Source organism: Dasypus novemcinctus, chromosome 11, assembly GCF_030445035.2.
Source record: "Dasypus novemcinctus isolate mDasNov1 chromosome 11, mDasNov1.1.hap2, whole genome shotgun sequence".
Classification (NCBI taxonomy): Eukaryota; Metazoa; Chordata; class Mammalia; order Cingulata; family Dasypodidae; genus Dasypus; species Dasypus novemcinctus.
The window spans coordinates 118777031-118849119 of record NC_080683.1 but is presented as its reverse complement, the minus strand read 5'-3'; the positions used below and the strand labels follow the sequence as shown (position 1 = coordinate 118849119).

Sequence of the window (72089 nt, the reverse complement as noted above, 5' to 3'; positions counted from 1 at the left end):
CCCCTTAATTGAATTACAAATTGCTGACTGTTAATTAAGCCAAAGCCTCAGTACTTGTCATTTCCTATGTGTGGATTATTAAAATGCCATCTCTTAGCATTGTCTGTTTTATATTAAATGAGAACATATACATCTATATGGTAGAATAAAGGGAATATAATATAATAGTTACTTTACACTTTATCTCCCTCAATCTAACCTTCCTGAATGCAGGCATGAGCCCACTTTCTCTTTTGCTTTGTTCTTCTATAGAAACGGAAAACTGTGCATTGGTAGTTGTAGTAAAAAGAATACTAGATCAGGAATAGAAAGCATGGGTCGTAGTCTTAGCTCTGCAACCAAATAGCTGTGTAACTTAATCACTGTTGGCTTAAGTTTCTCCATCAGTAAAATGAAGATATATGTTTAATTAATACATTCTGTATTGAAATCTCATGAAAAAAACATAAGCCCATTATCCTTTTTCCTCCCCTGGTAAGGTGGAGCTCAGTATTAGAAGACCCCTTCAAGCCCTGTGCTCGCATTTCATCCCATCCTCTTCCAAGGCGACAGGGCTTTGGGCTCCGGGAAGCTGGGGGACAGGATCCTCCCCGTAAAAGCTCCACTTCCACAAGTGACCGCAAATACTGGCTACCAAGATTTCTCAACCTGCAAGAAAATGCCAAAAACTTAGCGACCCCCAAGGGTCTCTAGCACGTGCCCCTTGCAAAGATAAACAGGTGACTGTGGAGCATCCTGAACCCCTCTACGTGCCAGGTCCTTTGGCTCTTTCCTTTCAGATGCGTGTTTGGCCATGCAGGCACTTAATAAATATTTGAGCTCCGATTCCCTTACACAACTTTTTCCAGACCACAGTCGTCACCGTCATCCTATTGTCACTATTATTTATTTCCTCAGGGACAATCCTATCAGCCACGCTAAAGGAGAGGGAGCGGGCCCTCTAAGCCAGCTGTGCCACCATAAGCTGCAGTTGGAGTGTGTGCAAGCGGTTGTGACCCTGACCTGTTCCCGACTCTCCACCGCACGCAGCCCCTTCTGCTTTACACCCCCGCGTCCCTCCAGCTTGCAGAATCGCTTCTTGAACTTGATGAGAAACGGATAGATTCGCTGGTGATGCTTACACAGATGGAGCTGTGTCCCATAAAGAGAACCCTGGTAAAAAATCTTGGGACAAACACTGGTTCCTTTCACAACGTGGCCACTGGGTGTCGCTGCAGGCCTGCAAGTTCCCGTTTGCGCGGTCCTTGAGCGGCTGGGAAGGCGACTAGCTTGTCACGTGCTTAAAGAACAGCCCCCCCCCCCCATGTGTTTTACTGAAACATCAAATATCCCAGACGACTTATTATATAACCCCCAAAGTTAAAGGCAGACGATGGGTTGAGGACCCCCGAAGCACTCTGCTCCACCAACACAGGACGTAGCAGGAGGGGCCGCAGCGCCCCCCCCCCCAGCTGCCCCAGCAGGCCAGCGGGGGACTCTCCTCCCTGCCGCCGGCGGACACGGACGTGCGTGTCTCTTACGGAGAAGCTCTGGGAACGGCCTGTACACTAAAGGAACCGACGTTCGCTGGCCGGGGCCGGGCCTCCCCCCACCCCCCACCCCCCCCGACCCACTGCTCTCCCCCCACCGCCCTGTCCTGTCCTCCCTCTGGCCGTACTCGCTGGCGTGGGCCCGGCCTCTGACCTCGGCACCGCGGCCCCGGCCACCCGCGCTCGGGCTTCCGGAACAATCTAGCCACTGAGGGGTCGCTGTGGCCGCCTGCACCGGCTCGGCCTCCTGCTGAGCAGCCCTGTCCCACGTCTGAAGGGCACAGGAGCTCAGCGCCCCCCACCACTCCCGGGAGCCGGACCCCCCCCCCCCTCCTGCCCGCTTCCCGCTGGCTCCCCCACCCCCTCTCCTGCCCCGGGGCTCTCCACAACACCTGTGGCTTCTCGGGGTGTCTGGCACCCATCTCATGGGAAGGAAGCAGCTGGGTCCCCTCGCTGTGCCCCTGGGCCCTGGCAGAGGCCAGCGCGTTGGACGTCCAGGAATATTCTCCCTGAGTCGGCAGGACGGTCGGGTCACGGAGGTGCTTGAAGCGAAACTTTCTAGAATCGAGGCTGGGGTGGCCTCTGGGGCCGTGGACTCACCCAGCATCACAGAGGGCGGCAGCGGGCGGCAGACGACGGGCCCCAGGGACACGAGGGCTGAACAATGAGGAGAGAATACCTAGCGCCAAACACTGGGGGAGAAGGAGACGTCCTTGGCTGCGTCCTGGGTGCTCCCCCTGCTGTGTGTGCGCTGCTCCCCCCTCCCCCCCACTGAAGTGCCCTTCAGCAGCCGCTCAACGAGCATCTGGGAGAAACCTTCCCGCAGGGCTCCCTGCTTTGTGGCACCGCATACCTTAGAAACACCTCTGCTGAGCTGTATTGGTGACAAGTACTGCAAGTGTGTGGTGATAAGCTCCCCTCTCCTGCTTTGGAATTACAACAGTTAGGACATTTTCAGCTGCAAGGAAAGAAATCTTGGGGCTGTCAAACTGTAAGGCACAGCAGAGTCTTCCGTACGTTGATGGGAAGCGCAGGCCCCGCGGCCACTAACTCCATCCTGCCAGGCTCTTCTCGGCCCCAGTCCCGCTGGAAGCTCGTGCTGGCATTAGCAGGACTGCCAGGACCGCAACTGTGTCCAGAAGACTGTCTTCTCCGTGACTTTTTCTTAAGAGAAAGAGAAAAGCTTCCCATAGAACACTGCTTTCCCACGTATCCTAGGCCGCGTGCCCATTTCTGAGCCAGCCTCTGGGGTTGGTTTTACCATGGGACGGAAGGGCCAAGACTGGCTTTGACAAATCCCCTGCGGCTGGACCAGGCCCGCAACTCCATCGCCAGAACAGTTCAGACCAAATCCCCGGCTTTCTGAAAGCTTTGTTTCAAGGCATAAATTTTTGGCTGGAGTTGAAAGGGTCTAGTTCTAAGTTTTCATATTTTCCAGTCGGTGTTCTCCATATCATAAAGATATATAAGAACAAAAGTACACTATAAATCACTCAGGGCAGGTTTATTTGATATAGGTTTAAATGTCTTCTATAAAGTGACACTTGTTAATATAAATAAATATCCTCTTAAAAAGAGATTGTGGGCGGAAGCGGCTGTGGCTCAATCAGATGAGCTCCCGCCTACCATATGGGAGGTCCTGGGTTCTAGTTCTGGGGCCTCCTTGTGAAGGCAGGCTAGCCCACACGCTGCAGAGAGCCACCGGCCTGCAAGTGCCGCCGAGAGCCGACTTAGCAAGGTGATGCAACACAAAAAGAAGGGAGACAAGCAAGAACACAAGAAGAGCCAGCAGCGAGTGAACACTGAGAGTAGACAGCAAGCAGGCCGCAAGGGGGGAGGGGAAAATAAATAAATATAGACACAGAAGAACGTACAACAAAATGGACACAAAAGAGCAGACAGCACACAACAAGTCGCAAGGGGGGATAAAAAAATTAGAAAAGTAACATAATATTAAATTTTTAAAAAAGAGAGATTGTGGGGAGAAGGGAGCAAGATGGTGTCAGATTAAGTGCACCCACATCATCTCTCTTGCAGAGAGCAGCTGAGTGGGGGCAAAATCCTGCCCGAGTGAGCTGTTTTGGGAACCCACAAAGCAGGAGGCTTCGGGGTATCGATCTGGAGAGAGCGTGACAAAAAGGGCGATTGCTCAAGGTAAAGCCGGAGTTTCTGGGGCTGGAAGCTGGAGCTGTGGGGCGGCTGATCCCCACCCTCAGGGCAGGAAGCTGCAGCCATCCCCAACTCCTGCTGGTCACCCAGCTTGTGGAGGGGTACCCTGAGAGTGGGAGGGCTCTGGGGAACGGGGGAGAGGGATGTCCCATGTGCGGGTTTGATTGTCTGGACCCCCTTTTTTTTTTGAGCTTTGAGGAACACACCAGCTGGCTTGGGATAAACCAGAAAGAGGGGAGAGGTGAATCTGCTGAGGCAGCCTGATTTACCTAATTGCCTTGGGATAGGGAACATTGGCCTGGGAGAAGGTGAAGTGAGGCAACTACCTAGTCCTGTGCAACTCCCCTGAGGGAGGGGATAGTAGGAAGGGCCTAATAAGCTTCCAGAGAGCATGTTTAGGGTTCCCTGCAAGAAGTGGCTGTTCTTGAAGTGACAGAGAGCTTTTTTTTTCCTGCAGTGTGTTCAGTCACCAGGGTCCCATTTGAATTTCACACAGGCTGTTGCCAGTCCTGCTGGCCTGGGAGAGAAAGCAGTCAGAATAAAAAGGGGGAAGGACAAACTCCTAGTCAGCAGATTATCCAGCTGCAAAGAGTCAATCCTGCATGAGGGAAAGGGACTCAGGCAGCTTTCTGAAGAGCTAATCAAGCCAACAGGAAAGTTTAGCTCAGCGGAGGAGTTTCTGCCTTGAATATACAAGATCTCTAGTTCATTTCCTGGATTCTCTTAGAGTAATGACCTATTAGGATATTAAACATCTAGCTGGTACTTTAGGACAGGGAAAACATAGACATTCTCGTATTAGCTTCCCTTAGGTCTTTTGTTTATAATTTAACTTAGTTTACTCGTTAAAACCGACTGCAAAATCTGTACGAGAAAGCTGCAGGGCAATTGATCAATAAACACCAGCAGCCTAAGAGTCTCCACAGGGGCTTAAGAGGGAAGGCTTAGTGTTTGGGTGACTCCTTACTTGTGGGTTTGTCTGGGGTTTTTTGTTTGTTTTTTGTCTTTTGTTCCTCTTTATTCCCCCCCCCCCTTTTATTATTATTATTTTTATAATTAGGCCCTGCCAGCTTGTTTCTTGTTTGCTGTGTTTCCTCTTCCTCTATTTCTTCTTTTCTGAGTATACCAGTTTTGGCTACCAATGCTATTTCTTTATCCTTCCTACAGCTTTCTATCTTCCACTTTCTGTTGTTGCTCTTACATTCCACCTCTCTTTGTTTAACCCCCAATTTTTCTGGCTTTTTATTTCTAACTCTTCTATTCTGTTTTCTACCTTTTATTAACTCTTTCCCCTTTTGTCCTTTCTTTTCTCTTTCATTCTCTCCTCATCACTCTGGCCTTTTAATTCATACTATATACTTCTCCATATTCAGTTTCCCATCTCATTGTAGGTACTCCACTTTTTTATTCCTGTAACTCTACACTGCTTACATGAGTTAAATATTCATTTTCCTAGGTCTTATATGGGTCTTCTGCCAACTTTTATTGTCAATATTATTATTACACTTTTTCTTTTCTTACCTCTTTGGCTTTCCCTGGCCCTAATCTTTTTCCTTCAAGGGAACTTAAACAACAAGAAAATAGAATAAGAAGAACAAAGTGTCAAAGAGAAAACTTAACACACACACAAAATAGCAACTAAATAAAACCCTAGACTAGAGGGAGAAACTAATCAACTGAACAAAAAACCTGTCAAGACAAAAAGATGACTAGACAGCAACAAAAAATTACAAACAATACTAAGAAACAAGAAGACATGGCCCAGTCAAGTGAACAAACTGAAAACCAGGGAGAGAAGCAGAACATCGAACAACTAATCAAAGTTGTCCAAAGAAATATCATGGACCAACTTAATGAAGTGAAGGAAGAGATTAAGGATATTAAGAAAACACTAGGAGAGCATACTGAAGAAATTGTAAACATACATAAAAAAATAATGGATATGATGGTGATGAATGGCACAATCCAAGAAATAAAAAAAACACTCTCAGCAAATAACAGCAGAGTTGAAGAGGCAGAGGAAAAAATTAGTGATGTGGAAGACAGTACATCTGAAATCAAACATAATAGAATTGATAGATAAAAAGAAAAAATCCATCAGAAACTTAGGGATTTGAATGACAACACAAAATGCACAAACATATGCATTATAGTCATCCCAGAAGGAGAAGAGAAGGGAAAGAAGACAGTGGGGGTGGTGAAGGAAATAATGGCAAAAAACTACCCAACCCTATTGAGGGAGACGGATGTACATGTCCAGGAAGCACAGTGCACCCCAAACAGTATAAATCCCAACAAGCCTGCTCCAAGACATATACTTGTCAAATTACCCAATGCTCAAGACAAAGAGAAAATACTAAAGGCAGAAAGAGAAAAGAGAACCATGACATACAAAGGAAGTTCAATAAGATTAAGTGCTGATTTCTCATCTGAAACCATGGAGGCAAGGAGACAGTGGTAAGACATAGTCAAGGTACTAAAAGAAAAAAATTTCCAACCAAGAATACTCTATCCAGCAAAGCTGGCTTTCAAAAATGATGGAGCATTCAAGATATTCACAGATAAACAGAAACTAAGAGAGAATGCCAATAAGAAACCTTCCCTTCAAGAAATACTAAAGGAGGTTCTGCAGGTTGGAAGAAAAAAACAAGAGAAACAGAGTTGGAGGAGAGTGCAAGACCAACTAAAAAGACAAAAAGAGAAATAAAAACAACATATGACATGCATAAACCCAAAGAAAATATGGCTAATGTAAATAATTCCTTGAGAGTAATAACATTGAATGTTAATGGATTAAACTCACTAGTCAAGAGACACAGACTGGCAGAATGGATAAGGAAATATGACCCATCTATATGCTGTCACAAGAAACCCACCTTGGACCCAGGGATTCAAGGAGGTTGAAAGTGAATGGCTAGAAAGCAATCTTACAAACAAACAATAACCAAAAAGGGCAGGAGTAACTATACTAATGTCAGACAAAATAGACTTTAAATGAGAAACTATCGTGAGAGACAAAGATGGATGCTATATAATAGTAAAAGGAGTAATCTTTCAAGAAGAAAGAACAATCATAAACATTTATGCACCTGACCAGGGTGCCTCATAAGACATGAGACAAACACTGGAAAAACTAAGTGGAGAAATAGATACCTCTACAATTGTAGTGGGGAACTTTAATGCACCATTTTCTCTATTAGACAGAACATCTCAACAGACAATCAATAAAGAAACAAAGGCTTTGAATAATATATTAGAGGATCTGGACCTAATAGACATACATGGAACACTACACTCAAATAGAGCAGGATATACATTCTTCTCAAGCACACATGGATCATTCTCCAAGACAGACCACATGCTAGGCCATGAATTCAATGAATTCAGAAAGATTGAAATCATACAAAGTAATTTCTCCAAGCACAATGGAGTGAAGCTGGAAATCTGTAAGGGCCACAGAACCAGATTGGGCACCAAGATATGGAAGTTTAGCAACACACTCTTAGGCAAAGAGTGGGTTGAGGAGGAAATCTCAAAGGAAATCAGTAACTACCTTGAAACTAATGAAACTGATAACACAACATAGCAAAGATTATGGGATACAACAAAAGCTGTACTGAAAGGGAAATTCATAGCCATAAATTCATATAACAAAAAAGAAGAAAGAGCTAAAACTGAAGACTTAACCACACACTTGGAGGAATTAGTGAAAAAAGCAATAGACTAACCCCAAGGGAAGTAGAGAGAAAGAAATAACAAAGATCAGAGCAGAACTAAATGAAATAGAAAAAAAGAAAGCACTAGAAAAAATAAAATCAAGAGCTGGTTCTTTGAGAAAATCAATCAAATTGACAAACCCTTAGCTAGACTAACAAAGAAAAAAAGAGAGAAGATGCAAATACACAAAATAGGAAATGAAGAAGGGGATCTCACCACTAACCCAACAGAAATAAAGAGTAACATAAGAGGATATTTTGAAAAATTATACGCCACCAAAAAGGACAATTTAGAGGAAATGGACAAATTCCTAGAAACACATAAGCAGCCTACATTGATGAAAGAAGGAATTGATGATCTCAACAGACCAATCTCAAGTAAAGAGATAGAATCAGTCAATAAAAACCTCCCATCTAAGAAGAGTCCAGGACTAGACGGCTTCACAGGTGAATTCTACCAAACATTCCAGAAAGACTAACACCAATCTTGCTTAAAATCTTCCAAAAAATGAAGTAGAAGGAATATTAACTAACCCATTCCATGATGCCAACATTACCCTAATACCAAAGCCAAATAAAGATGCCACAGGAAAGGAAAATTACAGACCAACCTCTCTAATGAACCTAAATGCTAAAATCCTCAACAAAATACTGGCTAATCATATTCAACAACACATCAAATGAATTATACACCATTACCAGTGGGTTTCATCCCAGGTATGCAATGATGGTTCAACATAAGAAAATCAATCAGTGTAATACGCACATAAACAGATCATCAGAAAAAAATCACATGATCATATCTATAGATGCAGAAAAAGCATTTGACAAAATACAACACCCTTTCCTGAAAAAAAACACTGCAAAAGATAGGAATAGAAGGAAACTTCTGAACATGATGAAGGGTATATATGAAAAACCCACAGCTAACATCATTTACAATGGTGAAATCCTAAAATCTTTCTCTCTAAGATCAGGAACAAGACAAGGATGCACACTATCACCCCTCCTATTTAACGTAGTGATAGAAGTGCTTGCTCAAGCACAGAGTCAAGAAAAAGATGTAAAAGGTATCCAGATTCAAAAGGAAGAAGTCAAAAGACATGATCCTGTACTTAGAAAGCCCAGAGAAATCTACAACAAAGCTTGTAGAACTTATAAATGAGTTCAGTAAAGTCACAGGTTTTAAAATCAATGCTTAAAAATCAGTAGCATTTCTGTGCACCAACAACAAGCAATCCGAGGAAGAAATCAAGAGAAAAAAAAAATACCATATACAATAGTAAGTAAAAAATCAAATACCTAGGAATAAATTTAACTAAAGATGTAAATGACTTATACACAGAAAACTACACAACACTGTTAAAGGAAATCAAAGAAGACTGAAATAAATGGAAGAAGATTCCCTGTTCATGGATAGGAAGACCAAATATCATCAAGATGTCTATTCCACCCAAACTGATCTACAGATTTAATGCAATCCCAATAAAAAGGAATATAGTATTTTTTACTGAACTGGAAAAACTAATTATGAAATTTATTTGGAAGGGAGAGAGGCCCCGAATAGCCAAAGACATATGGAAAAAGAAAAATCAAATTGGAGCATCACCATAAACATACTACAAAGCTATAGTGGTCAATATTGCTTAGTGTTGGTACAAGGATAGACCTACTGACCAGTGGAACCAAATTGAGACCGCTGATACAGATCCTTGCATATACAGTCACCTGGTATTTGACAAGGCCACCAAGCCCACTCAACTGGGAGAGAAAGGCCTCTTCAACAAATGGTGCTTGGAGAACTGGTTATCCATATGCAAAAGAAAGAGAGAGGAACAACGCCTCACATCTTACACAAAAATCAATTCAAGATGGATCAGAGATCTAAATATTAAAGCTAAGACCATGAAGGCCTTGGAAGACAATGTAGGGAAGCATCTATAGGACTTTGTAATAGGAAATGACTTCATGAACTTCACACCCAAAGCATGAGCAGTGAAAAAACAAATAGATAAATGGGACTTCCTCAAAATTAAGCCTTCTGCACCTCAAAGGAGTTTGTCAAGAAAGTGAAAAGAGAGCCTACACAATGGGAGAAAATATTTGGTAACCACATATCTGATAGGAGCCTAATATCCAGCATATATAAAGAAATCTTATATCTAAAAAATATAAAGACAAACAACCCATTTAATAAATGGGCAAGACATCTGAATAGACACTTCTCAAAAGAAGAAATACAAATGGCTAAAAAGCACATGAAAAAATGCTCAACATCACTAGCTATTAGGGAAATGCAAATCAAAACTACAATGAGATACCATCTTACATTTACTAGACTGGCAGCTATTAAAAAAAAAACAGAGGACTACAAGTGTTGGAGAGGATGTGTAGAAATGGGAACTCTCATCCACTGCTGGTGGGAATGTAGAAGGATCCAACTATTGTGGAGGACAGTTTAGTGGTTCCTCAAAAAACTAGCTATAGATTTGCCATTTGACCCAGAAATTCCACTGCTGGATATATACCCAGAACTGAAAACAAGGGCACAAACCGATATATGCACACCAATGTTCTTTGAGGCATTATTCACCATTGCCAAAAGTTGGGATCAACCCAAAGGCCCATCAACAGATGAATGGATAAAAAAAAATGAAATACTACTCAGCTGTAAGAAGGAATACAGTACTAACACACGGGATAACATGGATGAATCTCGAGGACCTTATGTTGAGTGAAGCAAGCCAGGCATTGAAGGACAAATACTACATGACCTCTCTGATATGAATTAAATTAATCGAGGCATCTCAGAGGCTAGAGTTTGGAAGATAGGCTGATAGGAAATACAGACAGAGAGGAAGGTTGTGAGTCAATGCCCACATGGGTGAAATCTATGATAAAGTGGAGGAAAGTGGTCGTGCAGTGAAGTGATGTAGTAGGGGTATAGGGATACTATTGGATTAGGCTATGCAGGCTTGACTGGAGCTAGGACTGGGAGGAGGGGTTGGAAGGTCCATGGAATTGGGGGGAGGGCTGGGGGGAGCAGGTGAACACCGGAGATTGGCAGGTACATGAATGAAACTATTATGTAGAAAAAACTCTTTAGACAATATAGTAAGGAAGGGTTGCTGGTTGGGGTGTTGGATGGGGAATATTTGGCACAGGGTGCACCTGGGGCAGGCTTCTACGGAGTGAAGTGCTCATCTTATCACAGTGTATTATATCAGTGGGTAGGGACCCATACAATGAGTGGGAAGGTGTTGTACCCCCATCCTGGGGAGGCCTGATGTTCTCAAACAGTGGAGGGTGTCTTCTGAGAGCAGGGATGATTCCTAATGGGGGAAGACAAACTAGTGTGTCAAGTCCTCAGCACTGTTGCAAGTATCTATGAATCTTGTCCTTTAAGCATTGAAGCTTGGTGGTCAATGTGGGCCCTGAGAGGAAGAGGAGAGAGGATAGATGGAAGATGGGGCAGTTGGGGGACAACGGAAGTGTTCTGCATTATCGTGCAATGATGGATGCAGGCCATGTTAAATTTCACCAAAAAATTTTAAAGTGTGTGGTCTAAAATGTAAACCACATTGTAAACTACTGAATATGGTCAGTAGTTGTGTTTCAATATTTGTACATCAGATGTAGCAAATTTAACATCCACATGTAAAAATAGCATTATTGGGGAAGGGGGAAAAGGAGGAGGACGTTGGGTATATGGGCATCCCCAATATTCTGTATGTGACTTTACTATGACCTAAAGCTTCTTTGAGACATTAAAAAAAAAAAAAAAAAAAAAGAAAGCAGTAGAACACTGAGGAAGAAATGGAAGAGATTGTCTTGCCACTATATATACATGACAACACTTATTACAGTGAAGAAAGGCAAAACATCAAAAAAAATTTATAATTTTTTCATTTTTAATACTCCAAATCTTTTACTTTATATTAATTTTTTCTAAATTATTATGTATTTTATTTCTAATGTTTAAACCTACCATTACTATTTCATTTTCTTATTAATTGAATTTGGCAATATATCAGGCTTCATTTTTGAAGAAGTTTTGGATCACAATTGGGCTCAACTATGGCAAAGGAGGAGCATTGGTGTGGGGCGTCATTGAAGGGGGAATGCATGGGAGGGAGTTTGCCTGGGCATGCATATAGGGTATATAAATATGTTTGGATGTTTGTTGGGTATTGGTACAGTGGTAGAGATTCGCACAACTGAGGGAGTGTTGGGTTCTCATCCTGGGGAGCTCTTCCGCATTCCCCAATGGAAGAGCAACAATCCCCCAAGTGCCAGGACAATGACCAGTGAGGAAGGATGGTCCAATGATGCATCCTTGATTCTGATGACTATGCCTATGAACCTGTTTAGCTTGGAATTTTGACTTGGCCTTGTGTTGCAGGGTGCCTAAGAGTTACCTCCTGAGAACCTCCATGTTGCTCAAATGTGTCTATTCTCTACACCAAACTAAGCATATAAATGCATTACCTTCCCCCAGCATGGGACATGACTCCCGGGGATGAGCCTCCCTGGCACTGAGGGTTTACTACAATGCACCGGCTCATGATGCAACTAGAAAAAGACCTTGGGAAGGGGACTTGGCCCAGTGGATAGGGCATCCATCTACCACATGGGAGGTCCACAGTTCAAACCCCAGGCCTCCTTGAACCGTGTGGAGCTGGCCCATGCCCAGTGCTGATGTGTGCAAGGAGTGCTGTGCCATGCAGGGGTGTCCCTGCATAGGGGAGCCCCACGTGCAAGGAGTGCACCCCATAAGTAGAGCCACCCAGAGTGAAAGAAAGTGCAGCCTGCCCAGGAATGGCGCCGCACACACAGAGAGCTGACACAACAAGATGATGCAACAAAAAGAAACACAGATTCCCATGCTGCTGATAACAACAGAAGTGGACAAAAAGAAGAACATGCAGCAAATGGACACAGAGAACAGACAACTGGGGTGGGGGGGGCGGGGAAGGGGAGAGAAATAAATAAAATAAATCTTTTTTTTTTTTTTTTTTTTAAAGATTTATTTATTTATTTTAATTCCCCCCCCTCCCCTGGTTGTCTGTTCTTGGTGTCTATTTGCTGCGTCTTGTTTCTTTGTCCGCTTCTGTTGTCGTCAGCGGCACGGGAAGTGTGGGCGGCGCCATTCCTGGGCAGGCTGCTCTTTCTTTTTCACGCTGGGCGGCTTTCCTCACGGGCGCACTCCTTGCGCGTGGGGCTCCCCCACGCGGGGGACACGCTTGCGTGGCACGGCACTCCTTGCGCGCATCAGCACTGCGCATGGCCAGCTCCACACGGGTCAAGGAGGCCCGGGGTTTGAACCGCGGACCTCCCATATGGTAGACGGACGCCCTAACCACTGGGCCAAAGTCCGTTTCCCTAAAATAAATCTTAAAAAAAAAAAAAAAAAAAAAAGAAAAAGACCTTGAATAAAAGGGGAAAATGGTAAAGACAAATGAGTTTATATGGCTAAGAGACTTCAAAATGAGTCAGGAGATTATCAGAGGGGTTGCACATATGCACATCTCAGCAGGATCTCATAAACAGCCAAAATAGTTACTACCCCAGATAGTGGTGCCCGTGCGGGCTACAGAGACACCCAGATCCTACAGTCATGGCAGATGGCTCTGGAGTTCTGTGCCTTACCAGTGGGCCCTACTTTGGAATTTGAGCTCCTGAGTATGAGGGAGCTGGACTCAGATATGACTTCTCTACACATGCCTCTTCTGTCCCTTTTATTGAAACTGTGGTTGGCACTGGGGTTGATTGATGCCCAGGAGACCTGAATCTCTGGGTTGTCCATGTGCCACCTGGGCCCTGAGCCTCAGCGGTGTTGCAGCACCTACTCTCCAGTTTGTTGGACTTACCCAGGTCAGCTGACAGGGTGGTGAGGATGGACAACCACCACACTAAGGAACTGAGAGAGTGCATAGCTACAGGCAGGAGAGTCCTATCCACCATCCATATGGGATCAAGGCTCCCTTTAAATTGAGAGGTGGAGTGGGCATCGCCATCCCAGGGCCCTCAGGATGGATATGGATAGAATTACTGTGACTCTAGCAATGGAAGAAATTATATCATTGATATGGAGACAGTGGCCACAGGAGCTGCTGAACACAGGGAGAGGGAAAAGGAGGTGTGATATGGGGCATTTTTGAGACTTGGAGTTGTCTTGAATGATATTGCAGGGACAGATGCAGGACATTACATATCCTGCCATAAATCACCAAATGGACTAGGAGAGAGTGTAAACTGCAGTGTAAACTACAATCCATGCTGTGTAGCAGTGCTCTAAAATGTACTCATCAAATGCAATGAACGTACCACACTAATGGAAGAAGTTGCTTTGTGGGGAAGATGGGGGCATGGGGAGGAGGTATATGGGAACCTCTTATATTTTTAATGCAACATTTTGTGTGATCTACATATATTTTAAAAATCAATAAAAAATACATATTTTTTGAAAAGAATCAAAAGGGAGTCTTAATCTGAAGCAGCTGATAAGAACGGCCCAATTCGAGGGGAAGTGAAAAAAAAAAGATTGTATGGTCATTATGCCTTCATTTCTAGACCATCATAAATCCTCTTGTTAAGATGATTAATAAAGAATTGCTCTGAACCACGAAAATCATGTACATGGTGGCAGATGATTGATCTCCATGCAAAGTGAACAGAACCTAATATTTATGAACCAATTACTGAGAGCTATATGGTCGATTTCCATGACAAAAAGCTCTGCTCCATGTGCCAAAGCCAAAAAGAGTGTAAAGTTCATCAAGATTCACACAGGAAGAGAAGAGAACGCCAGCACCTGGTGGGGAGCATCTTGTGTTGTCCGCCCAGCGCTCGCCCGGCCTTCCACGAGATGCTCCTTTCTCGCCACAGTCAACGGGCTTCCGTGTGCAAACTTCCAAGGTCCTCCCGGACCCTGCTCCCCAGCCGTGGGGAGGGGTCAGGGCACCAAGCCCCACCCGAGCCAGCCATCCCCCGACCCTCCCGGTCACAGCTGATGGGGGCAGAGGGAAGGCCTGACCCACCTGCTCTTGCTGTCCCTTGAACCATCTTGAGAAGAACCAGTCCCGGGAGTGTGGAAAAGGCTAGAGCAAGACCGTCAAGGCAACTTGAGGAGAGAAGCGGGCACAAAAGGTGCTGTTCCGCCCGAGTCCCTGAGACCTAGTTGCGGCTTTGCCTTCTGAGGTCTGGTGACATGAGACAATAATTAATATTCTCTCTGCTCCTGAACTAGTTTGAGTTGGATTCAATGCCACGAAACAAAAACAGCCTCTTACCAACACTAATATCCATTCCATCTTCATGGTTTTTTTTTTTTTAGGAGGTTCCAGAAATTGAACCCAGGACCTCATACATGAGAAGCAGGTGCTCAACTGCTGAGCTCCACCCACTCCCCTCTATTGGCTTTTTAAAACTGTTTCATTGAAATGGGTATTTGGGGAACTTCTATTTTCTATCTGCACTACTTGGAGAGGTTTAAACATACTCCGGTAGACAAAATCTCAGTTGTACATAAATGTAAGGGTAACGCTCACGTTTCCCTCCTGGGTAAGTCTTTACCCCCCACCCCACCCCCACCGTCACGACGGGCTGGGGACCCGCAGGTGCCACCTGAAGAACTCGTGGCCTCAGTTGCCGGCAAGGCGGCCACAGCCAGCGCTCGGCCCACAGTCCTCCTTCCAAATCGCCTCGCTGGGGAGGGTGTCCTTGCCCAAGGTCTCCCCCGCAGCTTTCCGCAGGTGCAGCAGCACCTCAGACCCCTGGTTCCCAGGGGGCCTGGCGGGCGGCACAGCCCTTAAAACAACATCAAAGCCTTCTCAGCCAAGCCCTGCCCTCGACGGCGCTGCCAGGGAAAGCCCCTCGGGCCCCTGGAATTCTGCACTTGACGTTCGCCGTCCCGCGTTCACAGGCAGCGCCCGACGGCCCCGGGCCTGTCCAGGAGGTGGCCATGTGGATGAGCGCACGTTCGCGGGCTGTGCCCTCAAGTGCCTGGCGTGGCTCCGTCTGGCCTTCAGCACAAACTGAGAGCGGGTAATGTGACCTTGGTGACACGGTGACCCGGGGATCCCTAAAGGAAGCCGTATGCTAAGAAAGGGAGGGCTGCTAGTCAGAAAACTTAAGTTTCGGATAAATCAGAGAGAGGAATGTTGAACTTGGCAGTGACCAGGCTCTGTTAGAGGCATGGATCTGCCGTATTTATTCAATACGGAAGCAAGAAAACATGATTGACGACACTGTTTCAGCAAGTCCTTTAGCCAATGCAAATAGGGAAATTTATGGGGGAAACTTTATGTTAAAGCAGTTTTGTGGCTTGAAGGCGTGCAGGTGGTTCAAATAGATCTCCTGTGCCTTTCGGAAAGGCCGGGCGGCTCTTCCAGTGAAATGGTGCTGTCTTTTTAAAACATTTTTTATTGTCTTTTTTTGTTTGTTTAAGATACGTAGATCACATAAAATGTTACATTAAAAAATATGAGGTAGACCCCACTCCCCACCCCACCCCCACTCCTCCCACATCAACAACCTCTTTCATCATCGTGGCACATTCATTGCATTTGGTGACTACATGTTGGAGCGCTGCTGCACCGCACGGATGATAGTTTACATTGTAGTTTACACTCTCCCCCAGTCCATTCAGTGGGTTATGGCAGGATATAGAATGCCCTGCATCTGTCCCTGCAATATCATTCAGGGCAACTCCAAGTCCCAAAAATGCCCCCACATCACATCTCTTCTTCCCTCTCCCTGCCCTCAGCAACGACCTTGGCCACTGTCTCCACATCAATGCTACAGTTTCTTCCATTGCTAGAGTCCCAATAATTCTATAGTAGAACACCAGAAAGTCCGCTCTAATCCACATTTTATTCCTGCATCCTGAGGACCCTGGGGTGGTGATGTCCATCCACCTCTAAATTGAGAGGGGCTTAGATCCCACATGGCTGAGGATGGGATTCTAAAAGACTAAGTATGTTAAACAGCCTAGCACCCACACGGCGTGCTTCTGACTGGAAAGATAACAAGCAGCTTGGATGATTTCTACACGTTCAAAACTGTTGACTTAAAGGTGCCCCTATGACTACATAAATGCTCAGACCCTTTAATTTATCTGTTTCTCGTCTATGAATGTATCCTAAGAAAACGTCCAAAGTGAAGAGAAAGATTTATGCCTTACAATATTTATCAAGGCATTTTATGCAGTGAAAAACTTTTGGAAACAATCTAAATGTCCGCCGTTAGGGAATGGCTCAGTAAATTGCAACATAAACATAGAAAGGAAAAGGATACAGCCATTTAAAACACTATTTTAAAAGACTTTAATGACAAGTAGAATCCTGTGACAAAATATTAAGAAATTCAGAATAAAAATCTATTTAACTGTTTGATCTCAACTATGTTGCTATATGTCTGAAAATAAACATGCCAAAATGGTAATACAACGGTTTCTGAACACTGGAATCAAGGTTTCTTTAGTACTTCCCAATTTTTCTAGACTATGTACATATTGTATGTAGAGTGAGGAAAATGAATACAATTTTAAAATACTCCATCTTTCTAATAATTATCTAGCAGAACGATTGCCGTAAACACATGCCCCAAGATCAGAATCTAGCATAGATACTGACAGCTGATAACACTTATGCCATGCGTACTGGCACGTCTCCCAGCTTCTTGTCTGCCACTTGTGAAATTGGGCTGTCTGTAACTTGAATGTTTCTCTAGCCACAAAACAGAAATTACAGATGAGATCAAGAAGGAAATTCCCAAATGCCTCTGCTTTTATCCAGAGAAGTTGCTCCTTTGACTGCAGTTCTGGACTGGAGTGTGGCAGGGACTGGGGAGCAAGGCGGGATCCACAACCCCACGCACAGCCCAGTGGGAGAGGCAAACGGGAAGCAAATAGTCATTTCACCTGAAGCCAGACACATAGTAGGAGTTAGCCAAGCCATGCTCTGGAGGCGCGAGAGTGAGCCAAGGGCTCCCCGAGATCCAGGGCCCCCCCACTTCCCTGCACACAGAAGCCTCCGACTCTCAGCCCCCTGGAGCTGGGCAGGGCCCTGTGGCCAAGAGCAGGTGAGCAGGTGAGCAGGCACTACCTCCAGGCCACGGCGGGCTCTCCTGGCCCCTGTCCTCTGACCAAGGAGGCCAGTTACAGCATCGGGCTTCATCTCTGCCGCCACATCCACAGCAGTTAGCTCTAGAGAGTCACCTGGACCTGCAGCAGACTTGGCATTGACAAGAAATAAACATTGATTGTGCCCAGCTGCAGCGAATTTGGGGGTATTTCTAATGCACCCCAGCCTATCCTGTCTTAACCAGGGAGTTTAAAGACTAAAGAATTCCATGTGCTTGAGGCAAGCAGATGCACGCTGCTCAGCGAAAGGGCTGTGCAGGGCTATCTGCGTCCCTTTAAAGCGATCTTCACAATGGACACCCCCGCACCCCGCAATCCCTCACTGTTTCTCTCTCCACAACTTTTCGAAAGCTTCTGTAGTCACTACAAAACTGGAATTTTAATACCCTGCCTGAAGCTTCTTTGCTTCACTTTTTCTTTTTCTTAATCTTTTATTATCTTTTTTAAAAGATACGTAGATCACACAAAATGTTATATTAAAAAATATAAGAGGTTCCCATATACCCCACCCCCACCTTCCCACTCCTCCCACATCTTTCAACCTCTTTCATCAGTGTGGCACATTCATTGCATTTGATGAATACATTTTGGAGCACTGCTGCACAGCACGGATTATAGTTTACATTGTGGTTTACACTCTCTCCTAGTCCATTCAGTGGATTATGGCAGGATATATAATGTCCAGCATCTGTCCCTGCAATATTATTCAGGACAGCTCCAAGTCCCTGTCATCAAAACTATTGACATGAAGAAAGAGCATAAAGAGAAGTTGCAAAAGAGAAAAGTACCATCTTGTAACACATAATCAACTCAGAATAGTACAGTGGAGAGCATGTAGGCCATGGTACTCAAAGAAGAGTAGAACCCGCTGAGCTAGTTTTCATTAGCTCTGCAAAGAGCTTACACGTGTTAACAGGTGGGAACCAAGACAGCCACCCCCATCAGTCATGCAAAACTGAGAAGCAGAACAACTTCCACTCTCAGCTTTGGCATGTCTTAGGATCCATATAATTCCTCCTTCTCCATGCAGAACCCCTCACCACTTGCAACAACCCTCACTGTAAGAAACTAACTAGTCCAAAGATTCTCCAAAGATTGTTCTAATATCCCATGACCAATCAGTGAACAATAAGAACTCACTAACCCTGATGAGATGCCCTTTCAGAACTGGAGTGTTCTCCTTTGCTTCGTCCTAAGTATGGCGGGGAGCTGTGTAAAATGACAGCTTCCCACCAAACTGAGAACGCTACTTCAGACCGAAGAAAAACTCAAATCCAGCTTGATGGGTAATGAACGCATATTTAGGGGACTCACTCGGGGTCCTCGTCCTCTGAGGCTGGAAGAGAGATTTCTCTAAGTTCAATCTTCTGCTTGCTGCAGAACAAGAGGGGTCTTTTTGATGCAGGTCTATGTGCAGATGGGGAAGGCACATGAAGGGTGGGGCAGCAGGACTTCTAAAGAATGCAGTGATACAAGATGTACTGATCAGTCATTGGTTAGCCAGCAATCATTTCCTGAGGCTTGCCTCTTAACTAGTTAGAAATAGAACGTTGCTGCCACTGGAGGGGGAAAGAGCTGGAAGGCTCCAGGGAGAAAATACAAGTCATATGTGCCACAATCCACCCCTCCCCACAACTCTTTTTTTTTTTTAGATTTATTTATTTATTTATTTCTCTCCTCTACCCCTCCATCCCGGTTGTCTGTTCTCTGTGTCTATTTGCTGCATCTTCTTCTTTGTCCGCTTCTGTTGTTGTCAGCAGCATGGGAATCTGTGTTTCTTTATGTTGCATCATCTTGTTGTGTCAGCTCTCCGTGTGTGTGGCACCATTCCTGGACAGGCTGCACTTTCTTTCGCGCTGGGTGGCTCTCCTTACGGGGCACACTCCTTGCGCATGGGGCTCCCCTACGCAGGGGACACCCCTGCATGGCAGGGCACTCCCTAAGCACATCAGCACTGCGCATGGGCAGCTCCACACGTTTCAAGGAGGCCCGGGTTTGAACCGTGGACCTCCCATGTGGTAGACGGATGCCGTAACCACTGGGCCAAGTCTGCTTCCACCACAACTCTTACAACCCTTCCTCTACCTCTTCCTCCTGAAGCCCTCGGCGTGCAACGGGGCTTCATCAACGGTGGTACAAGGTCACAGCTATGATATAAACAACAAGACAGAGCAGTTATAGGAGTTCTTGTGCTCTGGGACTGGCCACCTAGAAGGGCAGCTCTTGTTTGCACTCTTTAGTCAATTACTCCAATTTGTCAAAGATAAGAGAAGGATATCCCAGGGGGGACCAGAGCTGCCGGATGCTGGCACATATCTGCACACCCAGTGATCTGACTGATTGTGGATTTTTGCCATGGGGCAACCCAGACAAGGAAGATGAAGCCATATGAGTCAGGAAGGGAGGCCTATGGGCACAAGCACAAATATTTACCAGGTGCCCAAGGGGTAGGTCTTCGCTGGTGATTAAAATAACAGTGGCACTTCCTCCCACAGGCCCCAGGACATTTGCTTAGAGTGGGCAAGATCCAGGCTTACAATACCACACATGCCACCCTCCATGCGAGCAGCCTGTAAAGCCAGTGGGGTTTCTGTAGGATCTACCCACATCACTCCAGCTGTGTTACCCCTGTCGATCAGTCTTTCATGCAATTGAGATGCTGCAGTACCATCAGTCCTTGTGAGGACAGGAAGGTGGACTCCACGTTCCACTGGCGTGTTGCGTAGCGCCCTCCAGCACGATGGAGTACAGCCGGTCTGGAGGAAGCGTCCACGTAGGGCTAAGGAGACTGAGCCGTCAGCTCCTGGCAACCACAGGAGTCGTCGTCAGCAGCAAGCCTCTGTCCACTTGGGGGCATGGCCAGGTGGTGCAGCGGATGCCTTTATTGTTTTAGGGTCATACCAACTGGCCATGCAGATACCTCTGTTGTTTTAGGGTCATACCAACTGGCCGTGCCAATAACTCCAATGGAGAGACACCATGTGCCTGGTCTAAAGGCACTAATCTACCCGCCAGTCCCTTGAGGTTCCATTGGTTTCGTGCACCTGCCCGCTGCTGTGAGGCACTGAACGTGGTCAGAGCTGTGAACAGGCCTCGGAATCTCATATACTATGAGTATTTAATAGGAATGCCCAGTGCCTTAGCCAAGCCCCACCCTGTGGCAGCTCCTCTGTGGCCACTATCTTCGTGTAGCCAGAGGGCTGCCTCTTCATCACCTTTAGAGCTGGCTAACGTTAGCTCTGGGTTCTGGGTGTCATACAGGTACTTAAAAATTCTCAGGAGCTATTAGGTGACACTCAAAGGGCAAAGCGTCCCAGGCTTTAGAAACAAGAGCTAGACCCAGAGCCCAGTAGCAAGGGTGACTGCGGCGAGAGCTCACAATCTAGGCCCTAATTTCTTCATGAGTCTTTTCAATAAAGCTGTTTCTACAGATCATTAACTACAGACTGCAGCAGAAGTTTTGTTTCATTTTACTTTTACACTTTTACCAAGATTATGCTAATAAACAGGTAAAACATACCTTATAGACTTGCCTTGCTTCTCCTTTAAAGTTTCTTTTTTGTAAATGAGCTGACGACATGCTCTTTTACAGAAGCATCAGAGCAGAGCACTGTAACCCATAAGGGATTTTGGTTGTTTTCATAACACATCGCATTCTTTTAAGAATAACTAAAATTATAATCAACAATACCACCATACAGATCAGAATATTGACAGTGAGAATTCAAGTCTTTAAGAATGTTATACAATCTCTAAATATATAAGTCACAAATATATAATGTTTTTTCTTTTTAAAAAGCCATTTTATTGTGATATATCCGTATACCACACGATCTATCCAAAATGTACAATCAATAGATTTTAGTGCAATCACAGAGCTGTACGTTCCTCAACACAATTTTAGAACATTTTCAGTACTGCAGAAAGCAACGCCCCCTACCTTTTAGCAGTCACCTCTCAATTCCTCTATCCTTCCCTAGCCCTATATAACCAGCAATCTAATTCTGTCTCTATAGATTTATTCAAGTTTATGATTTTACAAATGGAATCACCGTATGTAGTACTTTTTGTCTGATTTCTTTCATTTAGCATAATGTTTTTTTCTGTCCTTTTTAAAATTTAAATGTTTTATTGAAGTATATCATTTATACATGAACCTATATAAACTCTAAGTGTATAGTAAAAGTTGCAAACTTACAGAACAAACATGCATCTTATCACACAGGGTTTCCATATGTCACCCCACCACCAGCACCTTGCATTGTCGTGGAACACTGAGCTGTGCTGTGGACCTATGGAGAGCATCATCCTTCTACCACACATGAGGAAGGTTTTCTTTACCCAGATTTAACCAACAGAGGATTAGGAAATTCCTTCAATTTTACACTTCCTAAACATTTTCTCATGTAACTCAAAACATAGTAAATGAAACTTTTTTTATGGTTCTTGCAAGTGTTTTATTTCAGATTAAAAGGAACAATTTCCATACTGCTCGCTGTAAGATACACACTATTCATGAATAAACTTCAGCAGTACAGGAAAAAAACCCAATTATTTTATGAAAACCTAAGATTTCCAATGGAATCAAGATTCATTTCCCCTTACCACCACCGCCTATTGGAACATTAGTATTTGCATCCTATGGGAAGCAGATTTGGCTCAACTGATAGAGCATCCGCCTGCCATATGGGAGGTCCAAGATTTCAAACCCAGGGCCTCCTGGCCATGTGGTGAGCTGGCCCATGCACAGTGCTGCGGCGTGCAAGGAGTGCCATGCCACGCAGGGGTGTCCCCCACATAGGGGAGCCCCATGTGCAAGGAGTGCACCCAGCAAGGAGAGCTGCCCCTCGTGAAAAAAGTGCAGCCTGCCCAGGAGTGGTGTCACACACAGAGAGAGCTGATGCAGCAAGATGATGCAACAGAAAGAGAAACTGATTCCCAGTGCCACTGATAAGAATGCAAGCGGACACAGAAGAACACACAGCGAATGAAAACCGAGAGCAGACACTGGTGGGGGAGAGAGAAATAAATAAAAAATAAATCTTAAAAAAAAAAAAAGAAAAAAATATATTTGCACCCTATGAGTATATTTACTTTTGACAATGAGGACGATTCTTTTATTTTTTTAATTTCAGAGTGGTAAATGCAACTTGTATCTTAGAAAGTATTAAGTGTCTGAAGGAGGCGGCTAATACTGGATTTAATGTTATTTTATACTTTAACAGAGAGAAAATCAAACTTGAGTTTTGCATCAGTATACCATCCGCCAAACCAATCTTAATTAGCATTGATCATAACAGATTGAGGTGGCGCCGGCAGGTTTCTCTGCTCTGAAGTTACTTTTGTTATTAATATTATCTCATAGATTTCTACTTAACAATGGCTTCCCTGAATCAGCCATTTACACTGAAACCTTTCCATTTAGAACACGCTTTTATAAACTTCCCACCACCTATAACTTCCTATAACCTCTTATAACCATTTATAACAATATAGACTAGTTATGTCACCTTAAGACAAATTTTACCTTTAAATAAGCCTATTAAATTACAGGCAACAACAAACAGAACTTACAAGCCCTCTGCAGCTTTCATATCCATTCTGGTCTTGTTCTACACACTCCCACCCTGATTTTATGAAAAACAGCCATTTTATCTCAGGACAAACACACACTCACTTAAACAAGTTTATTACATTTTAGTCAGCATTCACCGTGACAAATATAATTCACTTTCTTTTTTTCACTTCTTTCCCTATCCACTTGAGTCTCATCTTACACCACTCATTCTTTTCTGTGAAAAACTAGTCATTTCAGATGAAGACAGAGTAGATTCTTTTCTTTAACTGAATTTCATTAAACACAAATTACAATCTTCATCATCTTAAAGATCTAATAAATAGAATGCTAATTTATTTTACAACGATCCATATAAACCTAGGGAGATTACACCCCAGTGGAACAAAGTTGAAACAATTATAGTTCATGCCAGAAATGTTTTTTCTCTTCTTCCATAGGAGAATAAAATGTCTTTTTAGTAATACTCTAAAACTGTGAAAAACCTCAAAATCATACTGACTATCAGGCTCTGGAGAACATATAATTGTTTAATTTGTTTCAATCATAATTTTAAAATACCTTCTCATAGCTTTCAAGGACTTTTTCTTTACCTACTGAAATTTGAAAATTGGGTTGTTGCTCTCATCCCAAGGCTGTTAAAAAATTTAAATTGGAGCATTACAGGACAAACTAGGCAAGCCACGCTTTCTTCTGTCACCTTCCCCGTGTCCTTAGCATTTGAACTTCCTGAGTTCTAAGCTAGACTCGCAGCTCCCCGTCTGGCCACACCAAGCCCTTCCCACTGCGCTCCAGGGGTTTTAAGGAGACTCTTGAAGTCCACAAGGCTAGGAGGCCCTGGGCAGGCTAGGTCAAGCAGCCCAGGAAAAACTTTTTTCTTCTTCTTCCTATAGCTTCTTTATTCAGATTTCTGTATGACCCTTTCATCCTGCTCGGCTTTTCTCATTTGGGCTCCAGCAGTATTTATTTACATATATGCACACACACTTATTTAATTTTTAGCTATTTGAATAGAGCTCTTTTAAGGGTTTTCATTTGTTAATTTGCTATTACCATCCGGAGGTATGGAAATCTACATTGAACAGACACAAATAAAAAGGTAGACACACAAACAGAAACATAAAATTCACTAATCGGGCTCATAACTCTTACTCTTTTGGCACAGTTGTTTTGAGGTTTTCCTTCATCCTGTGCCTCTGGTTTTTACAGCTTTTAAGATCTCCTCTGGGGTCAGTGGTGCTTGCAATATGCAAGTTTGCTCTTGGCAACACTTTTGTATCACTAATTGGAGAAAAAGTTATCTGGCCATTATTTGGTTAATAGGTGTTTAGCAAGGGAGATACATCCAAGAGGCTTTGCTTTAAACAGTCTAGTTTCCCTTCAGCAGCAGGGCCTCCCTCCCGGGCCCTCTCATGCCAAGTTTCTGTCAGTTACCTCCCAGCTGCCGTTGGGCTTTCTCATTTTTAAAGAACATCTCCCATCCTTTGAGGGGTGAGCAAAGGGGTCTTACTTTTTTGTTCTAACCCCCCTCTAATTGACCTTAGAAGCACGCTTTGCATTTTGAAGCACCTGCTTTTCTCAACTTGGCCTTAAAGGAAAGCTGAAGGGCTCTTCTTCAGTTCCTGCAATACTTCAATTAGTCCTGTAAATTTCATTTACCAGTTGGAGCAATTAAGCTTATATAAATCTGACACGGGGATTGAGCGAAGATGCTCACAAATTCTTTGTTCTTGGAGGTATTTCCCAGAGTAGAAATTTTGCTGGGTTGGCTGCTGATTTTAGAGAGCCATCCTGGCCCAACTGAGATACAGGATTCTTCTCTCCAGAACTGTACTCCAGCCATATTCCTACTTCAGTCTGTGGAGTTCACTGTCTTTCTCAGACAGTCTGCTGCAGCCAACTCTATCATTCAAAACAATAGCCAGCCGACTGCTGTGGCAGCATGCCTTCCATCTTCAATAAACTTTACAATATTTTTGCTCTTGCAAGATAAGTTCTATTTCCTCCAGTATTTTAGGGTTGTCTCCTTACTCTCACAGAGGTCTGCAACAATCAAGCAATTGGGCAACCACTCTCACCCTGGGCTATCCCCATGATTCCCCACCCCAGCTCTTGTTTCGGCCTGAACTTGCCAACTGTGCCAACTGCCTAGAGTATGGTGAGGAGCCGTGTAAAATGACAGCTTCCTGCTGAAGGGAGAAGAATATGTCAGACCAAAGAAAGAACTGGACCAGCCCAGCTTGGAGAGTAATGAGCACTTACTCAGGGGACTTACGTGGGTCCTCATCCTTGTTGGTGGGAGGAGAGACAGCATTTTCTGACCTCAGTCATTTGTGCTTGCCCCAAAGCAAGAGGCGTCTTTTATATTGTATGTCTACCTTGCAGATGGGGAAGGTACATGAAGGGTAGCAGGACTTCTGTATATTGCAGTGTTATGAGATTTACTGATCAGTCATGAGCTAGCAAACAATCATTTCCCAAGGCTTGTTGCGGCGGCTTGCTCGGTCGGTAGAGGTGGGGTCTGGCTGCGGACGAGGGGTCGGTCCAGCTCGGGACGAGGGGTCGGTCCCGCTTGGGACGAGGGGTTGGTCCGGCAGCAGACGAGGGGTCGGTCTCACAGGGGTTGCACGGTTCGGCTGACGGGGTCGCCCGGAGAAGCAGGCGACGAACTGGGGACAAGGAAGGCCAGGCCCTTGTCGGGGGCTCTTAGGACTGGAGGGCGCACGGCAGAAGAACTACCGCGGAGACAAGCTAAACACGCAAGTCCACTTTATTGAGGGAGAGGCAACAGTTTTATAGGGGCTGGGGAAGGCTGATTGGTCGAAGCCACGCCCTGTTCTGATTGGTTGCTGGCGAAAGGTCAGTGGGTGGTACTGGACAGGGGAGGGGTGGTGATTAGGGATTGGCTGTCGCTGTTGCTGGGGGAAGGGGCAGGGTTTAGGGATTGGTGGCTGCTGTTGCTGGGGTGGAGGGCAGACTTGAGTTTCCCGCCCACGCCTGGCTGTTGCTGCTGTCGGGGGAAGGGAAAAAGGGCAGACTGGATTTTTCCGCCCACGCCTGGCTGTTGTTGCTGTCGGGGGAGGGGAAAAGGGCAGACTGGAATTTTCTGCCCACGCCTGGCTGTTGCTGCTGTCCGGGGAGGGGAAAAGGGCAGACTGGAATTTTCCGCCCTGCGCCTGCGCAGGGAGAAGGAAGAAGAAGGGTGCCGCCCCACAGGCATCGGGTGGCGCCATCCGGGAGGAGGGGCGGCCGCGGAAGCATGGCTGCCGAGAAGGGGAGACCCGAGGGCACTCTGCCCCCATGCCGAGCTCCCTTCAGGGGTGGTGGTGAGTCTGACCAGCCACCCTATTATGGGGGCAGCGGCTTGGCCTGCCGCGGCTGCTCCCCTGCCAGGCCAGCAAACCACACTTCAGCCCGAGGGGTGACCGCAGCTTGTCTTTCAGCTATTTGGAAATAGAATGTTGCTGCAACTGGAGGGGAAAAGAACTGGAGAGGTTGGGGAAGATGTAAAATCATGTGGGCCACGGTTTCAACAAGTTTATAAAGTTCATTTGCTTTATCCTAACAAGTTTGTTATTAGAGGAGGAGACGTCCACAGACCCACCAAGATTCGCTTCTGACTCTGCCATGGAGCCAAACAACTTCCAAGTGATTGCCCTGCGCTTCTCTTCTGCTCAAGGTTCCTAGCCGTTAGGCATTGAATTATGTCTCCAACAAGTCCTAAGCCTGGGTCCTATGAGTGTGAACGCATTTGTTAACAGGATCTTTGAAGATGTTATCAGTTGGGGTGGGCCAGACTGAACTGGCCTTAATCCACCATGGCTGGAGACTTTACAGGCAGGGCCGATTTGGAGGTGGGGGGATGGAAGGAAAGAGCCGGCCATGTGACAGAGGCAGGGACTGAGCCCGTGGTTGCCTGCTGGAGAAAGCATGCCTGCCATCACCTCGATTTTAGACTTGCAGCCTTCAAAATGTGAAACAGTACATTCCTGTTGTTTAAACCGACTGGGCTCTGGTATCTGCTACTGCAGTGTCGGTGAACTAAGACACTGACCCGTGGTGTGCGAGACAAGTCACACGCTGGATCTGAGACAGGATTCTGTTGCCGCTCCAAAGGACCAAATTTAATTTTGTCCTGGGAAAATTAGATTTCACTCATTGAGGCCTTGAACTTTCTGGCTAGACTTGTGTTACTTAAAATTCTCAGTGAAAACATGTTCTTCATCTAACCGCAAATTTATCTTGTTCTGCCTTGTGATAAGGATTCTTTGTCCATTTGGGGGAGAACACCACAGACGGGTCCAGAGCATTCCGAGAAGCCTAAGTTATGGTGAAAAACTGGCCCCGAGGGTTTCTGCTTCTGGCCAAGTTGGAGTCACAGGGACCAGATTTACCCTCTGACCTAAAACAACCAAAAATATGGAGACAATAAATGAGACAATGGAATTCAAGGTGCTGGGTACCAGGCAATGGAGAACCACGACCCCCAAGAGATGGGAAACAAGCGAGCCGAGGCCTCCGGCGGCCTCAGCTTACAGACCCGAGAGGTTCCCAGTGCCCAGCACAGGGAGCCCGCAGCCTCGCAGAGCTGAGGAGATGGAGCTGAGAGGCTGGGGAAAAGGCGGCCAGAGCTCAAGGGCAGAGCGCTGGAGAGGAGACTGCTGCACAGAGAGGAAGCTCCGGAGCTCTGCAGAGGGCCTGCCGGAGTCCAGCGCTCTCAGCAGCACACCCACGTGAGAACACCGACACAGCGGGGGGAGGAACCCCGCAAGGCTTGGAGGTAACGCTCCTTGGTGCTCACAGAGAGACAGGAACCGTGCCTGCTCCTTCCAGTGAGCGCAGAAAACCTCGCAATTCACAAAGCATGGGGTGCAGTATCCAGAAAGGACTTGCTTCAGCAGTGGGAAATAACTGGTCCTGCCAAACAAATGGTGAGAGCGCAAATGACCAAGTGTGTCGTCAACGACGACCACCGCTGGTACAGAACCAACGCGCGCACGTGGGCGTCACAATTTCCCCAGGGAGCGCCTCCGTGCCACCCCTCACCCCTGCAGGCGGGCCTGACACCTGCCTCTTGTATGTGGTATCATTACCGGCCAAACGCCACGCACCGCGCACATTGACACAATTTCAGCAGCGATGACCTAGAATTAGAGCAGCCGCTTCTGGAGAACTCTTGATGGTTCCAAAATTGTCCATCTTAGCGTCATCTTAGAGCAAAAGGGCAGTAAAGTCCTCATGCTGGGGTGCTGCCTCTTTTGGTTGGTGCGAAGAAGCTTCTAAATGGGATTCTGATCCTATAATAGCTTTGATTCCAAGCAAACCACCAAAGCCCCATAGCTTATTAGAGTCTTTTGATCCAGGGGCAACACTACCCGTCCTGCCTCAAGGCAAAAGCAGCCAATGCCAAATTCATGACAGCCTCTGCTAGCACAGGCTCAGTGTCTTCCTGGTGAGGCCACACATTTTTGGCACTTAGTTGAAAATACCCAGCATTTCTCAGCAAGCTGGCTTACATCCTGTGAGGTGGTCAGACTTCTCTGAAAATCACTAGTCATTGCTATAACCATGTATACCTTGCTACTTCCATTCTCAAAAAAAAAGGAGAAATGCATAAATCCCAGGGTTATATAATCCACAACCCCTCCTTAAAGTTAAATGCCACTTGGGGGAGACTGAAATTTAGGCAAAGAAGCCTAAATTGAAAGAGTTTACTCCAAAATGTTTTTAAAATCCTTATCGACCAGGTTTATTCCGAATCTGCAAAAATAAACTTCCCATTACCAGAAGAAACGAAGACTTGGGTTAGAAATTAAATTTAGTTATAAGAAAAAAAGCAAAGCTCCATTTTGTGCACAATTAAAGTCGTGGATGGATACATTTGTATCCACTAGAAAAGCATCCCTCCCTAAAAGGGGGAGAAGCCTCCGGCTCCTGGGATAGCTCACGCAGGCAGTGACGGTGTGAATCAAACCGGCTCTCAGAAAACGGCTTCAAGCCCAAAGAGAATTTAAAATGATCCCCCTGGACGGCTAAGGGAGGTTATGGGTAGACTGCATGAAGACTGCGGGACAGAAGGCTATTCTGAGCCAGAATCCACACCCAAATTTACTCGAATCCAAATCCAGGCTCTCTTTCTCCCGGGTGGCCCAGGGTTTGAATCGCAGCTCACCAGCCTGCTGTCTGGGCACGATGGTTGCCTCTTAGGGAAAAGCGGATTCTAGCCCTCTTGAAGGTTAGATCGCATCTGCAAACACGTACAGGGCCTGCCAGCAGGAGGGGTTTCACGGGTTTTATTTAAAATGTTAGCAATTTGTGTAGCAGAAAGCCAGCTGATGGGGAGAGAGACTAAGAAACCCACAAAAAGAGGTTTATATACCCCATCGTGAGTTTCTGGCCAAGGGGAATTTGGCAAGAAATTCGAAATTGGCGGGAAAAAGGCAGCAGGAGTTTTGCGTTGCCTGTACATGATCGGATGAGCCTCAGAGGGAGTCAGGGATCTTTTTATCTTCGCTTTCTCCACTCTTGCCCCACATAGAGCTCGCAAGGGCTTTGTTCAGACCAGTGCTACACGCCTGCTAGAGACTGTTAGTCACTTACCTCTGTGAGGAGACGAGCGAATAGACCTGCCCATTGTGTACTCCTGGATGCTAAAGAGTCACTCATTTTCCTCTATTTTCTGATTCCATTTCTTTTTATAGCCTCAAGGCCAGTGATTTCACTTTTATTTATTCTTGCTTTTTTTATCTTAGTTCATGTTTTCAGACCATTCCACTCGCCACCCAGCTTTCTCTGAGCCTTCCCCCACTAACAAACCCCAAAGCTTCTGAGGTATGTTTCTAAGAAACAGCCTACTGTTTGTGATCGCCTCGGAGATTACAAAATCAATACAGATATTTTTCTTTTGAGACAGATTTCATCCTCTCAGCAGTGAAAGAAACATGAGACGAGTTTCGGTGTGGAATTTTTGAAGATGAAGATGCCTGGGGAGAGGTTGGTTTGATAGAAGATAAGTCATACTTGGGAAAGGCTTAAATGAAACATCATTCTTGAAATCTGCCTGAGTTTTAAGATTTTTCAGGCACCTTTTTATTCTGAGAAAATCCCAAAGGATTCCTTAGAACAAAGGTGTCCCCACAACGACTTCAAATGATTCAGACACATTTCCTGGATATGCCACCAAAGGGATTGCTCTACTTTTAGAAAGACCATTAGCTGGCTTGCCAAATTCTTCAGCACAACAAAATCATAGGCTGTTGTTCTCTCTTGGGCAAGCTGAAATGGTGAAAATTGCCCAAAGAAAATTGAAACCTTGATAATTGATTTTCTTGCTGTTTTCAAAAGAACCAAACCTTTCTACAATTAAATTGAAACTTTTCAGGACAAACACAATCAAAACCATAGGAAAGGCCTCTATATTTTTGGAACAGTTTCCCAACTAAAACCCATATATGACATTTCTCAGACATAGATTTAGAATTAAGTTATTTTTTTTTCTAAAATAGATAGACTTCCCTTTGGACTTGTGTAGAATCTGCTAATCGGACTGTGTTATTAACTTTGTCATTAGTATCTGCTGTCCAAGAATTAAATATGAATAAAAACAGGGAAATGGTGGCTAAAAACAAGTTTCAGGTCATAAACTCGCTACTGAAAAATAAATTATAGCTCTCTCCCTATTAGTGAACTGCTTACAATAGAGACTTTGTTGGCACATGGTTTTGTTTCCTTATAAACTATATTTCTAAGTGATTAACATAATCTTGCATCATTTGAATATGTGATACAGATATTTCCAAATCAAGATGCTTTGTAGTTGCCATATTACCCACATCACATTGTGCAATACCACTGGTATAATGAAAAATGCCATTGTTAATATGAAAAACATATTTAACAGTTGAGGGAAACTTGGTGTGTGAAAGTTCTTACAAAAGAAACACTGGATGACCATTTCCAGAATAGCCCTTTGTGCTCCCTAAGAATCTGTGGGCTATTAGGAGAAGTTCTTCAAATCACTCGTTCCCTGCGCGTGATACCACAGTCTTCACCAGCTCAACTGATACTTAGGCCCTACACTGCGGAGCATTTGGTCCCCTTGAACGTGGCCAGCTCTGGCGCTGCAAACCAGGATCTTCTCACAGTGGGTTTTGCCCTATTTGCCCAGAGCATCATCTTGCGAGTTACATGGCGGTAACAACACCCTGAGTTTGCTTTGGCTGGCACCCCACGCTCACGCCACGTGCTTGGGAAAATGGCACTCCATTTTATGTCAGAGCTGGGGCTAAGCCAGGGAGCTCATTTCATCACCACCCCCACCCCCACCCCCCAGCCCCCAGCCAGAGGGAGCGGTTGATAATTGATAGGACGGGCACGGTGACCCGATCAGGGCTGAGAGAAGCGTACGTGACGCCCTAGAGCGGCGGGGAAGCCACGGGAAGCAGGTGTCCTTCTACAGAACTGGCAAGGGGAACAACGTGAGTCACAGCGCAGGCCCGAGAGATGGATCCAAGTGGCATCGTGCGAGCACAGAATCAAGCTGCACCTGAAACTGGCTCTAACCCTAGATGGCTCCATTCCGTTAAAAGAGCTAAATCTGAGTTCAATTATCAGAAATTTTCAATAAAAAGTATCCCAACTGGCGTTGGAACATCTCCACTGTTCAAGAGGCAATATATTCATTTTGTACCTTAATTAAATAATTATTAGAGGCAAGGCTTCAAAAGGAATTTCCACCAATTTGAGAGCAAACTAAACAATTTAAAAGCACAGACAGCTTTCTTGATAAATTTTATATGGTATACCTAGCTATCAATGTTACAGTTAAATTGAAACGTATTAAATTAAAATATTTAACCCATAATTTCTTTTTTTTTTTCCAAAAAAAAAGCTATTGTGAGCTAGTAGAAGCAATAATAAGATTTGGAGACATAACAATCATGGTGTGGTTTTCACAAGAACATCGTAAAAGCATACACCCTAATTATGACCAACTGCTCCATTTTACTCACATGGGCAGGCTCATACAATCTCTCCTCCTTCCATAGCTCCAAGGACTTCCCCATTCTCTAATTGATTTAAACAGACATTTATAGCTGAAGAATGGAATCTGCTTCGACTCTGCAAAGGACTCAAGAGACAGCACTTTGCTTGTAGAATCCTCTAGAAGCCTTTCTGAGTGGCAAGTCTTCCCTCCTGTTGATTGTGTTTTCTCATTCATGCCTTGGATCAGATGCCATGCAGGATCAATCTTCTCTGCAAACGCTAACACTGAGGTCGCTCCAATTCCACATTCATCAGTCTTCTCCCTCTTCCTTCAACCTGTAGGAAGATTTCAGACTCAGGTCTGGATTTTTCACTCTTTTGGAATAAAGAAAAACAAGTCCGCTGGACAACTCAGCACTGCTTTCCTCCCCATCAAGTCTCACAAAGTAGTCAAGTGAGTGTTAGCAGCTCGATGACTGTTGTTCATCTTGTTCTCTGGGTCTCTTTCCATGTGTATAATCTTGATGCAGATACCAGCCTTTTCTTCCTTTTTCAAGCCTGTACCTTAGCATTCTGGCTGGATAAGAACAGACAAGAGTGACATCTGTGCCCAAGTGTTCATTGTAAATGGCTTAGAACTTGCCGGTGCCATTGTCCTTTCAATGTGTGTATGAAGAATATTACTGAGATCTCAGTTAAATGTAAAGACCCCACCTTTCACAGAGGAAGACGTTTTAGTAGTTAGGATTTTTTGGTTGCAGACAACAGAAAACTTAAGCCACATTGGCCTACATGCAAAGGCTACTCTTCAAGCATGCCTAGATTCAGGCTCAGCAGTCATTGCCAATCCCCTCCTCGGCTCCTGGTGTGTGCAGTCTCTAGTCAGATGCTGGGTGGGAGCACTGGACAGAAGGGGTCCTGTCCAGCGGGGAAGAGGGTCTCCTCCGAAGTCAGCCATGCTCGTTGCTCCTCCCCGACTCTGGCTGGTCATGGGACTATCTCTGAGCCAGGCAGGTGTGCGGTGTGCAGACTGGCCTCTCCTGGCACAGGCCAGGGGCGCCACACCGCTGCAGAGCCCCCCGGCCCTGCTAGCAAAGAAGGGCGAGGGCGGAGGGCCGCCACGACTCCCTGCTGGGAAGAGCCCATCCCAGAAGACAGCTGTCGACTTTCAGTTCTTAAATATTTGTCTTAAAATTCAGGCAGACAGGGCAAATATTGTGTGATTGCACTTGTATGAAATGTCTAGACCTGGCAAATTCATCAGGACAGAAAGTAGATGCGAGGTCCCAGGGCAGGGAGGAAGGGGGATCGGACTTCTTACTTAATGAGCACCAAGTATCTGTTTGGGGAACGGAGACTGTGGGGCTAGAGAGTGGTGATGGCTGCACGACACTAGGATGTAATTAAGGCCACTGAATTACACACTTAAAATGGGTAAAATGCTAAGTGTTATGCTATATATTTTTAACCACAATAAAAAGGCAAACATATATAAGGGCAGTTAGGAAGCAGCTGGATTCATTATCGAACTAGGGCCAAGCGATTCAGCCTAGGATACATTATATTAAAATACTTTGGGGCACTCTTCAAATCCAAATGGACAGTAAGAAAAAGCCCCATTGAACAGGTCAGCTTATTCTGCAAGAATTGGCATCTTTTGCAAATAATTGTAAGAAAGAAATGCTCCCCAAATTCAGATTTAGAATAATGTCCTACCTGACCTGGGATCTGAGGAGAAACTGGTAGAAACTGGGGAAGGACGCAGGGAGGGGGCTTGGAGGGAAGCCAGTTTTTCTGCCTCATTTTAAGGTTCTGTTATTGTAAGTAACACTGGAGGACAGGTGGACCTCTACTTGCCTCTTTTCTTAATGAACTTTGCCCTTCTTTTAGGTTAGTTCATCCAAAAACAGCATACATATATTACCTTACGCCCTCACCCTGAAATGCCTTCACTGAGGTTGAATATTACACTGCCAGAATCTATCAAAGGTTATTTGAGGAAATGGCCAAATTCAAAAACATTTTGCTTCTTCTATAAAGGATTATTTAATAATTTTTTAGGAGGTACGAGGGATGGAACCCAGGAGTCATGTATGCAAAGCAGGCACTCAGCTACTGAGCTACATGCACTCCCCTATAAAGTAATATATGAAGGGACCTCACGCTGTGTTATCATTTGATCTTTCCGTGTAGATCCACGCAAGGAATTCCTCCTGGAGTATGCTTCCCACCCGGAATACAATGGGAATAGTGTTTGTTTCTGACTGAATATGTATGTTTCTTTTATAATAATCAAAGAGACCTTGAGAACTCATTTTGTTTCCTTTTTTGGATCAGTATACCAGAAAACCAAACTATATATTTTATTTAGAGTTTTATGTTTACGTTAAATTATCTTTACATATTAAATTACAGTAATGATCCAGTGCTAGATTTCTGTGGCAATACATTTTCTTCTCTTAAAATTCTGACCATTCCTTTCATCTTCATGCTATTTGTCTGATGTCTGAAAAAATGTCTTAAAAGTATCAAAGTGACCTCAAGTATTCTTTGGAAGTAGGGGTATAGTAATACATCTGACACAGACATTGATTTTCCAGATTACACATGGTTAAAGTTGAAGACAAGTTGCAGGTAAGAACGTTGTGATACCAAAGCCGAAAGCATGGCTGTCAGGGAGGCTCTAGAGGGTCACAAACCGAGGCGCACTGGCCAAAGAAAGTCGAAGCTGTCCCTAAACCAGACGAGGAAACAACTTTCAGTTAAGGGCTGATTCATAACCGACAAGCTTACCTAAGCCAAGACGCCACAGTCTATTGACACGGGGACTCTAAATTCTGCTCTGACTCATCACTTGATTTGCACTGTGTATTATGTTGCCACCTGAAAAAAAACGATTTTCCTCCCTCAGAGAACGGCCAAGGTGTGGGGCAGGGGGGGCGGGAGCTGCCTTCGGCTCACTTATTTGTTCCTTCAGTAGATCTTTACTGAGCCCCATAAAAAGAGGTGTATATACTAGGTGCCACATTTTCAGCCCTGTCCTGGGGAACACACAGCCGCACAGAGAAGACGGGTGTTAAAAAGCTAAAACAAATGGAAAGTCCAAGAACTCTGATTCCAAAGGGAGAGCGCCCGCAGGGCTCAGCAGCAGGTGTCGGGGGAGAAGCCGGAGGCACCCACGGTTCAGGGCCAGGGAAAGCTCGGGGACAGGGCAGCTGCGCCCGGCTGTGCGGGATGAGGAAGAGCCAGCCCGGTCCTGGAGGGCCAGCGAACATTCCAGGTGGAGAGAAAAACCAGCGGAAGGGCGGAGGCGCATTTGAGGAACCGAAAGGCCAGCGGGGCTGGAGCTGCGGAGGGAGGGGGCAGCGGCCGAGGATGGGGCAGAGAGGAGCACCTGTTGAAACCGCCAGGTGGTCAGATACGGCTACCAGCGGGGTCAGGGCCACAGGTCAAGGGGATAGGCCGCCCCCCCCCCTTCTTGTCAGGGGATTGAATCAAAAATTACGATCTCCATGCATGATATTGATAACATATGAATTTTAATCAAGGGAGTTGTAGTTTTTTTTTTAAAAAAAGAGGCAAGTAGTAAATGACTAGCTGGCAGTGAACTTGTGCTGAGTCATTCTCTCATGGTGTCAACAAATCTTGGCGGGTATTTACTGGGCTGGGCGTGAAGAGGGACCACAGAGGCGTGTAGAAGTCGGACTCAGGAGGAAGCAGAGGCTTTCTGGAGAGCGGAGGGGTGGAGGTGGCCATGCCCGGCGGAGGGAAGGGGTGGTGGGGGTGATGGGGTAGGGGCAAGGCCTGAGGACTGGGCAGGGCAGAGCCCCAGCTCCAGGGGGCCAAAGATCCCCCCCCCCCCATCATGGGCTAAGGCTCGCCCTCTGTTGTAGCCAGGTACGAGGGCGGGCGGTCTGGCCCCACATGAGCGTTGCCCACTGCCATCTGCCCTCGTTCTCGATTATGCAACATGCTTGATTTTATTTCCCTTGTAAATCATGCAGTTTAGAGTTTGGGTTTTTAAGAAAACAATCTATGTTTTATTCCTGCCAAGTAAACCGTTCGACAGCTCAGCGTCGCGCCCTGTGACTCTGTGTTCCCATCCGAGAGACCCCGAGGTCCTGAGCTTGCTTGAAAATTAACCCCCTTGAAGAATGAGGAAGTGACTGCTGCACTTGGTGAAGTGTTTCGGTCTGGCTGACCACAGAAGCTGAGCCTGGCAACAAATTCGATTTACAAAGTAAATACAATTTCTACAGTTGGGTTCAGCTTGTTGTTTCCTTAAAGGAAATACATTTTGGTTTGTGCTATAAAAAAACACAAGTTAGCTTTTTTTTTTCTTTTTCAGAACATTAGGGGACAAACACTGTATCATGAAAACATAAAGAGAAAGGAAATAATTTTATCTTCGAGACAGAGATGACATTCAGAATAAAGATGTCATGTACCTAACGTTCAGATGTCAAGCTGGTGGGGCTGTTGCTGTCATCGCCGTTGGTCTCGGTATCTGTCTCTTTATGGCAGCAGAAGCCTCTTCCAGCTGTGGCCCTGCCGTGTCCTGGCAGTGGACTTGCTCAGGCCTCCCAGATCTGGTACCAGCAAGGGCTTCTTAAGAGGACGTGTGCTTCAGGCCGAATCCCCTCCCCGCAAGGCCGACAGGTCACTCAAGGATTTTGTTTCTTGCAACTAAGTTAACACTACATAATGAAAGGGTACATAAATATCAACAGTTTTGCAGTATTTGTTAGGTTTAAGTTTCAAAGACGCTCCTTAATAAGTAATCTTTGCATTTGAATATTCCAGAATTTTCTCCGTGCCACGTGCTCAAAAACAGCAGTCTGTTCATTATTGGCATACACTTGTACTGAACTCTTGTTAAAAAATAAGCCTTATTTTCACCAAAAAAACAACTACTCTACATTCGAACTTAGACAATTTTAACAGAACTTCCTTTCCAGAAACAATCATCCACAGAGGAAGGCATTTTGTAAAACGTGGTCCTGGATTAGTCACAGTAAAAAAATACCCCCTGAACGCCCTTCTCAGAACAGAGGCAGCTTTCGGTCTCTCAGGCTTGGAAAGAAGAGGATGGACAGCATGCTAGAAGCTCTGGGCGGGGGTTTCCAAACCCAGAGCCCAGCTCAAGCATTCAGGCTGCGGGTGGGACATTCGGGATAACGCAGGGCGAGGCGGGACCCTGCGCCCACGTCGGTGTGCTAGGCCAGAGGTGGAGCTGCCGGAGTCCAGCACACAGTAGTCGGGATAAACAGGAACCTGAGGGGGTGGGGGTGACCTCCACTCCCCGCTCCCCACCCCAGCTCGGGGGGCTGTTTTGGTTTGGGGGACCTTTTCCCAAGCCTGTCCACGCTGGCTGGCACTCAGTGGGCTTCCCCTACCGGAAGGCAGAACTGGTCCAATTGTGAGAGACGGAGGCTGATGAGCGGCTGCGGGAGGATGGGAGGAGAAGCAAAAGGAAGCCCTGAGGTAGACCGGGCCCTTGCCAATCAACGCAAGAGGAAACTAAGAATGAGTAAGCAGGGGAACTGGCGGCCGAGAGAAAACGATGGAACAGATAAAGGCAGCGCTGCTGCCACCGGCCCCAGCCTCGTGATTCGGATGGCTTTCTCCCGCGTGGTCGGGTCAAGTCCGCATGTGTCCTTGTGAGATATATAAATAAGTTAAAACGTGCACACACACTCGTTCTTGGGGTAACCATAAAAAGCTCGTAGAGGTTCCTTGCAAACAAAAGAACCCTGAACACACACTGTCCCACAACTTGACTTCATCCTGTGCTGACCAGAAACGATAGCACAGAAAAAAACGATTTCCTGTAACTTTAAACAAACAAAAATCAGCATTGCTGGCCCCAAATGAGGCTTCCTACTGAACAGATGATTGAAATTACTCCTGGTCTCTCACAGCAATCCTGGCTCCATATTTGACAATGAGGAAAGAGCCAGAAGAGACAAAGGGATTTAGGAAAATGAACATTGAAAAAGGTAATTGTCCCAAGGGCCTCTGCCTGGAACAGTTACTACCCCATCAGCTAATGTTTACTGAAAAACCTGCCCCAAATCCCTGCCCTGATGGAACATACAGACTTCAGGAAGAGACGTAGAATGAACAAAGCAAATAAGTGAACTAGTATGGTAGGTGAGGGCTAACGAGAAAGAATAAAGCAGGCAATGTGATACAAAGCTGAGGGAGGCATTGAATTTTGGGGGAATGGCCTAAGAGCACTTGAACTTCTATGCAGAAAATTGGCAAAGATGAGGGAACTCTCCCTACAGCTACTACCTGGAATAGAGCTTTGGAGATACAGCAAACGGCACGTGCAAAGACCCCGAGGCCGGAGCAGCCTGGAGTGTTGGTAGAAAAACAAGAAGGTACCTGCAGTGGAGTAACAGGGAGAGAGTTGAGGTAAGTCAGGGGTCAGGGGTTGGGGGCCAGGGTAGGTAGCCCTTATAGGTCATTGTTCATGGCTTGGCTTTTACCCTGAATAGAGGGGCAGCCACCGGAGGGTCTGAAGCAGATGACTAGCAAGACCCACGCTTAATAAGATCCCACTGACTGTCTGTTGAATGTATAATGGGTGGAGGGGCAGAGTAGAAGGCAGTGGACAACTAGGAGACAAACAGTAATTAAGAGAAACAGTGGCGATTGGGCCAGGTGATGGCAGCGAAGACTGTGATAAGGGTTTGGAGTCGGCATATACGTTGAAGATAGAATGAAGATGTTGGATCAGATGTGGGATGGGTGGAAAGATGGATGGCCCAGTACCAGAAGGATGGGGCTGCCATGTTCGGGAAAGGAGAAAACCAGAAGGGCCGTCTTTGGAGCGGATGTTGAAAGATAAGCATTGGGCATTTTAAGCTGCAGGCATCTGTTAAACATGCCCAGGTAGAGATGTCAGTGGCAGTTGGATACATGAATCTGGAGTTCCAGGGCATAGTATGGGCTGGCGATACCTTGATTTGGGACTTGGAGCCTCCAAAACTGTGGGACAATAAATTCTTATTGTCAAATGCTTTTTCTGAAGCAATTGATATAACCATGTGTTTTTATATTTTAGACTACTAATGTGGTGGACTGCAATGATTGGTTTTCAAAATGTTGAACCAGCCTTGCATTCCCAGGGTAAACTCTGCTTGGTTGTGGTGAATTATAATTTTTCTATATTACGGGATTCAATTTGCTAATATTTTGTGAAGGATTTTTGCATCTATATTCATGAGGGATATTGATCTGCAGTCCCATCCCTTCCTTTTTTGTTGCTGTCTTTGTCCGGTTTTGGTATCAGGGTAATGCTGACCTCATAAAATGCATTGGTTAGTATTCCTTCCTCTTCAATATTTTGGAAGAGATTATGTAGAACTGCATTATTTATTCCTTAAGTTTTTGGTAGATTTTGCCACTGAAACCATTGGGGATGGGGATTTCATTATCAGAAAGTTTTAAACCACAAATTCAATTTTTAAAATAGTTACAGGACTATTCGGGCTACCTATTTCATCTTGGATGAATTTTGGTTGTTTGTGAATATCCAGGAAGCCATCCATTTCACCCAAGTTATCAAATTTTTGTGCATAGAGTTCTTGTAGTGTCCCCTTAGTATCCTTTTAAGACCTGCAGGCTCTGTAATGATGTCTCATTTCTAGTTTTATTCTTTTATAGTCAGACATATGGTGTTTCTCCACTTTCCTTATTGCTCTGTATGGCTTCCAGAAGGAGAAGTGAAAAAATTCGGAACTCAGGTTCTGCCACATTCTTACTAAAACAGAAATAAAAGAAAAACTTTCTCAGATTTCCAGCACTTCATGTCTGACCCAAACCCAAAGTTTTGGACTTAGGTGACAGCAGCAAGTTAGGGGGAAAGCTGAGCCCACTGGCAGCAGTTGTGTTCCTACAAGAACAAACTGGCAGGTTAGCAGCAGCTGGCAATGAAGGAGCTTGTTTCACTCATAGTATAAATATTCTTTGGAGTTTCCAGAAATTGAGAGAAGAAATCTCAAAGAAGAATGCATTCATCATTCTTTTTTAAAGATTTTTAAAATTTATTTCTCCCCACCCCCTCGCTGTTTGCACTTGCTGTGTCTGTTCATTGTGCACTCATCTTCCTTTTAGGAGGCACTGAGAACTGAGCTCTGGACCTCCCATGTGGGACAGAGGTGCCTAATTGCTTGAACCACCTCTGCTCCCTGCTTTGTTGTCTCTCTCATTGTGTTTTCCTCCTTGTGTCTCTTGCTGCATCATCTTGTTGTGTCATCTTTTTGCATCAGCTTGCCATGCTAATCCATCACATCAGCTCACTGTCTTGCTCATCTTCTCTAGGAGGCACCGGGAACCAAACCCAGGTCCTCCAATGTGGTAGGCAGGAGCTCAATCACTTCAGCCACATCCACTTCCCCACTCTTATCATTTTAATATTAATAGGATCTCATTTGCACTCCTAAACTGTTAAGACATAGGTGTTACACAATATTTTGGAAAACATGTAGACTTAAATCATCAGTTAAAACATGAAAGTTAGGTAACCACTTTTAAGGGGGCATGGAGGGAAGTTGGTATGGTAATTAGTCCTTAAAATTCATTCAAAAGATTTAGTAATTTAATACTTTATTAGATTTTAATAATTTTAAGAAAATTTATGATAAAATCAAAGGCATATAACACTGTATTCAATAACCAGCACATACTGTAATATATTTTAGCTCTTTATTATGGCCTTAAGTAAAATATTTCTAAAGTAATAGAAATGTATTTTTTAAACTTTATAATCTTTTTACTTTTTACCCACAAAATTACTTTTTTGTATGTTGTGTATTGCTAAGCCTTTAAAAATTTGTCCTATCATTTCCTGTTATAACTGTTTTTCAAATATTGCAAGTAGACTTGTCATTCATTCATTCATTGATGCAAAGTTCTCATTTACAAGGATTTGTTTGTTCTCATGCTGCTTCTTGTAAAAAGGGAGAAATATAACCTAGTAAATCCTGAACCAAGTTGCACTTTTTTATGCTCCAAAAGCCAACTACCTTTTGTGAATTCATCAATTTAACCTATGCATTTGTGTAAATTTATATTTGTGAACATCTACATCAGTCACTCTCTGTGCTATTGTTCTGGTCTGGACTCACAAAAACAGAATGAAAATGAATCCATTTAACATTTTATAAATATTTCAAATATAAAGAAAACTGTGTCACTGTTTTTACATTTTCTTCTGGTCAAGTGTTTTTAAAAATTCTGAAGGGAAAAAGTATTACCTTTTCAAGGAGTAGACCATAAAAACTAGGAGATACATGCTAGAGATTATGAAAAATATTCATTCAGCAGCAAGAAGGTACTGGAGAATAAATCTGATATAAGAATGAAGAAACATGAGATGGAGCCAAAAATATTTTCTTTAAGTAATCCAAGGGAAAAAGAACTTCTACACAAAAAGAAGTTTGAGAGTAAGAGCAAGAAAGGAGAGCTCTAAGAATTAGCTGGGAAAGTCCAAGGGGACTTGCCCTCCCTTTCTCTCTCTCTCTCTCTAGCTCTATCTCCATCTTTCTATTTCTCTCTCCATCTTACTCTATCCTATCCCATCCAATCCCATCCCATTCCAACCTATCCCATCCTGTCCTATCTTATCATACTTTATCTCTCTATCCATCCATCTGTCCCACCATTTGTCCATCCATCTGTCCACCTATCTTTCTAGCTAGGATTTTTGAAAAGCCAGTTTTGGGTTATATTCATTTTCTTTATGGTATATTAATATTTTATATTATTCATTTTAGGTTGGACTCTATTATATCCTTTCTTCTCTTTATTTGGGTCTAATTTACTCTTTATAATCTGATTATAATCTGATGGAGACGTGATTAATGATTTTCTACCTTTCATTATTTTTAACACATGTATATATAAAGTCTATAAATTTCCTCCTGAACACAGTTTTGGTTCTGCCATACAAGTTCATTATCATTAGTTTGAAATATTTTTTTAAATTTTCATTGTGGCTTATTTATTGATCTATGGATATTTTATAAGTATATTGCACAATTTTCAAGTATTTTGGGGGGGATTTTTCTTGCTTTTTTTGTTATTGACTTCTAGCTTAATTCCACTGAAGTCAAGGAACACACTCTTTGACCCCAATTCTTCAAATCCTTTCAAGACTTGCTTTATGGCCCAATGTATGATCAATTTGGGCAAATAGTATATATGCACTATAAAGGGTATGCATTCTATAGATGCTGTGTTTTATATATTTCAATAGGTTAAGTTTGTTTTTTGTGTAGTTCAGATCTTTTACATTCCTATGGTTTATTTTTTCTGCTTTTTCTATCAGCTATTGAGACAGGTATGTTAAAATTGCCCATTGTGATTAAGGATTAATTTATGTCCCTTTTATTTCTGTCTGTTTTTACTTGCCTTACTATTATTATTTTAAGATATATATGTTATGAGATGCATACAAGTTTAGAATTTTTGTATTTTTCTTATTGATTGGCCCTTCTAACACAATGAAATATCTTTCTTCATGTTTAGTAATGTTTCCTTGCTTAACATCTACTTTATCTGGTTGTTGAATAGTCCATTAATTTTCTTTAGGTTAGTGTTTGCATAGTGTTTATTTTTCCATCTCTTCTTTCTATCTTTGTCCAGCCTTATATTTAAAGTGTGTCTTTTGTTAGTAGTATATAGTTGGGTTTTGTAATTTCATCCATTCCAAAAATGTTTTTTACTTTATTTGGAGAATTTACTCCATTTACAATTAATAAAATGTAATGGCCAATATATCTGAGTTTAAATATACTATAATTTTATTTTCTATTTAGCTGATTTGCCTTCTGATTCTTTATTACTCTTTTTTGCCTTCCTTTGGATCAATTAAGTATTTTCCCCTTTATACCTTATTATCTATACAATGTTTTATTACTTTTTGTATGACAACAAACATGTCCTTGACTTAATATAATCTATTAAAAATTAGCACATTTGCCAGTTCCAGGACAAAACAAAGACCTGAGTATACTTCAACACCATTTAGCACCCTCCCTAAGCTTTTGTGCAATTGTCATTAGGTATACTGATTATATATGCTTTCAACTTTACAAGACATTACGATTATTGGGTTATATTAATGGGTTGTACATCACCCATACCTACTTAGAATTACTTCTTTACACTTCCTCTTGCTTTTCATGCTTCCTATATCATTGTGATTCCATCTGGGATACATTCCTCTTGTTTGAAGAACACTCAAGTATTTATATTATGTATGTGGATTTGATAGCAACAAATCCTCTCAGATTTCTTTGTCTGAAAAAATGTGTTTATTTTACCTTCACTTTTGAAGTACATTTTCACTGCTTAGAGAATTCTGTGTTGGCGGTTATTTTCTTACTCTGTATTAAAAATATTCTATTGTCTTTTGGCTTTCATTACTTCTGTTAAAAATTCAGCTGAAAGTCTTGTTTATCCTTTGAAGTAATGTATGTTGTCCTCTGGATCCCTTCAAGATATTCCCTTTGTCTTTGATTTTAAGCAATTTTACTACAATGTGCTTAGGTGTGCTTTGGCTTGATGTTTTCATAAGCTTTGAAAACGTCTCTGCGGCATCTCTTCAAATATTACTTGTCCCCACTTCTCTTCCTCTTCTCTGGTGCTCCAGTTACATATATACTAGAATTTCTCACCATTTTCCTCAAATGTCTTGTTCTCTTTTTGTAGTTCTCATCTGTTTTATTTCATACCTTTTACTTAGTGGTTCATTAATCCTCTCCTCCACTCTAACTTATTAAACTCATCCAATTAAATCTAAGTTTCGGCAATTGTATTTATCAACTCTAGAACGTCCATTGAACCCTTTCTAATAGAGTCCAGGTACCTGGTGAAAGTATCTTTTATCTATTTTCTTAAATCTCCTAATCACAATGGCTTAAAAGCCTCTATTTGAAAACTCCACTGTATAAGTCACTGGAGGGTCTGTTTCCATTTTTTTTCTCATGACACTTGGTCATTTTGTACTGACTCCTAGGACACCTGGCGATTTTTTATTGAATGCCATTGTGTCTGATGAATTATAAGTACTATCTTCCTTTAGAGAGGATTTTCTTCTCTGGAAGGCAGAGAGGGTACAGACCACCTTGATCCAGCCAGGGATTAGAATATTAAAATCCCTGTTCTCAGATGTGTAAGGTCTGCTCTGTTTTGATTTGCCCTTACTTCTACAGCCTGGGCTTCTAGGGGGCGATGGGAAATCTGTCCTGCTGGCCAAGGTGCCTCCTCCTCGGAAATGTCGGAATCCAGGTTTTGTAGTTCTCAAACACTGAGAGACCACTTAAAGTTCTGCTTACCATCCTAAGCCTCTTAGATACCACTTTCCACTTTGTTTTTATATTCTTATTCTGTGCAGCTTAGGAATCATCAACTGCCTTGAGAGAAAAAGAGGTGCAAAATTTCAGGTTCACGCATGTGGCTGTATTGGTAGCATGAACTGTGACACTGGCCTCCCCCGCATTGTAAGTCTACAAAGTTCTGAACTTTTTCTTTCTACTTATCCCCTCATCTGTGCCACTTACATATTGGAAAATGGCTTGAAAGGATAACCAATAAAGAATGTCAGGTTTACGTCAGTATGGTTCCCTGTCTCCTTAGTCCCAAAATCCTTAGTTGCTCTCTGATGCCTTCAAAAAATGCTTTTTTAAAAAAATGCATTTTATCTATATATTTTTTTCAGTCTTTATAGTTAGGGGAAAGGGAATTGATCCAATACAAGCTACTCTGCCATAGCTAGAGGTAGAGATTTTCTAATAAGATATTTGCCTACTTCTTTATAAATTCTTACTGAGTATCTTTTCTTCCTGTCACTTTTCACTTATTTATTGCATTTTCAGGCTAAAGAAATTTTATTATTATTAAGTTATAAATTTTAGTTTCAGAATTTCTACTTACTTAAACTTATGCTATTTATTATTTCTCATCTCTTTAGAAATTCAGCTTACTTTTGGCTTATAATATTAATCTTATAGTCCAAATTCTCTTGTAAGTTCTCCGATTCTGAAATTGCATTGATTTTATTTATTTTAATTGGGTGTTTTATTTCTTGAGTGACAAGGAAGTAATTGAGATTAAAAACTGGCCTGCATACATTTTATTCACCTCAGTAGAAATTCTTTTTTTTATCACTTATTTTATTTTCATAAAGAATTTCAAACTTCCTTGCCTGAATATCTGTCTTCACATATCACAATTTTCATAATATACTCTACTTAAAAAGAATTTGAGACTCATATTTTTCTGTAACATCATAAATATTCTGTTTGTATGAAATTTGTATTCAACTAGTTGCTTCTTTATTATACCCTGCATGGGAGGCGTATTCGCAGGGAGATGTATGACTAACAAATAATTACCCAGATGCAGACTTCAGCCAAAGAATGGAAAGGTTATGAATTGTATTCATAACTTAACTCTCCTTCATGGGAATAATGGAGGGGAAAAAAAATGTATGCCAGTTATCATAAAGTTTGAAATCTCATTTTATTTTTAAAAAATCATAAATGAGTACTAAGGCTGCCTGCCACATAAGTGACTTAAAAAGAAGATTGCAGCTCTTTGTTTTCCCTGTATTATAAAGGTTTTTTCCCATCTTTTTTTTAAATGTTATATTCAAAAAATATGAGGTCCCCACATACCCCCCCACCCTCCTCACCCTACTCCTCCCACATCAACCACCTCTTTCATCATCATGGCATATTCATTGCATTTGGTGAATACATTTTGGAGCGCTGCTGCACCACATGGATAATGGTCTACATTGTAGTTTACACTCTCCCCCAGTCCACCCAGTGGCCATGGCAGGACATACAATGTCCAGCATCTGTCCCTGCAGCACCACCCAGGACAACTCCAAGTCCTGAAAATGCCCCCACATCACATCTCTTCTTTCCTCTCCCTGCCCTCAGCAGCTACCATGGCCACTTTCTCCACATCAATGCTACAATTTCTTCCATTACTAATAACAATATTCCCATAGAAGAATATCAGTAAGTCCACTCTAATCCATACTCTATTCCTCCAGACTTTGGACCCTGGGATGGTGATGTCCACTCCCCCTCTAGATGGAGGGGGGGCTTAGATTCCACATGGATGCTGGATGCAATTCTCCTGCTTGCAGTTGTGGGCACTCTTGGCTCCCTGTTGTGGTGGTTGATCTTCTTCACCTCCCTGTTAGCTGGCCAGGGTAAGTCCAATAAACCAGAGGGTAGGAGTTGCAACTCTGCTGAGGCCCAGGGCCTGGCTGTCACATGGTGAGTCCAGAGATCCAGGTCTCCTGCGCATACACCAGCCCCAGTTCTTGTGATATGCAAAACTTTGCCTTGCCAGCATGAGCTTCCCGCTCGAAGCTGCACGGCTTTCCCACGCGCTCAGGAGCCCCTGCTGCTGGTGGCCATCAGCGTTCCCGGGCTCCTCTCCTGACACGCCGCCCTCCCCGACGCGGGCAGCAGCGCCCACTCCCCGGGCCTCGGGGAGCCCCTTGCCCACGGCTCCCGTGAGCTCCCCGGGCCCGCAGCTAAGGCAGCACGGGGGGCCGCAGGGTCCCCGAAACGAGGTGCCCAAGACGGGGACCTCCCTGCCGGCCTGGACGGCCGCCCTCGCTGCTCAGCCTCTGCCTTCGGGGTCTTGGGGCTGCCCGAGCAGGGTCAGGGTCAAGTTTTTCCCAACACCAGGAGGGCTGGGGGCAAAACGCTGTCCCCGAAGGCGCGGAGAGGCTGCGCCTGGCAGCTGCCCGGCTCGGGGCGACAGGGGGGCCGGCGTCTTCCCCGCGCGGCAGCCCCGGAACGGCAGCAGGACACAGCAGCGCAGCCCGATCACCGGGCCCTGGGCGAGGACGACGAGCCCGGCCCGTCCCCTGTGCCCGCTCCTCGGCCGCTGGGGGCCAGGGCCCCGCGCGCCTGCTGGGCTCTCCTCCATCGGGGCGCAGCCCACGTGGGAGCAGAGCCGGCAGCCCGCCCGGGCCCGCGGCCTCCCACGGGCACACGCGGCCTCTGAGCAGGTGACTCTAAATCCGCGGCCACCCGGAGTGGCACCGCGTGGTGCGTGGGCCTTGACCCAGAGGGTGGCCTTCGGCCTGCGCCTCGAGGGCAGGTGGGCGTCCTCCGTGCTCCGTGGCCGACCCCTGAGGTCCCCGGGCACAGCTTGGAGGCCCGGGTGGACTCCAGCCTCATCTCCCCAGCCGCCCGCCCCCATCTGTGTCCTCCCGCGGCCCGCAGGGCTCCTCAGTGCACAGTGTGGACCTACACTTGTCCAGCTAATGAGTCCAGTCTAGAGGCTTTGTGCAGAATGAAAGCATCCTCTGGTAAGTGCGGCCTCCATTCCAGCCAGCAGAACTGCTTGCCACTTTTAAGTAATTTTCTCCAGCTTCCAGTCATCAGGACTTCAAAAAGCATTAGGGCCACACCCTCAACCAGAATTCTTCATAAGGTGAGCGGGTGGGCTGGAGGGGACGGGGGAGGGTCCAGGGCCAGCCACTCCTCTGCAGGCTGGAAACTTATTTTCTTGCCTCAGCACTAGATTAACTAGTTGGTTAATGTTGCTTAAACTGTGATTTTATCAACATGTTAGTACATATACACAAACGCAGTATTTCCCCCCTGACATGGCTCCCTTGTCTGTTTGCTCGTTGTTTCTGCCCATTGTTTTGCGCTTATTGTCTGCTCATTGTTTCTTTTTTTTGCTCATTGTCCGTTTGCTTTTTCTTTAGGAGATACCAGGAACCAAACCCAGGACCTCACATGTGGAAGGCAGGTGCTCAACTGCTTGAGCCACATCTACTCCCATGCAGTAAGTTTTGACAGGTGTTTGGTATTGAAACAGAATGACATTTTAGCTTTGAGGGCAATAAGCGCGATCAAAAGCACTGATAAATGTCCCTTTTAATGAATAAAGAGATTCTTCATCAGATCTGAGCTTGGTCTGAAGGTTTCATAGTTGGAAACAAAGATAGAAGGGCTGCACTTTACCCAGCCAGCAAGTTACCTTGGACAGGTTGATTTGTGGGAGCAGCGGTTTGTATTTAGGACAGACTTCTTCGGATTCGGGAGGTCTCACTTTAGTGCGCATCTCAAAGCCAAGACGTGACTCATTTCCCTCGGGGTGGCTCTGGGCTGGAAGGAGCCACCAGGCAAAGCTTCCCTGAGATGCAAGAGTTCTGGTTAAGAATGGAGAAGGAGGACCCGGGGGGCAGGTATCTCTAAGACGGGGGCTCTTCCTCCGAGGAGGTGGGCAGCTCCTCTTCGGGGAGCGCGGGTCCTGGGTGGGGATAGATAGATATCTTCCTGGGTTAGATAGGAAGGCAGGGGGCCCACGCTCTGTCAGGACCACCTGCCCTGATTCCACGATGCACTGGTTCTTTCAAATCTCTTGGGCTTCAGCTCAGATGTCACCTCCGCATAGAGGGCTTCCCGAGCCATCCTGGAGTCAGCTTTCACGGAAGGAAAGGAGCTGATTTCTAAAGAATATTTTTTAGCACAGTTTAACCTCCCTCCCTTCCTTTGTACATTGTTTCAGTTTCCTAGGCTGCTTAAAGTAGAGTCCAGGAGATGCGTTGGCTGTAATAATGGGAATTGGTTAGCCTACAGTCTGAGGCCCTGAGAATGTCCAAATGCAGGCGTCATCGAGGCAATGCTTTTTTCCCAACGACCAGCTGCTGGCGTCCTGGGCTCCTCTGCCACCTGGCAGGGCCCGTGGTGGCGTCTGTTGCCCTCTCCCTTCTCTTCCAGGTTTCACTGATTTCAGCTTCTCGTTTCCGTGGCTTGCTTTCTCTGTATTCATTTCATCTCTAAAGGACTCCAGCAAGAGGATTAAGACCCCTCCTGACGAGGTCGGCCACTCTGTAACTGAAGGATCCGCACGAAAAGGCCCTGCCTGCAGTGGGTCCACGCCCACAGGAGCGGGCGACATTTACGAACTTGCTTTTCTGGGGCACCTACAGCTTCAAGCCACCACGGGGAGAGATCCACCCATTTGCTGCTTCTAGGTGCAGGCCATTCATTTTCCTTGCTGTATAATAATCTATTGTTTGAATATGCCAATGATTAATTTATCCATTCACATGCCGGTTCACATTTAAATTGCTTCCAATTACTGGCTACTTCAAATAACATGCTATGACATTCCCTAAGTACAGACTTCAGAGAAGAATTGTTGGATTTTTCAGCTTTAGTAGATGCTACCGAAAGGTTTTCCAGAGATGGCACCAGTTTAGTCCAACTGACAGTGATGGGAGTTCCAGTTGCCCCGTGTCGTCCCCACACATGGTGTGATGTTGAGTTTATGTGTCTCTGGGAAGGTGCCCAGCTGTGTGCTCACACCCTGGCCCACCTGTTGCTGTGGAGGGTTTTGGGGATGGGATTGGCCTCTGCCATCAGCTGACTTTAAACAAAGGAGAGCACCCTCAACTATGTGGGTGAGCCTCACTCAAAGGAGAGCACCCTCAACTATGTAGGTGAGCCTCATCCAAAGGAGAGCACCCTCAACTATGTGGGTGAGCCTCACTCAAAGGAGAGCACCCTCAACTATGTGGGTGAGCCTCACCCAAAGGAGAGCACCCTCAACTATGTGGGTGAGCCTCACTGAAAGGAGAGCACCCTCAACTATGTGGGTGAGCCTCACTGAAAGGAGAGCACCCTCAACTATGTGGGTGAGCCCCATCCAATCAGCTGATGGCCTTAAGGGTAAAGAACCGAGGTTTCCAGAAGATCTTCTGCTCAAGACTGCCACAGCAACTCCCAGGATTTCCAGCCTGCTGCCTCCCCTACAGATTTCAGACTTGCCAGCCCCACAATCACATGAGCAAACTCCTGAGATAAATCTCTTTTATATATAAAAATACACACATACACGCAAACACCACACACACATCCTGCTGGTTCTGATACCATGGAGAACGCTTAGTGAAACCCTGGGTATCACCAGATGTTTTAATGTAGCCATTTGGGCATGTGTAGTCATAGCTCATCATCTTTTTACTTTGACTGAAACACATGACAAAGAGGTGAGGACCCCGAGAGTCTCTGGTGGCTGCACCTGTCATTTCCCATCAGGTCCTTGTGGTATTTATACCTTCCCTCCTCCGCCGCCAGCTTCGCCTCCCCCTTGCTTCTTCATCAGCCATGGGTGGGCGTCAGGGGTCCTTCTGGCCATGGCCGACAGGGGTCTTGGCTGGCATTTGCAGCTGCGCAGGTAACCTGAAGCTGTCCCTGGGGAGGCTTGTCAGTGCCGCCCTGCTCCTCCCTGCCGCCCTCTCCTGCCAGCATGTTCCATGCCCGTGACAGCTGGGGCCAGTGACTCCAAACAACTCCTTAGCAACCAACACACTAGCCCCCACCCCAGCCTCCCCGCTCGTGTGTCCCTTGTCAGGGCATCTCGAGCTCACTGTGCTCTTAACGGAACAGCTGGAACCCTGCGAGCTCCGCAGTCCAGAGGCGTCGGTGGCTCCACTCTCAGCTGCGAGACCCCTGTGTCCCAGCTAATGGGGAGCAAACTTGCATGAGAACACATCTGGATAAAATCAATGCATTAAAATCATTTTTTTAGATGTTTATACAGGTCAAATGACGTATTTCTTAGGCTTTGATAATACCTATACTTGAAAGACTTAAAAATCTTGGACTAAGTTCAATATTACCTTTATGAAGCCACTCGTTTGGATTCTCAAGGGCTAAAAGGATGCACGATCCATGTTACGTATCTACCTGTGTATGGGAGCACAGGCACAGCACAGTGGTCTTTAGAAATATTTATTGCTAAGACTATAAACTAATAGAAAATACTCTTAAAGTATTAGCAGATTTGTATGAACTCTACTTAAGCAGGAAAGTTTTCATTTTAGTGTTTTCCTCTTTATCCAACACCTCGTTCTTCTTTCAGAAAGCGTCCCAGGCTAAGTTTTATAGCCATAGAGGTTCTCCCTAAAGCTAATTACAATCCCCAGGCATGTTCTGGTAACTCCTGAACGTGCTGGGAGCAGTTGTGAGTGTACGTGGCTCATTGTCGCAGCAGCATCCTCCGGTGAAGCAGACCTCCTGGGTGCCCCCCTTGCGTGGTGCCTCCCTCGCTGACTCCAGGCATGGGCGTGTGGATTTGGGACACCAGCAAACACGAGGCTGGCAGAAGCTTGGCAAGGGCTTGCAGCTGGGGCTTCCCCTCTTGAAATGGGGCCACTGCGTGAGGACGCCTGGACGAGCCTCCACAGGGATGAAGGACCCCGGGGGGCCAGAAGCCCAGGCCTTGCAGTGGCCCAGTAGTGCCACGGCCAGATGATGCTCTGCTGAACGCAGCCCCATGAGTGAAGCCCCTCCGCCGGCGCACTGCCTAGCTGACCGAGAGAACGGTGCTGAGTCAACTGCTGCTGAGGTAGACTCCCAGTGTCGGGGTATGTCTTCTGCAGCACTGTGTACCTGATAGGGGATGCTACAGATGTCAGTGTATGGAACAATCCACTGCACAAGAATGAATGGGAACAGTGGGGCTGTCCTGGAAAGCTCTGGAAAAGCAAGGCAAGTGTCCTTTGGAAAAGTATGCCATAGCCCCTTACAAGGGTAATTGAAAAGGCACAAGCTCAACCTGAATAAGCATTGGAGACAGTGACCCCAATCTTCTCCTTGCCCTCAAACTCATGATGCAATTGATAAATATTTGCCGTGCACCAGCGGTATGCTCCTATGCTCCGGCCTCTCGCTCGGCCTGCCCCGTTCAGCAGCTTCATCAGCGACTTGCCTGAGGACATGGCAGGCAGGCTTTTCCGAAGTACAGATGGCAAAAGCTTGGAATTGAAAACATCCGATGGCAGATTTATGATTTCGAAACACCACAAGCAATTGGGATTATGAGTCAAAGCTATCAGGTTGACAGAGAAACAAGTCGAAATACTTAGGTTCAAGACAGCAAGCACAGAACTGAAGAGGCGTATTTAAAACACGTCCCCTTACACAACAGCGATGGAATGCAGGGATTTGAGCGGCTGCAAGCGCGGCAGGTGAAGTGGTGCCAGCAGAGGGGGACGTCTGGGCTGCAGTGGAAGCACGGCTCACAGACGGCGACAGGGGTCCCGCGCCCTTGGCACCGGTCGACCTACGCCATGCAGAATGTGCTCAGTTCCGGATCTTAGAACCAAGACCCAGAAAACAAAGACATACTAGAGGAATACCAGATTGAGGAAAGGTCTAGGAACAAGTGAAGAAAGCGGGAATAAATCGACAAAAGGTCAGGTATTTTTCAAACATTTGAGGGGTTGTCAAAGGGAAGTTGTTTGAAACGTCTTATCTGTGGCTCCAGATACCAGATACTTAGCTGGGGTCTGATAGGAGCCTCGGCCACGGGGCGTTTGAGCACAGCTGCTGGCAGGCGCAGCTGGAGAGGCACCACCTTTCACGGGCAATGCAAGGCCCGTGTCTCCGGAGCATCCCTGACACATGACCTTTAACCACCTGCAAACCTGCCCTGGACCAACCATGGAAAGCTCAGGAAAACACTCTCTAGGTCTACTCCATTCTCAAGTGGCCACAGGAGGAGCCTGCCGGTGGCTTCCAGCAGTCCTGAGATGAGACAGACTTTGTTCTCTCTGGGAGAAGAGATTGCCGTGAAGCAAATCTTGCTGGAAGCTTGGGATCTCATTTATTCATTCATAAATATTTACAGAGCACAGACTCCGGGCCAGGTGCTGTGATGAGAATGTTGAGATAAAAGGCGCACCCTCTTTGTTTCCAAGGAGCACGTAGCCTAGTGGGGATATCAGCAAATAAGTCATTGGAGTGAAACTGCAGACTGCTACCATCAGGGCTGCTTTTCTAGATAGATCTTATAGTTCTCCACGACACAAATATTAATCAATTGTTCAGATCATTTTTAAGATTTTCTGTACTTAGTATAGTTCCAAATCTTTGGGGGATTATAAGATGCATGCTGATTGAGGAAGATAGTTGCCTTCCTAGTTCAGTGAGGTTATTTACCACCAGAGAGCTGGACCCATGAAAGAACTGGATCTTTTCTCAAGACCTGCTCAGACATGCAAATCCTACTTGCCATTATTATGCTAACAATTCCACAAAATAGAAATTATCATCCAGCCCATTTACCTGGAATCCCATTGTTTACAATACTCAATTCTTCCATCTACCCTAGAAATTCATGGCTCCTTTCCAGAGTGAACCATTCAATGTGTTTGGGAATGAAGATATGTAAATATATTTCCCCTTAGACTGAAAACTTATAAATTGAAAACATAAAATATATGGATGTCTTTTTCATTTGATTTTTTCCCTTCATACTAGAGATTTTGTTTGATGATCAGTTCACGGACTGACAAAATAATTTGTATGAGACAACTTGTAGGCAATTCTTAATGCAAGTACTGAAAAATTGAAAAACCCATGTTGTTATCCATTTCTAAACATTTTTCCAGTGGCATTCCATCTTAAAATTTGGAGACAAATTAGCCTTCAATAAAGATCTCCAGTACCCATATTTTAAAAGATTGATAAGTTGTTGGATCTAACTTCCTTCCAATTTATGATTAATATCATACACATCACATGCTCAAAATTTCCAATCTTTCATAACACATGAAGAAAGTAAGGGAAAACTGAACGACCACTACAAAAGATTCCATAATTCTAATTGGAACTCATAGAATAGGGCACAAACTTTTTAGGAAACAATTCTACTTAAAAAAAAAAAAAAGATAAAAAAGGCAAGCAATTTAATATATATAAGTCATGGTAAATATGAGATTATGACTTCAAATTGCTGTTTAGTTACTTATCATATCTCAGCTATTAAACCTGCACTCTTACAGCCTAAGGAACATTAAGTTGACATGAATGACACTCATTCACCTCTTTAAAAAGGACATTTGTGCTAAAACGAAGCAGCACGTACTGAATTATGTTTCTTTTTTTTTTGTTTTTGTGGGTTTTTTTTTAACGACTTGAGGTAAGATTTTTTTCCTTTAAACTATTTCTGGAGCTACCAAAAATCGTGTATTTACAAGAGTTGATACAAATACCTGTGGTAACAAGAACCTTTTGAGGGCCCCTGAGACGTGCAGCTGACAGCAGTGGCCTTGGCTTTGATCTTGCCGGAGACCTCAGAGGCTGCATGCCCTTGGCTCTGGTTTCTCTGGCTGCTGCAGGAGTCCTCTGCCGTTCTTGGGTTAGCCACCTCACCCTGCTTTTCTTTCGCTCCCCTTGGTTCTCTGGTTTGCATGCATTTTGTCGGAAGCCCTGTCCTTTCCTGCTGTCTTCTGTGGCTTTCTCAGGTTTTGCATGAGCAGGTTTGGCTGACTGCCCTACTCACCACCCTCCAGGGCTCTGCTTTAAAGCTCCTTCAGTAGGCGACCTGGCCCCCTGGCGGAGGCGGGCTTTTTCATTTATCTTTAAAGACATTTGGACTTGATGCACTTGTACATTTTTTCCTGTTCTGTGCATCATTTGACTCTTAAGGATACTGAAAATCTTATGCAGTTGAGTTTTGGACACTTCCCATGGCTTTCACTGGGCTTGTAATCACAAGTTACAGAGTCTTTTCACTGATACTCCACCATGTGTCAGAAAATGCCTTCTAACTTATGTATTTAGCGCCACCTAATTTCTGCATTCTTTATAGGTGCCTTGAATGAGCTAATGGTGCCAAACAAAACAAGCCTCTGTGATGATAAATTCTATTCTTTTTTTTTTTTAAGACTTTATTTATTTATTTCTCCTCCGCCCTTCATTGTTTGTGCTCACTGTCTGCTCTCTGTGTTCATTTGTTGTGCACTCTCTGTGTCTGCTTTGTCTTCCTTTTAGGAGGCACCAGGATCCGAATCTAGGACCTCCCATGTGAGAGAGGTGATCAATCACTTGAGCTACTTCTGTCCCCTGTTTTGTTGTTTCTCTCATTGTATCTCCTTGTGTCATCTTGTTGTCAGCTCACTGCGCCAGTCCGTCACACTAGCCCGTCCGTTGCACCAGACCATCAGGGCAGCTCACTGTCTTGCTTATTTTCTCTCGGAGGCACCAGGAACCGAATTCGGGACTTGCCAGGTGGTAGGTGGACACCCAAATGCTTGCGCTACATCCACTTCCCTTCATTTTCTTTTAACATACTTTCCATTATCTTTTTTTTCTTTCTGTTCATCTTTATGGAATCATGGCTTTTTAATAGATTAAATGTGTTTCAATCGAGTAGTCTTTTTTTTTAAGAGGTACTGGGGACTGAACCCAGGACCTTACATGAGAAGCAGGTGCTCAACCACTTGAGCTACACCTGCTCCCCAAGTAGAGTTTTTATTATAATTTTTAACATCACAAATTTGTCAGCTTCTTTTAGACAAGTTCCTGTGTCTTTTTGACATGACTTTATAAATCTTTGAATGCTTTCTTGCTTTCCAGCACAAGATGTTCCAAGCTACCTTGTTCCTTTCTGGGGAACACATAGACTGAGATGTTTCTCCAAAGATCCTTCATTTCTTTTAGTGAAAAATTAGAGACCAAGAAGTAGGCTTTAGGATGCAATGTGGGCTGATACTGTTCCTAGGTTATTTCAGTGTCAAGCTACAAACCTTTTTCTTTTGATGTTTATACTGATATTTCTATTTCTCTTCTAAAATTACAGTGTTCATTATGGGAGTCTGTAACTGTAGCACCTTTTCTCTTACACTGGATATCTTCATTACTAACAAAAAATAAGACTAATTACTTCCATCTTTGAGTTCCACAGACCAACATCAATAGCGATGTGATCAATAAAGTTTTGAATGAAGCTCAACATTTTCTATGCAGTTTCTTTCTTCTTCTTCTTTTTTTTAGAAGGGAGCCCACAAAGGGCGTTGTTTTAGTTTCCTTGGCTGCTCAAGCCAAGACCATGCGATGTGTTGGCTTGAACAATGGGAATGTATTAGCTCACAGCTTTGAGGCTAAGAAGTCCAAATCAAGGCTTCATCAAGGCGGTGCTTTTCTTTCTGAAGAGAGGCATTCTGGGCGCTGGCTGCCGGTGATCCTTGGTCCTGGCTCCTCTGTCACGTGGCAGTGCACTTGGTGGCCTCTCCCTTCTCTTCTGGCTTCCACTGACCTTTAGTCTCTTACTTCCTGTGGCTTTCTCTCTCTCTGTGTCTGATTTTCATCCCACTATAAAGGACTATAAGTGGAATGAAAATTTCATTTCAGTATATCAGTAATAGGGTTAAGACCCCTCCTGATTGAATTGGGTCACACCTTAACGGAAGTTAAGTAAGGTCCTGCTTACACAGGGCTCACACCCACAGGAAGGGATGAAGAATGTGTTTCCAAACCACCACAGGCGTGTGCTCCCGTCCTCGTTCTGAGCCCATACTTCAGCCGTCAGCCTTCGTGCCAGTGGAGGTGTTTTTCGACAGATGGTTATTTCACCATTTCAATTGGTTGTGCCTCTGAGGTCTCTGGCATCCTCACAGCTGCCCGTTCCGCATCCTCGGAGGTGGAAGCTTTGGGCTGCCACTCCTTTCTCGGTGTTAATATTCAGCTTCTGGAAGAGAGTCCAAAAGTTAGTCCAGCCCACAGTGAGAAGGTCAAAAGGGTCCATTTGTCAACATGTGGTCCGTCCACAATGCCCAACCGAGCAATTAAAAGTACAAATCAATTTGTACAGGTTGATGTCTAACAAATTATTTCTGCCCTCTCCTCTTTAATTTCTAGTAATTCCTATTCCATACAGTCAATTAAATTTTAGCTCTTTTAAAACTTTTTAAAAGTATCTTGCTCCCACTCCTGAGCTTCATTCCATTAGGAGCATTCATCATGGAATGTCTTACTTGCATTTTAGGAACCCAAGTGATTCTCCCATTTAGTATTATTTCCATCCAGTTACAAAGTGTTTCATTTTCTGCAGGAAGATCAAGAAAATACTTTGTATACAAATAACAGTAAGTGTCACTCAGGCTGCTGAGGTTTTGACTGAAAATCTCTCTCTTTTGACTCAAGATCTAAAATTCACATATTTTGAATGTATCATCTGATAAATTTCATTTCTCAAAATCATGTATATTCTTGAATTAATTTCAGGTGATACCAGTATAGAACTCCAATTTCTTAGAAGTCTTTGGATAAAAAAAAATAGCAATTATTTTAATATTTTATGAATTCAGATTTCCAAAGCCCACATTAGAACATCAGAAAATAGCAGAATTGATCAAAATAACACAATAGAAATATTATGTCCATTTAAATAAAGTAATTTCATATTTTGATTTTAGTGTTTTATACAGAAATCCAAAGATATTCTGACCTTCTTTGAGGAAAGCATTGGCAGGGGCCAAATATCCCTTGTGGAATAATGCCTACAGCCAAATCATAATTTAGATTAAACAGAGAATTGGTATAAAGGAATTTTGCTTAAAATTTGTCTCCATTTTTATAAGAATACTTCACAGTTAAATTGTTATCATGAAAAATTTATGTGTAATCAAATAAAGTTACTTAAGAAGTGGAACTCTTCTCAAGTCACAAGTATAGCACCCAATATTTATGCAAATTTCTAACTATTTTAGTTATGAAAGCTCATCCATTTTATCCTTTACTAGAAACTATCTTTTTGGCCTAAATCTAGCTTTTGCTTCTGCTTGAAAACAATAAAACCAAATTCTTTTCAAAGAGAGTGAATTATATTTTTCACTTCTGGAGACTGGCCACAACCAGTACAAATTAAGAAACTGTCACCATAGAAATGAAATATTGTAACTCATTGGATGATTTTCTATTTAGACTAATACAAAATCATCTCTGTTTGGCTACAGGCTAACATTTCTCCATTCTAGAAAGGCAGAGATGATATCCATTGAGTAGGGCACAATGTGCAAAGATTCACTCACCCACCCCGCCTAAGCCAACTTTCATGAAGGTCAAGTGTATAGACACCCTGACCAAGAGATAATCAATAGATTCTCAAGCATAAACTTGCTTCTGGAAAGCAACAGTCTCAAATGCTATTAGCATAGAAAATAGTAATTCCCATTTTGCAGGTATAACTTCAGCACTTCACTACCGGGATTAGTTAACACAGATTATATTATTATGTTATTGCGTTTTAGAGCATATTTGTTGTGTTAGTCTTATAACAACCACATAAATAGGCGATTTCAGAGAGTAAGAAATTGAGGTTGGAGAAATTAAAATACAGGCCAAGTCAAAGGCAGATCTGCAGCTCCCACATGGGCTGCCTGGTTTTAAGGCTTCTGATCTTAATCGTAAAGAAAACACGATTTCTGCTTTCCTGCAGCCTGCAGAGTAGACAAGTGTAGAATTCACCAACTTTTATATTTGAAAAAGATCTTAAGTGAGTCATTGACTTCAGTCCTCTCCCCTGCAGTAATTTAATCCTTCTTCAGGAGCCTTGAAAGAAAGAAGAGAGCTCCTTTGTGTCTTTCTGGTGCTGGAGCTCCTTGTTTTTTGAGATAACTCACTCTGTTACAGGACAGTTATGGCAGTTAGTATGTCTTCCTGACTCTCTCTTTGAAGATGGTAGGAGAAGTTTCTACCCTCTTTCTTCTCTGAAAATGCACCAGGAAGAAGCAAGAAGAGCAAGAAACAGAAAAGGAGACTATATTTTCACGGAAACCCGAAGGATTGACTCAATAAGCCCAAAACACAGCAGATGAGGACTAGAACCAACGAGGCAATGGTACGTGATCCAACAGTGGGCAGGCACGGGGCCAGGTGGCAGCAGGAGAGGCAGCCGAGTAGCCTGGCGAATGCTGAAAAGACCTTGGAGGTTAAGACACAGCAGGTGGAGGTTTTGTCAAAAGAGGGAGTAGGGCTGGGGACTGTGGAAAGAAGGATTGTTTGGAGGCTCTTGTTTTTTTAATTAGGAGAAGGAACAGTTAGACTAAAGGGCCCTGTGGCTTGAAGCTGTTTGTACCCTGGAAAAATATATTCTTGAATTTAATCCACTTGTGTGGGTGTGACCCTACTGTAAGTAGCAATGACTTTTGGCTCCCTCATCTGTTTACTCGTTGTTTTTGCTCATTGTTTGCTTGTTGCTTTTGGTTTTTTGGTCATTGTCAGTTTGCTAATTCTTTAGGAGGCACTGGGGACCAAACCCGGGCCCTCCCATGTGGGAGGCAGGTGCTCACTGCTTGAGCCACATCCACTCCCTAAGTAGGACCTTGGAATGAGGCTACTTCCATTACTGTGTGTGTCCATCTCAGTCAGGATGTGTCTTAATCCTACTACTGAAGTTCTTTACAAGTTGAATGAAATTCAGACAATGAAAGAGAGAAGCCACAGGAAGAAAAAGCTGAAATCAACAGAACCCAGAAATGAACGGAGAAGCCGGGAGAGGCTGCCCTGTGCATTGCCATGTGACAGAGGAGCCCAGGACCCAGGACCCCGCGGCCAACTCCTGAACGCCCCCGTCTTCACGGAAGGCATCACCCTGATGGAGCCTTGATGTCGGCTTCTCATCTCAAAACCATGAGCCAATCAATTCCCACTGTTTAGGCGAACGCATTGCGTGGCATTTGCTTGGGCAGCCGGGAAATTAAACAGGTCCCCAGTTCTGCCCCCTTACTGTCAGGCAACTTTTCCCAACACTTTCGGGAAGCCTGAGGATTAATGTCTGGAGACACCTACCCAGAAGTGTTCTGGACACGGGCCGTGAGGCACAGAGAAGCGGGTGAGGGACCACATAAAGGAGGAATGGAGGCTGGAGAGCCGAGTCTCCAGATATGAAAACCCAGTATGCATCCATGACAATAAATTTTTAAAGAGGCCCACAGCAAATGCTGACCTTGTGAAACTTCAAAAAAGCAGGGATTAAAAAGAGGATTTCATGAATTTCAAGAGAGGAAAAGAGAAATCGATCATATACTTAGGAGCAGAACTTGGGCTTTTAAGAGAAAATTTTTTTAATTAAAAGACAGAGAACAACGCTTTAAAATTCTTAAAATTCTCAACCTAAATGTCTATATTCAGCTAGACTAACAACCAAGTAATGCAAGTGTAGGAAAAAAGGGAACCTTTTCGAACATACACATCTTCTATACATGCTTCTCAGGAAGTCACTGAAGGATATGTCTTCCCAAACGAGGAAGACACCTGAAAGAGAGGAAACATGGGGGCAAGGAAAGAGAAGGGAGGTGAGGGGACTCCCAGCAGCACAGCAGGAGAGGTGCACGGACCCCAGCTGTGCAAGAGGCTGGGAGAGCCACTGGCCACTGGAGGAGGAGGTCAGAGCTTGGGGGGAGAGGGGTGGCCTTGTGTGAGGGGTGATGCCTCCGTGAAAATACTAAAACACGTAAATTGACAGATCTGATCTCGAAGAAATACGCATAGAGAGGCATGTTACAGAGCCTCAGTTTGGGAGGACAGAGTTCTGAAAATAAACGGTAACATAAACTTCAGGAAAATCAGACTGCTGTACAAGAAGGAACCTATCATCAGAGTACTCCACCTGATTTATCAGTGAACATTATTTCAACAAGGAAAACATGGCCAATGGAGTAACAATTGAAATGTAATTTAATGGGAAAAACAAGGGGAGGAAAAGAGGGTGGAAAGAACTAAAAACCCTCATCTATTACCATGGGAAGAAAGTAGACAAAGTCAAAAATGGGTAAATTGACTGACATTAATCCAGACATTTTATTTACAAATGAAAAAGTAAATCCCAGGATAAGAATAAACACCTAAAACTGTTGAAAGTTATTTCTTCTGGGGAGCTTGACAAGTTGGAGGAAGTGGGGGCAGGGACAAGGGGGCTATTGTTTCCTGTAAAAAGCTTTTCAGCAGTATTTGACTTTTCAAACGGTTCTCTTGTAATATTTGCATAAAAATGAAAATGTTATTTTCACAAAAGAAATTTACGCCTCATAACATCTCAAAGACTGACAAGTATTTATTGTATTCTCATATAGTTGATTTTATGATAAGATACTGAACTCTGCTAACTTGTCTTCGTTATCTACCCCAGCTCCTTGAGCCCTTAGCAAGCCGCAGAGGAACTCTTGGGAGCCATAAGTTTTCGTGAAAAGTTGAGCATGTGTATTATAATGGATATTGTGCATTTCCATCATAATCAGAAACAGACAAGCCTATTCTGGATCATCTGGAGTGTCATCAAGCAACTGTCATTTTGGCACCTTTACTAGGCACATACCGTGTATATTCAAGTAGCACTACTTTAATAACTGCAAGAAAATGAGAGAGTAAATGATGCATCCATGTCAAATGAAGTCCAAATGAAACCATGGCAGGCCATACAAATGACACTTATGCAACAATTAGAACAGATCAAATGGAGGAAATTGAGTCATTTCACAAGCCCATTGTAGAAGAAGGCCATGATTTTGTGTGGTTTTTGAAATGTATATACTTGCTTTAAATTTATATTGTATAAGAACTGTAGACATAAGAAGTTTTTGCTTATTTTTATGTTAGTACATAGGTTCAAATGATACAGTCATTTTGTTCAACCATGGGGGTTTCTTTCATCCTTTAAAGGAAACTCAACATAATTTAACTTATTCTTTTACAAAGATCAGTATATTCTTACATGTGGAAAACACTGACTTGTTGATTGTTGGTGTTTACTGAGAGATGTGGTTTGCTGCCATTCAGTATGGCATGCCCTATGGGCCAGAGTCTCATTGATACAGGCTATGGGTTGGGGGGGCTGTTCATATTTTCGTAGATAACCTGAGCTGTATGTTTTCTGAGCTGTGCGTTTGGGGCAGTGAGAACTGCAGCCTTGCCCTTGGTAACCATGACAACTACTCCAGTCCCGAGAGACAATTTAGCAATGCAAATTCTATAAACTTTAAATATTCAGGGAAAATGCAAACCAAAATGTGCTAAAAGCTTATCTAGAGTGTATGAAGTCCATGGTAAAAGCTTACCTAGGGTGTGGAAGATATATGCTAATTCAAGCCTATCAAGCACTGAAACAAAAATAATTTGGCCCTTCCTCTGTATAAAAGGAACTCAAAAATCTTGTTCGGAGACTTGCAACCCCTACACTCTGGTTTTTTGGACTTACCCCATTCAGCTAACATGGAGGTGAAGAAGGTCAACCACCACACCAGGGAGCCAAGAGTGCCTACAACTGAAAGCAGGAGAATTGCATCCAGCATCCATGTGGAATCTAAGCCCCTCTTGATATAGATGTGGAGTGGACACAACCATTGTAAGGTCCACAGGATAGAGGAATAGAGTATAGATTAGAGTGGACTTACTGATATTCTATTCACGAAATATTGTGATTAGTAATCGAAGAAAATGTGGCATTGCTGTAGAGAAAGTGGCCATTGTGGCTGCTGGGGGTAGGGAGTGGGAGGAAGAGAGGAGATGTGGGGCATTTTCAGGACTTGGAGTTGTCCTGGGTGGTGCTGCAGGGACAGTTACCAGATATTGTATGTCCTCTCATGGCCCACTGGGTGGACAGTGGCAGAGTGTGGGCTATGATGTGGACCATTGACCATGAAGTGCAGCGGTGCTCAGAGATGTATTCACCAAATGCAATGAATGTCTCATGATGATGGAGGAGGTTGTTGTTATGGGGGAAGGAGTGGGGGAGGGGGGTGGGGGTATATGGGGACCTCATATTTTTTGAATGTCACATTAAAAAAAAATAAAGACAAAAAAATAAAAATAAAGACAAAAAATAAAAATAAAAATAAAAATAAAAAATCTTGTTTGGGGCTCAGATTTTGGGAGGAAAAGCTCTGAGCCTGGCTGGTCGTAAATTAATCATTTTTCCTTCCCAAAAATTATTCCTAAGTCCTGGCCTTTCTATACACAAATAATTGAAACTCTCGAATTCTACAACATCACAACAAGAAGCAGGAAGGCTTCTTACTGTCCAACCAATACGTGGTACCAGCCTTTGGTCCAAACTATTGAGTACGGAGTAACGAGGCTGATTTCACTCGATGCTCAGGCTCAGTCCAAGGCAACTTTACACAGAAGACCTAGAACAACGGGCCCTTTGATCTCCAAGGACACAATGACCATCAATTTTCTGCCTTTGTTCAGATGACATTTAAAAGAAAATCAAGTTGTGGGAGTATTTAGAGATGTCCCATATGGAAATTAAGAATTCCAGGGTTTTCATCTTGTAAAACCAAGATCCTCTAATACAGTGACTGGCCACCACAACTTGAAATAGAGAAAATGGTTAAATAATTTGGACCATCCAACTGAAATGTGTTTCCAATCCTAGGACTTGTGGCTCTGTTTCTCTTCTGGGCCTATACATTTGCTTAGTCACACACCAGAGCAGGTGGGGCAATGTTTCAAAATCTTATTAGGTGGTAGAATCACTGTCTCACTGACATCTGAACTGAAAGAAACAAGAATGGATTCCCCATTAGGCAGCACTTTAAAAAGTCAAGTGAGCAACTGCCTAATTCCACTGAGAATGTTTAAAGAGCTGAAGTCTGCTGTCACCTCACCTCTGCAATTTAAAACACCTTAACCTTCTTGCCACTACTGGTCTCACGTTCACAAATGCTTACCAGAAGGTAGGACTGTAATTATGAAATGCTTGAAATATTAGTCTCTCTCTCTCTCTTTCTCTCTCTCCCCTCCCCCTTCCCTCTCTTTCTCTCTGAGTAAAAATAAAAAATAATAGGAGCATTCTGGGAAGATGGCATCAGAGTCAGAAGGGAGTGCTCAATTCTCTCACAAAAAAAAACATGGAGAAAGAGCCTAAAGCTGTCTGAGGAACATGCTTTGGGGGTCAGCAGACCAGCAAAAGAGAGGGACAGAGGGACGAAGAACCCCAAACAACAAATGTGAGTTACCAAACCCCTCGGGCAGCCAAGAAGGACTCCCCTCTCCCACCCCCATGACATTAAGCTGGGGTAAAACCCCTTGCTCACTGCAGCTGACTGGGAGAGGAACAGACATCTTCCTCCCTGTCAGCTGCTACAAGAGGAAAGGGAGGGGAATTCAGAGGGCTTCTCTTCTATGAGTTTCACCAGCAAAGCCTACTTTGAATCTTGGCTCAGCCAGACCAAAACACAGGAAAGTGGAAATTGAAACACTTCCATGGAAAGGTGTGCCAATGAGCACCATTTGCTGGCTGAACTGGGAATTACACAGACAAAAATTGCTTTTGGGTTTCTCTGTATCTTAATTCCTGGGAGAAAATCTGTGCCCCATTAGTGAGTCCCTGGCCCAATTTTGATAACTTAAGCTGGGCAATTTTAAAGATGAAGAGCTGTGAAAAACAAAAACAAAAACAATTGGCCAAAGAGAGAAAGTGACCATCAAGGTAAATTCACCAACATATTCAGATGCCTAGATGTCAGCAAAAATTACAAGTCATACTAGGAGACAAGAAGAAATGGTCCAGCCAAAGAAACAAACCAAATATCCTGAAGAGATGCAGGATTTAAGAAAATTAATGATAATCACACAACTCTCCTAAATCAATTCAAAGAATTGAAAGAAAATATGACTAAAGAGATAAAGGATATTAAAAAGACACTGGATGAGCATGAAGAACAATATGAAAGCCTGTAAAGAAAAGTAACAGATGTTATGGGAATGAAAGATATGATAGATGAGATTAACAATACATTAGAAGAACCTAAGAGAAGATTTGAATTGCTTGAAGACAGAACTAGCGATGTCAAAGACAGAACATCTAAACTGAACAGAAAGAGAAGAGAATGGAAAAAGTGGAAAAGGGTCTCAGGGAATTGATGACAATGCACAAATATATGCATTATCAGGAGAAGAGAATGGAAAGGGGCAGTAAGAATATTTGAGGAAGTACTGACCAAAAGCTTCCCAAGCCTTATGAAAGACATAAATACCAATATCCAAGAAGGACAACACACCCCAAATAGCATAAATCCAAATAGACTTATCCCAAGACACCTACTATTCAGAAAAACAAATATCAGAGATAGAGAGGATTCTGAAAGCAGCAAGAGAAAAGCAAAGCAACACATACAAGGGAAACTGATCTCCCATCAGAAACCATGGAGGAGAGAAGAAAGCAGTATGATGTATTTAAGGTACTGAAAAAGAAAAACTGCCAGCCAAGAATTCTGTATCTGGCAAAACTGTCCTTCAAAAAAGAGGGTGAGTTCAAAGTCTTCAAAGACAAACAAAAACTGATAGAATATGTCACCAAAAAACCAGAGTTACAAGAGATACTAAAGGGAGTGCTGCAGCTTGAAAGGAAAAAACAAGGGCAAGAGACTTGGATAAGAGCATAGAAATGAAGATTATTAAGAAGGGTAAATTAAAGGGTGTATTAGTCAGCCAAAGGGGCGCTGATGCAAAATACCAGAAATGGATTGGTTTTTATAAAGGGTATTTATTTGGGGTAGGAACTTACAGATACCAGGCCATAAAGCATAAGTCACTTCCCTCCCCAAAGTCTATTTCCACGTGTTGGAGCAAGATGGCTGCCGATGGCTTCGAGGGTTCAGGCTGCCTGGGTTCTTCCCTTCCAGAGTCTTGCTTCTCTTTGGGTTCAAGGTTTCTTTCTTTCCAGGGTGTGCTTCTTCCTGGGGCTGGCTTCTCTTTCCTCTGTGAACCTATTTTCCAGGGCTCCAGCCTTTTATCTGTGAGTTCCCACCCACCAAGGGGTGGGGCCTCAACACCTTAATCATAATTCAATCATGCTCAGGTACAGATCAGATTACAAACATAATCCAATATCTATTTTTGGAATTCATAACCATATCAAACTGCTATGAAGGGTAAAAAGACAGACAATAGTATAATATGACAATAGAAAGCCAAAGGACAAAATGGATGAAGTAAGTAATACCTTTACAGTAATAACATTGAATGTTAATGGATTGAACTCTCCAATCAAAAGATACAGCCTGATAGAATGGATAAAAAGATATGAGTCATCCATATGTGTCTACACATATGTGTCAGACATAAGGACATATGTGTCAGACATAAGGACAAAACCAGGTTAAAAATGAAGGGTTGGAAAAGGATATTCCATGCAAATACTAACCAAAAAAAGTCAATTGGAATAGCAATAATACTAATATCAGACAAAATAGATTTTAAATGCAAAACTGCTACAAGGGATGAAGAAGTTCATTATATATTAATGAAAGGAGCAATTCACCAAGAACAAATAACTACACTAAATATTCATTCACCTAACCTGTGTGCCCTAAGATACATGAGATAACCCTGGCAAAACGGAAGGGAGAAATAGATGTCTCTACAATAAAAGTTGGAGACTTCAATACACCACTCTCAGTATTGGATAGAACATCCAGACAGAGGATAGATAAATAAACAGTTTGAAAAATATGATAAATAAACTAGACCTAACAGACATGTACATAGCATTGCACCCCAAAACAGCAAGATATACATTCTTTTCAAGAGCTCATGAATCTTTCCCCAAGATAGACCATATGGTGGGTCACAAGACAAGTCTTAATAAATTTATAAACATTGTATTGTACAAAAACTTCTCTGATCATAACAGAAATCAACAATGGATGGAAAAAGGAAAATTCATAAATATAAGGAGATTAAACAGCATACTCAAATAATCAATGGGTTAAAGAAGAAATTGCAAAAGAATTCAGCAAATATCATGAGATGAATGAAAATGAGAACACAACATATCAAAACATATGTGAATTAGGTTAGGGTTCTCTGGCAAAACAGAACAAACAGGAGATATATGTAAACAGTATGAGACTTTATAAAATTCTCTCATGTGACTGTGGGGATGCACATATCCAAATTCCACAGGGCAGGCTGCAAACCAGGGGCTCCAATGAACATCCTTGATGAGTTTCCAGGAGACATTGGCTGTCTTACGCAGACCTGGGAATTCTCTTTCTGAATGCTGAAATCACTTCCCCTTTTAAGGCCTTCACCTGCTTGGATAAAATGTCACTCATTGCTGACTACAGTCTCCTTGGTTGATTGTAAATGTAATTAGCCATCAATACAATCAATTCACTGATGATTAAAGTCCATGATATGTCCTTGTATTACAGTTAGTCCTGTACTTGCTTGACCAAACAACTGGACACCATTTCCTAGCTGAGTTGATGCATTAACCTAACTATTACACTTTGGAACACAGCAAAGGCAGTGCTGAGAGGGAAATTTATAGCCCTAATGCTTACATTTAAAAAAAGAAGAAAGAACAAAAATTGAAGCGCTAACTGCATACCTGGAAGAACTAGAAAAAGAAGAGCAAATTAATCCCAAACCAAATCAAAGGAGAGAAATAGTAGTGATCAGAGCAGAAATAAATGAAATTAGGAACAAAAAACAATAGAGAGAACCAGCAAAACCAAAAGTTGGTTCTTTGAGAAGATCAACAAAATTGATAAAGCCTTAACTAGATGAACAAAGAAGAAAAGAGAGAAGATGCAAATAAATAAAATCAGAAGTGAGAGAGGGGACATTACCACTGACCCTGCAAAAATCAGATAGATTATAAGAGGATACTATGAACAACTGCATGCCAAAAGAACTAGACAATATAGACAACACAGACAAATTCCTAGAAATATACGAACCACCTATATGACCCTAGAAGACATAAAAGACCTCAGCAACCAATCACAAGTAAAGAGATTGAAACAGTCATCAAAAACCTCCCAAAGATGAAAGCCCAGGACCAGATGGCTTCACACGTGAATTCTATCAATCACTCAAAGATGATCTAATACCAGTCTTGCTCAAACTTTTCTAAAAAATTGAACAGGAAAGAACATTGTCAAACCCTTTCTATGAAGCAAACATCACACAATACCTAGATACTTGCAAACCAAATCCAAAAGCATATTAAAAGAATTATACACCATGATCAAGTAGGTTTTATCCCAGGTATGCAAAGGTGTTCAACACAAGAAAATCAATTAGTGTAAAAAACCACATTGATAAATTGAAAAAAAAAAATCACATGATCCTCTCAATTGATGCAGAAAAGACATTTGCCAAAATACAGCACATTTTCTTGATAAAAACACTCTAAAAGATAGGAACATAAGGAATCTTTCTCAATAGGTAAAGTGCATATATGACAAACCTACAACTAGCATTGTATTCAACGATGAAAAACTGAAGCTTTCCCACTGAGATCGGGAACAAGACAAGGATGCCCACTGTCCCCTCTGTAATTCAATACTGTGCTAGAAGTTCTAGCTAGAGCAATTAGGCTAAATAAAGAAATAAAAAACACCCAATTAGGAAAGGAAGAAATAAAACTTTCACTATTTGCTGATTTTTATGATCCTATATCAAGAAAATCCTGAGAACCCTTCTCAATATGGAAGTGGAGTGGACATCACCAACCCAGTGTCCACAGGATGGAGGAATAAAATATGGATTAGAGTGAACTTACTGGTATTCTACTATAGAACTATTGTGACTAGTAATAGAAGAAACTGTAGCATTGATCTGGAGAAAGTGGCCACCATACTTGCTGAGGGTGGGAAGAGGGAAGAAGAGATGAAATTTGGGGACATTTTCGGGACTTGTACTTGTACTAAATGATATTGCAGGGACAGATGATGGACATTATATATCCTGCCATAACCCACTGAGTGGACTGGGAGAGAGTGTAAACTATAATGTAATTTATAATTCATGCAGTGCAGCAGTGCTTCAAAATGTATTGAGCAAATGCAATGAATGTGCCTCAATGATGAAAAATGTTATTGATGTGGGAGGAGTGGGGTAGGTGGGGTGTGGGGTGGATGGGAACCTCTTATATTTTTTAATGTAACATTTTGTGTGATCTATGTATATTTAAATAAAAGACTATTTAAAAAATAAAAATAAAAATGTATTCTTCCACATTTAAAAAATCATTAAAAAAGAAAGAAAATCCTGAGAAACCCACAATAAAGCTACTAGAACTAAATAGATGAGTCCAACAAAGTGACAGGATACAAAATTAATACACAAAAATCAATAGCATTTCTATTCACCACTGGTGTGCAATCTGCCATAGAAATCAGAAAAAAATTCCATTTATAATAGTGATTGAAAAAAACCCAAATATTTAGGAATAAACTTAACCAAGGATATAAAAGGCCTGAATTCAGAAAACTACAAAATACTGATAAAAGGAACTGAAGAAGACTTAAATAAATGGAAGGACATTCCATGTTCATGGATTGGAAGACTAAATACTGTTAAGATGTCAATCTTACCCAAAGTGATTTACAGATTCAATGCAGTCAAAAACAAAAACCCCAACAGACTTTTTTGCAGAAATGGAGAAGCCAATTATCAAATTTAGTTGAAAGGATAAGAGCCCCCAAACAGCCAAAAATGTCTTTAAAAAGAACAAAATTGGAGGACTCTCACTCCCAACTTTAAAGCATATTATTTAGCTACAGTGGTAAAAACAGCATGATGCTGGTATAAAGACAGACAAATTGACAAATGGAATGGTATTAGTCAGGATTCTCTAGGGAAACAGAATCAACAAGAGATATCTGTTAATAGTATCGATTTTATAAGTCTCTTACCTGACCATGAGGATGCACAAGTCCAGGTTCCATAGGCAGGCTGCAACCAGGGGCTCCAAAGAAAGTCCAATGAAGGTTCTTGACGAGTTCTGGGAGATGTTGGCTGTTCAAAGATGAGCCGGGAAATTCTCACTTAATGCTGGAATCACTTCCCCTTTTAAGGCATTCAACTGATTGCATAAAGCATCACTCATTGCTGATGGCAATCTCCCTGACTGGCATAACTGTAATCAGCTATCTATGATTTACCACTGCAGTAATGTCAGTGGTTACTAAAGTTCATAAATGCCCTTGTATTACAGTTAGCCCAGTGCTTGCTTGACCAAACAACTGGGCACAATTACCTGGCTGAGTTGACACATTAGCCTAACTATCACAATCCACTCCTTGTCAACTTGACAACCATACACATTACCTTAAACCATACTTAGTCTCTAAGTAAAAACAATAACAAACATGTATATATATATATATATATATATATATATATATATATATATATATATATTTCCACCTAACAATGTTCAACTCTCTTGCATATAATAGGAAACACATTAATTCCATACAGAATAGGATGCAAATTCTTGGGTAATAATCACTCTCAAACTTGACATCCTCAAATATTATGACATGAAACTGATACAACTTGTTATATGATAAGGGAAAAATTGGGGGAAGAAGACAAAGAAATTTGTTTTGTGTACATGTACAATCATCACCATAATGAAACAAGGAAGAAAGATTCTTGACCATTGTAGTCCTTGTTTCTGTAACTGGTCACATAGTTGAAGTTCATATTTATCACTACCTTCTTCCATTACCCAGTCCATGTTTCCACTACCCTCAGCAAGCACTTCAGCTGGCCATGGTTCTTTGCCTGGTGGGGTGATCCAAACTTTCATTCCTGAAGACTCTAGGCCATTATTAGTCCTGCTTGAATTGCATTGTTGCAATTTCCCATTGACTTTAATCATAGGACATGGCAGTACTAGGAGATGCCCTGGAGGATCTCCTGTATTCCAGGGAAACTCTTCTTTACCCCCATTATGTAGATGCAATCCTATTTCCCCTGGATAGTCAGGATCAATCACCCCAGCCAGTAAGTAATTCCCTTCTTTGACTGTTGATTCAGAGGTAAGAGGAGCCCAGCGGCCAGGCGGCAGTTTTAACTTCCAGTTCAATGGAATCATTGTTGTGCTCTCTGGTGACAGCACTCCTCCTTTTGGGACTAACACCTATAGACAGCAGAGTTAGAGATTGTAGGGACAGGAAGCAAAAATTTTCCTAGTAGGTCACTAGGGGTAATAGTGAGTGGTGCCACTCCCATTTTAGGAGTAATAGTGAGTGGTACCTCTCACATTTCCACCCCTTGATTCTTGGGCCCATGGAACCTGGTTATGGGAGAAACAGCACCATAGAGTGGACGCTGCTTTAAAGCATACACAGCCTCCTGGAGAACATTGCCCCAGCCCTGCAAGGTATTGCCTCCTAGCTGGCACTGTAATTGAGTCTCCAAAAGGCCATTCCACTGTTTTATCAATTTAGCTGCTTCAGGATGATAGGGAACATGGTAAGAATAGTGAATTCCATGGGCATGTGCCCATTCCTGCACATCATTTGCTGTGAAGTGGTTTCCTTGATCAGAAGCATTGTGTGTGGAATGCCATGGTGGTAGATAAGACATTTGGTAAGATGGTAGTTTTGGAAGAAGCATTGTGTGTAGGAAGTGCAAACCCACATCCAGAGTATGTGTCTATTCCAGTTAAAACAAATTGCTGCCCCTTCCATGGCGAAAGTGGTCCAGTGTAGTCAACCTGCCACCAGGTAGCAGGCTGGTCACCTCGACAAATGGTGCCATATCGGGGGCTGAGTGTGGTTCTCTGCTGCTGGCAGATTGGGCACTCAGCAGTGGCTGTAGCCAAGTCAGCCTTGGTGAGGGGAAGTCCGTGTTGCTGAGCCCATGCATAGCCTCCATCCCTACCTCCATGGCCACTGTGCTCATGAGCCCCCTGGGCAATGACAGGAGAGGCTGGGGAAAGAGGCTGAGCATTAGCCACAGAATGGGTCATCCTATTCACTTGATTATTAAAATCTTCCTCTGCTGAAGTCACCCTCTAGTGAGCATTCACATGGGACACAAATATTTTCATGTTTTTTGCCCACTCAAAAACATCTATCCACATACCTCTTTCCCTCCTCTTTGTCACCAATTTTCCAATCATGTTCCTTCCAATTCCTTGACCATCCAGCCAAACAATTGGCAACAGCCCAAGCATCAGTGTATAAATGCACCTCTGGCCATTTCTTCTTCTAAGCAAAATGAACAACCAGGTGCACTGCTTGAAGTTCTGCCCACTGGGAGGATCTTTCCTCACCACTGTCCCTCAGGGATGTCCCAGAAAGGGACTACAGTGCTACAGCTGTCCACTTTCAGGTTGTACCTGCGTATCGTGCAGAACCATCTGTA

General features: G+C 43.7%; 1 long non-coding RNA gene across 2 annotated transcripts; it reads right to left on the bottom strand.

Moving 5' to 3' along the window:
* Nucleotides 1-35670: 35670 nt before the first annotated feature.
* On the bottom strand, nucleotides 35671-69722 carry LOC101421522 (uncharacterized). Of its 2 annotated transcripts, XR_188239.3 has the most exons (4): nucleotides 69623-69722; nucleotides 54182-56658; nucleotides 36567-36815; nucleotides 35671-36334 (listed from the first exon to the last, which is right to left on the bottom strand). It is a non-coding gene; the product is annotated as an uncharacterized lncRNA (long non-coding RNA). The 2 variants fall into 2 exon arrangements; XR_011650159.1 differs by lacking the exons at nucleotides 54182-56658; nucleotides 69623-69722 and adding an exon at nucleotides 37515-37787.
* Between the last annotated feature and the right edge of the window lie 2367 nt (nucleotides 69723-72089).